Consider the following 67,610-nt stretch of genomic DNA (forward strand, 5'->3'; position numbering starts at 1 on the left):
ATGCAAAGCAAGATAGTTCAAGCCGTGATTTGTCATCATTGTGATGATTATGGCTTACAGCTCATGAAAACCCCAAATCCACAATCTCAGAAAATGAGAATATTCCATGCAATCAATAAAACACGGATTGTACATAGAACAATATCGCACCTCTGAAAAGTAGAAGCTGCATATGTACTCAGTACTTGGTTTGGGCCCCTTTTGCAGCAATTACTGCCTCAATGCGGCTTGGCATGGAAGCTATCAGCCTGTGACACTGCTGAGGTGTTATGGAAGACCAGGATGCTTCAATAGCGGCCTTCAGCTCTTCTGCATTGTTCGGTGTCAGGAATCAAGGAATGACCAGAAAGGTGTGGACTGACACAGGGAAACGCAGGTCTCAGGTACAATACAATACAATACAGGTTATTATTAGCCACCCAGATATATATCTATATAAACGCACAGTGAGCAAACCAACCTTCCACTAATCTTTAGGAGGTTCAGGAACACAGGCGTAGTCAGGGCTGGAGAGGTGGAACGGTCAGGCCGGCCGTAGGGTTCTGTAATGACCGTTTGGTGGTACCTCTAGCGGTCCTCAGGGCAGGATTCCCCAGGGCGCGGAGTCTAAGTCCCAATCTGCCTTTTCACCAGAGCCCCTGATGGTGGGGATGGACTTGGCGCAGGACTGAGACCAGGTCGCGGCCCCTGAGTACACCTGCTAGTGGTAGAGGGATCCGCCAGAGGTATGTGCAGGTACGGCTGGATCCGTGCAGGATGGATGGATGGCAGAGTAGTTAGCGTGGTCAGACAAGCCGGGTCGGTAACGGTGGAGGCTGATCAGTACAGAGCAGCAAGCAAAGAGTAAACGGGTCACAAGCCAAGATACAGCAACAGGAGGTCAAACAGCATAGGAGTAGGCAGAAGAATAGTCAGGGATGAGCCAGTAGTCAGAACAGGAGATGGTCAACAGAGATCAGGATCAAGCCGGGTCAGCAACGAAGCAGGCACACAGGATACAGGTACAGAGGCTCATGGGGAAAACACACCAAGGCCCAGAGCACAGGCCTGGTCATGCCTTATATACACCTTTCTGCAATCAGTCCCAGGTTTTGCTGATTGTGAGCTTCTAGCTGCTAAGAGCACCCGCTGGTCAGCTCTGGTACTGCAGCCCACACGGCAGGTGAGTCCCACCACCAGTGCTGAGAGCACCCGCTGGTCAGCTCTGGTACTGCAGCCCACACGGCAGGCGAGTCCCACCACCAGTGCTGAGTCCATTCCTGACATTCGGTCTCATGTCTCTCATCTTTCTCTTGGCAATGCCCCATAGATTCTCTATGGGGTTCAGGTCAGGCGAGTTTGCTGGCCAATCAAGCACAGTAATCCCATGGTCATTGAACCAGGTTTTGGTGCTTTTGGCAGTGTGGGAGGTGCCAAGTCCTGCTGGAAAATGAAGTCAGCATCCCCATAAAGCTTGTCTGCAAAAGGAAGCATGAAGTGCTCCAAAATCTCCTGGTAGATGGCTGCGTTGACCCTGGACTTAATGAAGCACAGTGGACCAACACCAGCAGATGACATGGCTCCCCAAATCAACACAGACTGTGGAAACTTCACACTGGACTTCAAGCATCTTGCAGTGTGTGCCTCTCCATTCTTCCTCCATACTCGGGGTCCTTGGGCCTCTCCATTCTTCCTCCATACTCGGGGTCCTTGTGCCTCTCCATTCTTCCTCCATACTCGGGGTCCTTGGGCCTCTCCATTCTTCCTCCATACTCGGGGTCCTTGGGCCTCTCCATTCTTCCTCCATACTCGGGGTCCTTGGGCCTCTCCATTCTTCCTCCATACTCGGGGTCCTTGGGCCTCTTCATTCTTCCTCCATACTCGGGGTCCTTGGTTTCCAAATGAGATGCAAAAGTTGCTCTCATCAGAAAAGAGGACTTTGGACCACTGAGCAAGACACTTCTGACGTTGTTTGTTGTTCAGGAGCGGCTTGACAAGAGGAATACGACATTTGAATCCCATGTCCAGGACCCATCTGTGTGTGGTGGCTCTTGATGCACTGACTCCAGCCTCAGTCCACTCCTTGTGAAAGTCCCCAACACTTTTGAATGGCCTTTTCCTGACAATCCTCTCCAGGTTGCGGTTATCCCTGCTGCTTGTGCACCTTTTTCTTCCACACTTTTCCCTTCCACATAACTTTCTATTAATGTGCTTTGATACAGCACTTTGGGAACATCCAACTTCTTTTGCGATGACCTTTTGAGGCTTTCCCTCCTTCTGGAGGGTGTCAGTGATGGTGTCAGGTCAGCAGTCTTTCCCATGATTGTGATTCCTACTGAACCAGACTGAGAGACCATTTAAAGGCTCAGGAACCCTTTGCAGGTGTTATGGCTGAATGATCTGATTAGAGTGGGACACTTTGAGCCGAGAATATTCCACCTTTTCACAATATTCTCATTTTCTGAGATTGTGGATTTGGGGTTTTCATGAGCTGTAAGCCATAATCATCACAATGATGACAAATCACGGCTTGAACTATCTTGCTTTGCATGTAATGAGTCTCATATATTAGTTTCACCTTTTAAGTTGCTGCACTGAAATAAATGAACTTTTGCACCATATTCAAATTTTTCGAGTTTCACCTGTATGTGGATTTGCCATCTGACTGGAGTAGGTGGCCTGCCAGCGAGGGGGATGTTTGAGATTTGAGTCTGTTTACAAGCATGCGGTTCGGTTTGTTAGAGAATTCATAGAATTTTTACGTAACCCATGCAAGGGATTGGGCAGTTTTGTGCAGGTCAAGTGCTCTGATTTGGTTGCGTAAACCGGATACTTTCTGAATTTATAATAGAAAATGCAGCGCTAAAAAGTAAATAAAATCATAAAGCGACAAAGTGATAGATTTAAGCACCTGTAAGATGCTGAAATATTGTGATAAAAGTGCCGTCAAACTCTGATGAAAGGTTCCGTGGACGTTGAGGAGTATGAGTAAATCACTTCCTTCCAGGCTTAGCCTATGAAGGGAAAATACATACTTTTCAAAATTTAAAGAAGAAAAAAGATTTATTTGTCACATTTGAGTGGAGGTACTATCAATTAAATCACTTTGTTTCAAGTCTCCCCCAACCATTGAGGATGTCGGAGGACATGTATCCATTTGAAAAATTGTTTAATAAAAAAAACAAAAACAAAACATATTACTTCTAGGATTTATGAGATCCTAATGGATATAGAAGGAACTGATATTCCGGGGTTCTTGAAAAAAATGGGAAAAAGAGATTGGAACAGAACTGACTGTACAGCAATGGAATAAAGTTTTTAAATTAAACACGAGGCGACAAATATGAGCACAGTGGAGATGAATTATAAATGTTTAACTGGATGGTATATTACACCAAATATATCTCACAGACAACAAGTAGACACATCACCGTTGTGTTGGAGAGGATGTGGAGAAAGGGGTACAATGACACATATATGGTGTAGTTGTCCAAAAACACAGTATTACTGGAGAGAAATAATTCACTATATTCAGGAGATATGTGGGATAATTGTACAGAGAGACCCCTGGAGTTGCTTATTCTATAACTTTGAGTTCTCAGTGAAATTATATAAAAATAAGGCACTTTATCATCTAATTAACGTGGCTAAGAGTTTGATTCCCAAGCTTTGGCAGGTTCTTGAAGCACCAAAAATTGAGGAATGGATAAAGAGTGTAGAAAATATCTATAGGATGGAGGAGTTATGTCATATAGAGGAAGATAAAATGGAAAAATTCAGGAAAACGTGGTGTAGCTGGCTGAAATGTAAAACCTCTGAAAGATATTTGGAACTTGTTGGTAAAATTAGATACCAGGAAGGGATCTTAATTGTGAGCTTGAAGGAGAACAATGTTGTAGATAAAGAGATAAGTAGAGAAACAGGAGACAGGATATAAGTTAGGAAGAGATAAGGAAAGGGGAATAGGGGAGTGGGAGGGGTGTAAGGGGGAATAATGGAATAGGTATATGTGAATATGTTTGTAAAAATTTTGTCTTTTTTTTTTTTTTTACTGAAAACCAAATAAAATTTAAATTAAAAAAAAATGGAGGGCCCTGCTCCTTGGAGCTTACAATCTAAGAGGGAGGGGCTACTGGTACAGAAACGTAATAACTGTGGGGGATGGACAGGTAGAAGGAATAGAAGATTCCATTATTAGCTGAAGGCAGGATAGGCTTCCCTGAAGAGAGAGGTTTTCAAAGATCGACTAAAATTGGGCAGAGTAAGCGTTAGTCGGATAGATTGGGGTAGAGAGTTCCAGAGGATGGGGAGGCTCTGGAGAAGTCCTGTAAATGAGCATGGAAGGAGGAGACAAGGGAGCTTTAGAGCAGGAGATCGTGGGAGGAGCAGAGAGGGTGGTTTGGGTGATATTTGGAGACAAGGTTGGTGATGTAATTTGGGGCAGAGTTATAAATGGCTTTATATGTTATTAATAATATTTTGAATTTTATTGGACAATAGGAAGCCAGTAGAGGGATTGGCAGAGAGGGATGGAGGACACTGAGTGGAGGCCAGTGGAGGGATTGGCAGAGAGGGATGGCAGATATGGAACGGTTAGTAAGGTGGATGAGTCTGGCAGCAGCATTCATGATAGACTGAAGAAGGGATAGCCTGCGATGAGGTCAGCCAATGAGGAGGGAGTTACAATAGTCATTAAGGCAAGAGATAACCAGGGAGTGAATACATTGCTTAGTGGTTTCTGTGGTTAGGAACGGTCGTATCTTGAAGATGTTACGGAAGTGAAGTCTACAAGATTTGGACAGCGATTTGGGGTTGAAAGGACAGATAGGAGTCCAGAATTACACCTAGTACCCTGGCATGAGGGAGGGACTGATGGTTGTATTATTGATCTTGATGGAGAAGTCAAGGGAGGGGGGCATGTGCTGGAGGGAATGGTATGAGCTCAGTTTTAGATTTAGTTTGAGGAAGTGGAGTGACATCCATGCTGATATGTCACTTAGTAGGTTAGTAATGCAAGAGGAGACTGAAGGGGTGAGGAGTAGAAAGATAGATTTGTGTGTCATCAGCATAGAGATGGTACTTAAAGCCATGGGAGTTTATTAAGTGACCAAAGGAGAAAGTGTACTTGGAGAAGAGAAGGGGTCCAAGGACAGAACCTTGAGGGACCCCTACAGAAAGTGGGAGTAGAGAGGAGGAGACAGAGTTATACATAACGCTGAAGAAGCATTTATATGGTAGATACATTTATATGGTCTTACAGATTCAACCGAACCTTTGAGGACAACTATAAGGCTGATGCGGCCCTCGAAGAAATTGGGTTTGACACCCCTGGCTTATATGATTGAAAGAGAAGGTGTTTACAATTTGCACAAGAATATTTATTCATCATTGGGTAATATGATAATATTATAGCAGCATAACACTTCTATTTTATTTTTTGGTTTCTGTTTATGTGAGGAACACACATTTGGTGTTTGCTGCAGCGTGATATCACATTTGGCACATTTTATTTGTGATAGCGCACAATTATTTATATTTTTTCTTGATCTACCCAAGCATATCATAGGGATACAAAACATTTTTTAAACATTTACAGGAAGTTAATTATGAGAAGGGATTTGCTGCATACATTCTACAGCAGATGTTCCCCCCTTGTATTCTTTTACATAAGGAAGGCATTGAAGTGGCTAGAATAGCATGAAAGATAGAGAGAGATGGGAGAGAGAGAGATACCCCCAGCACGGAAAAAATATGTTATTTTGCTTGTGTTTTTGTATAGAACATCATCTTTGGTGGACAGTATAATTCACAAAATGTCTGAGCAGCAATGTGAGCCACATTTTCACCAAGTCTTCCAATTTTTTATATGGATAAATTGGAGAGAGAAATCATCTACCGAATAGGCACAAGTATACATTACAAGCTAAACGTTTCATAGATGATATATTTATAATTTAGTGAAGAGATTAAAGATTCCTTTTATCTTTAGAAGAAGTGAATATGAATTTGTTTTTTTTTAGCTTTTGCTTTACATTATAAAAAAGAGAGAAGATACTTAAAGATAATATATGTGTACAGGAAGAAAAAATTCATGAAAACACTAATTTTAAAGAAATGGGACTGGTTACATGCTTCTCTATCTGCCAACAACTCAAGAGGATCAACAAGATTTGTAAAGGTCAAAGCAAGAAAAATAATAAAATTATTTACAAGAAACAAACTTACTAACAGAAAGGTTTAGGGAGAAAAGAAGTTTTACAAAGTAGAACTTAAGGAAAGAATGGAATTAATAAAAGATCAAACTAGAAATTAACTTTTAGCGAAACAAAAAGGTTTTCGTTTTGTTTGTGACTTTAATGTTAATACAGACAGAAAGGTGCAATAATGTAATATTGGCTGATTTTATTGGGAAATAACATTTTGGGCCCCTTGCTTTCCAGTAAGTCAAACTGCATTTATAGAAAAGCACCGGTACTTACAATAAAAATATCAAAATGTAATTAATGCTAACTGGACAAGGCTTTTTTTTGTTGAAAGTTTATCATGTTTACAGGTAAAGAACAATATTTTTTTTTTTTCCCCCAAAAGAATGAAGCCCCCACCTTCCAATCCAACAATAGCCCCAACATCGGGCGTACATAAAAGAAACATATCCTGGTAGGGCTTATCATAACCAGTTGGAGCAATGTGCAATACAATATGTGTCTTTTACATATCATTCAGAAACCAAGAAGATACACTTGAAAGAGAAATGCAACACCCAATAGACATCAGTTATTGATAAGATGACATTTATGTAGAAATAAGGAGATGGATCAAGAAGCTGTTCCCATGGTCTAATGTCAAAATGTCTCAGTACAGAGTTAGAAATAGGGAAAGTGATAAATATCCCAAAATAGGGGTCTCATCCAATGGCTGCTTAGACTTTGCTGCCCTCTAAGGGTTGGGGAAACCCAGAAGAATCTCTGTAAAATAAGGGAAGAAGGGCGCACCAGCCTAGTGCATTAACTGAGACAAAAACTTTAATAGTACAAGAATAAGTACATACTCACAAGCAACTGTGATAACAATAGTCCAAATCGACCTGGTCACCAAGTCAACTCCCAAACTATGAGAGGACCCTCCAGATCCTCCATCCCTGGCTTTAAGGAAGAGAGGAGCACCCCTCGAAATGTGTCAGCCATCTGGGTCCTTGTAATATTAAAGTTTTTGTGTCAGGTAATGCACTAGGCTGGTGCGCCCTTCTTCCCTTATTTTACAGAGATTCTTCTGGGTTTCCCCGACCCTTAGAGGGCAGCAAAGTCTGTGCCGCCATTGGAAGTGCCAAAGACCTGACATTTATCCATCATCAGCACACCACTCTTGAGCGCAGGGGATTCTTTGATTTTTCTATCTCATCCTCGTGTAGGAGGATCAGCTCTGTTGTATATTCAATATGGATTTTTAGTATTAAGAGAGCAATCTATCCATTTTCAAAGCTATTGGGGCTATGTATTAAAGTGGTTCTAACGGCATTCTGTGTATGGAGGTAAAAAGCCTTCTGTGTGCAGCAGCCCACCCAGCCCCGCTAATACTTACTTGAGCCCCCCTCTCGATCCTGCGATGTCCACAAGAGCCTCAGTTCTCCATGAACTTTCCCTCCTCATTGGCTGAGACAGCAGCAGAAGCCATTTGCTCCCTCTGCTGTCAATCACAGCCAGTGAGTCAATCAGGAGGGGGTGGGGCCAAGTTGTGGTTTTGTGAGTGAATGGACACATGGTGCAGCGGCTTAGGAGTACACCTGGTCGGGTGCCCCCGTAGCAAGCTGTTTGCTCTGGGGGCACCCGACAAGAGGGAGGGGCCAGGAGCACTGGTGGGGGAAATGAGAAGAGAAGAATCGGGGCTGCTCTGTGCAAAACCATTACAGAGCAGGTAGGTATAGACATGTTTGTTGTTTAAAAAAAAAACAAGACATTTAGTATCATTTTAATCCAATACCTCCCATCATTTGCTTTATGTGACTGGTATACTGGACATCAATTTTTCTCTTGTCAGGCTATTATTGGCCATTTTGATCCAGGTTGGAGGAGTTGGAAAATGTGAAAGATGCTCAGGATGCCTACACAGCAGAAGGAATAAAATAAGTAGAGAGTTCTTTATTCGAAGTAGAGCTTCAAATTTAGCAATGTATTTCCTGTAACCAGGGCTGCTGTTAGAAACCATGGGGCCCCATACAGCCAACCTGACAGGGCCCCCACCCACCAAAAAAAAAAAAACCAGTTTGCAAGGCTTCAGTTATGAACACATTGAGTGATTGGAACCAGTCACTGATTGTGTTCATTCAGGAAAGGAAGGGGCTAGTAAATGTAACATATTCACTTTCCTCTATCCTAAAGGATCCTATTGTGTGCTTGAAGCTGCTGGTGGGAAGGAGAGGAGGGAAGCTGGCAGCACTGCGGGGGTGGGAGCACACAGGTGGGCCTGGGCAAATTACTGGAACCAATCCCCTGTATGGCTCTCTCTGCAGCAGCTGAAAACCAACTGGAGGGAGAGAAGAAAGCCAGCTTTCAGCTGCTGCAGAGAGAGCCATACAGGGGATCGGTTCCAGGAATTGTCCTCCTGCAGCGTCGATCACCCTCCCTGTCCACATGCGATTCAATCAGCTGCTTTGGCCCCCCCCCCCTGTTGTCCTGGGGCCCCCTACAGGAGGACTGGTGGACTCATGTGGCAAGAGTGTGCAGGCATTTTCTGGAGGATGAAGGAATTGATATCAGTGAATGACCCCCACGCTCGCCTAACCTAAATCCAGTATAACACCTCTGGGATATAATGTTTTTGTCCATCTGATGCCACCAACTTTCACCTCAAACTGTCCAGGAGCTCTGTGATACCCTGGTCTAGATCTGGGAGGAAATCCCCCCAGGACACCATCCATCGTCTCATTAGGAGCTTGCCCCTACATTGTCAGGGTGCATACAAGCTTGTGGGGGCCATACAAACTACTAAGGACCATTTTAAGTTGCTGCAATGAAATGGACTACCCTGCTGCATAGTTTTTTCACTTTGATTTTTGGGGTGTCTTTGAATCCAGTCTTCTGTAGGTTGATAGTTTTCATTTCCGTCAAACAATGGGGCGTCCTTACCTTCCTAACACATTACCCGGTCCATATAAGTATAGAGATCCAGCAGGAGGTTTTTCCCCATTGAGATCTGATGGGCTTTCAAAGTGTTCCTTTCATTTTTTTGAGCAGTGTTGTTTAAATGGATGATCTCCTATAAAAAGACTGCAGGGCTTCGGTTGGATCACAGACTGCTGTACCCAGGCCTGACTCTGGATGAGTTTTGTCCAAAATCTTCCCGCCTGGACTCTTTGGGCCTAGAGGAGGCATTCACTTTGTGCCTTTTTGAAGGTCTTCGATTTCTTCAAGGCTGTGCTGTGCACCCAGTTGCATGTCTGATGGGCAGGGACTTGAGCAAAAGTCTCTTTCACATTGGAGGTGAAACAGTGTGCGGGGGTACTTGTATGCTATACACTCTAATTCATATTGTAGGAGGATCAAACATACCTAATCTCTTTGTCTTGCATTGCAGCCTAGTAAGAACTCTTACATATTGTGCTGCGTGTCTGTACAATATTTCTGGCTCTTGACTGTGACATAATAAGCTGAAATTTGTTTTATATAAATAAAATATGCCTCATCTATTCTTCTGACGTAATGTCCGAGTAGAGATGCTTGCTTAATGGCCAATACCTAAGGATACTTTGTAATATTTTACCCTAATTGTTTTTTATAGAGAAAAAAAATAATTTCTCTTACATCACTGCCTTGGGCCCCATTCCAATTGTTTGCATGCTCTCCAGCTACGTTTTAAAGCTTTTGCCTCTGAAACATGGCATTGTTTATTTCTTTTTTTTTTGTTCTTGCCTCATTTTTTTTTACCTGCATCATCTCTGCAATGTGGGTTTGAGGATTATGGTTTGTGGTTTGTACATAATACATTGTGCTACTGAATAGAAGATCCCAACAAGCTATGCGCTGTGACCGTCTTTGCCCCTGTTTGGCAATTTAAATTATGTTAATAGCTTTAGCTTTCTTGTTTTAAAGTCTATACTTTGTTAGTTTTTGGCTGTATTGCCTCTACTGCTTCCAACACATCAATTATTGCTGCTACACAAAACAATCAATTTTTTTTGGCAAAAACTACCTACTTCAAAGTTGCCTTGTTTAATAAGATGTTTCTTACGTACAGCATGGACACCTCCCCCAAAAAAATAGGAAGTGCTCCCAAGTGATTATACCTCATATCAACCATACATAAAGCCTGTTATTTTTTATAACAAGTAACACGTATAATCAGTGTCAGTCATAATGGAAGTCATTTTAATCTTGCGTCACCACCACTCATGTTCAAAAATACATCTGTGCATTCCAACCCACCACCATGGAAAGCAGATTATGTGTATGATATGAACCCTACATCTAGGAAGGTCAAAGAAACTCTTGTAATTCCACGGAATGTGACCCAGGATGTCAGGATTTTCCCTTCGAATGGTAAGTAGGAACTCATCTGCCATCTGATGGAGGCAGTGGATCACAGAGGTCAATACCCAGCTGCTGTGAGCCGGGGTATCGTGAGTTTTATGGCCAATCATAGCAATCACATGATTAAATACCTAAGACTGTCTAGTTTCCAAAAATAGTGTATTTGTCCTGTCCTGACATTTGGGGGGTATTGTACTGTCCTGACATTTGGGGGTATTGTACTGTCCTGACATTTAGGGGGGATTTGTACCTTCCTGATATTTGGGGGGGGGGATTTGTTCTGTCCTGGCATTTGGGGGGATTTGTACTGTCCTGGCATTTGGGGGGATTTGTACTGTCCTGACATTTAGGGGGGTATTTGTTCCATCCTGACATTTGGGGGATATTAGTACTGTCCTGACATTTGGGGAATATTTGTACTGTCCTGTCATTTAGGGGGGTATTGTACTGTCCTGACATTTGGGGGATATTAGTACTGTCCTGACATTTGGGGGATATTAGTACTGTCCTGACATTTGGGGGATATCTGTACTGTTCTGACATTTGGGGGGATATCTGTACTGTCCTGACATTTGGGGGATATCTATACTGTCCTGACATTTGGGGATATCTGTACCGTCCTGACATTTGGGGGATATCTGTACTGTTCTGACATTTAGGGGATATCTGCACTGTTCTGACATTTGGGGGATATCTGTACTGTTCTGACATTTGGGGGATATCTGTACTGTCATGACATTTGGGGGATATTTGTACTGTCCTGGCATTTGGGGGGTATTTGTACTATCCTGACATTTAGGGCGTATTTGCACTGTCCTAGCAATTGGGGAGTATTTGTACCATCCTGGCATTTGGGGGTATTGTACTGTCCTGACATTTGGGGGGTATTGTACTGTCCTGACATTTGGGGGGTATTTGTACTGTCCTGACATTTGGGGGGTATTGTACTGTCCTGACATTTGGGGGGTATTTGTACTATGCTGATGTTTGGGAGGTATTTGTACTATCCTGACATTTTAGGGCCTCTAGATTTGAAACCCAACGTCAGGACAGCAGGGTAGATCAATTTTCAAATGTAGCACTGCCCCTTGGGACAAGCTGGAATATATTATGGGTCCTGCGCTCAATAGATCCAACCCTAAGCAAACCCAATCCCTCTGGCACAACTGGTAATGAATAGCAAATACCCCACCAAGAAATTTGCTGACACAGGGTTAAATGAAACAAGAACAATTTTATGGAGAATGAAATGCAGTGTAGAGGGGTGGGGTTCCCTTTTCAACTTCAAAACATACTTTTCTTCTTTTATGCAATGCAGTAAATTTGGTCTGCCACTAGAGGGCTTCACAGCCAAAAATCTCCTGATGGCAGAGTCGCACTTTAAGCAAAATACAACTGATATCAACAAATAAACTTACTTATGCTCTATCAATGAAATGTATTATCCGCACCGGTGTATGATTCTGCTTCTGAGGGGCGTTAGCCAAAAATCACCTCAGAGTCAGAACAGGATGCAATAAAGAGGTACCTCTAATAAAGCTACTAAGCCAGATTCCCCCACTTCAGTCCTTGTAACGGTGGAGCTCTAGTTGGTGCACGTTTAGTCCTTACAATGAAGTAAATAGCAGCTGAAGGCTTCTTTGGAGTTTCAGCTGGTGTGGGTTACATCAGATTTCACTAGGTTTCTGGGCTGAGAGGGTCCAACCTCAGTGTCTATAAGCAACACAAAGCACCCCAAGACCAGGGGCAGTCGCAGGATGCAATCTCCCAATATGTGTCAGTCCCCGGGGCAGACAGTCTCAATTACACTGGTGGTGAGGGGCAAAGCAGGCAGGGGGATCTGTGGCTTGCACAGGGCCCCAGATGGGTGAGATCCCAGCAGTGGGGTGCGGATGTCCCAGTCTATATGCAAAGTGTAAATGGTGTGTCTTACTCTCTCCAGGGGGACAGCTCACCAGACTCCGAACACACAGCAGGGTCCCTCTATCCGCGCTGAGTGCTGTAGTGCCTCCTCCTCTGCTTGGACGGGCTCCACGTGTCCCTGTCTTTTCTCCAGCCTCGTGTCTCTCTGTTCTCCCCTTCACTTCCTGCTTCCTCCCCTTCCCAGCGTTCTTTGCTGTGTAGTGGATGAGTCATGAACTTGGCAGAATGCCCAGGTTTTACAAATAGGGGAGAGAGAGGAAGGACCGACTGTTGAACGTGTGATTCCTTCTGAATCCTCTTGTACAAGGAGCCTACTACACACTCCCCCCACCAGAGAAGCTTTGGTCCTCCAAAGACAGCAGTAAAAGCAACCTGTTACATGCTTTTTATATACACGCGGAGAAAAAGCAAAGTTAGTACACACAGGAAATTAAATTATTCACACTTGCATAAGAATCTGGCAGAGGAACCTCCCACCATGTAGCAGAGTGAGGGTTGTCCTGCCCATAGGCCACACTAATGGGAATGGCCCAACCAGATGTGCCAGGGGGTGAGTTGGGGCTGTTCTCTACCGAAACTGCTGTAGGAGAACCAGGCGTCACGAGATTCCTTTGAGAAGCATGTACTACTTCCTCAGAGTTTTCACCCAACACATCATATGTCAGTCTTTTTGGGGGTTGAATAACTCTACACTCTCTCTGTTCCCTGGGCTCCAGCAATGGTTCTGGAGTTGCTTCCGATGTTGGTTCTGACACTACTGACTCATCAACCCTCGCTTCTTGCTCGACGCTCTCTGTCTCTCCCAGTTCAGCTTCCTCCACATCTTCTCCCTCATCAACAATGGACCACCAGTCTTCAGGTTCTAACTCGGGTAGAAAAGGCTCAGGCTCTTGTAAGTCTTCTGCGGTTGGGCCTGAGGCACAAATTCAGGAGCCTCTGGCCTAAGAGGAACTACGTCAGTCACTCCAGTGGAAGAAGGAATGGTGGGTTCGGAAATGTCAGATGGCCACAGCAAATCTGTCCCTACCTCCTCACTCTCACTGTCCTCTTCATCTGCAGGAGGTGGTGTGGGTTGAGACCTGGTCACAGGTCTAGTCCTCTGAGAAGTTGAGGGGGTAGACTGTGGATCAGATTGTGATGGTAGACGGACTGCATCTGACAAAGGCAAAAGGTGGTTGCGGTGCCAGGTTTTGAGTGGGCCAACACCCTTTTCCGGTCGAATCTGGTAAACTGGCAATCCAGGCAATTGTTTGCAGATGACATAGGGCTCTGATCGCCACCTATCCGCCAACTTGTGTTTTCCAGGGATACCCAGATTTCTCAGTAAGACTCTGTCTCCAGATTGTAAGTCCTGTACTTGCACTCTGAGATCAAAGTTCTCTTTGTTTCTCTGTCCCCTGGCGTCTGAGGTGGCTTGAGCCTTCTCATAAGCAATCTTCAGGCTTTTCCTTAGGCGGTCCACATATCCTCTATGGGAAGTTGCAGAGGTATGGTCTACAGAGGTTCCAAAAGCCAAGTCTACTGGCAATCGGGCTTCCCGGCCGAACATCAGCCGGTAAGGAGAGTATCCTGTAGCGTCGTTGGCAGTGCTATTGTAGGCATGTACGATGGCTGCTACATGCTTACTCCAGTGTTGCTTTTGCACTGAAGTCAAAGTCCCGAGCATATTCAGGAGGGTACGATTGAATCTCTCTGGCTGAGGATCTCCCTGAGGATGGTATGGAGTAGTCCTCGACTTTTGGATGCCTAGTAGACTCAAGAGTCTCTTGATGAGATTGCTCTCAAAATCTCTCCCTTGGTCTGAGTGGATACGTTGTGGTTAGAGATGAGCGAATCGAACTAGGCGAACCGGAATTCGAGTCGAATTTCAGGAAATATTCGATTCGTGTCGAAACCGAAATTTTGCCTACTTCGGGTGCGCGAATCGAACATTTCACGATCAGCCGGCAAAAGTGTCCCTGCAGTGAGCTCCGCTATTTCTGACAGTTCTCTGACAGAAGGAACACATGTTTAGCGGTTTAAACATTGTATCTATTAGTTTACATTTAGGATACAGATGTTTCAACCACTGTACATGTGAAGAAGTTGTGAGAGAACTGTCAGAAATAGAGGAACTCTGCACATACACTTTTTGCCGGCTTGGAATTATTCTTCTTTTCATCCTACTTCTTCTTCTTCTTCATCCTCAGAAGAAGAGGATGAGGATGAGGATGAAGAAGAAGAAGAAGAAGAAGAAGAAGAAGAAGAAGTAGGATGAAAAGAAGAATAATTCCAAGCCGGCAAAAAGTGTATGTGCAGAGTTCCTCTATTTCTGACAGTTCTCTCACAGCTTCTTCACATGTACAGCGGTTGAAACATCTGTATCCTAAATGGAAACTAATAGATACAATTTGTATCTATTAGTTTCCATTTAGGATACAGATGTTTCAACCGCTGTACATGTGAAGAAGCTGTGAGAGAACTGTCAGAAATAGAGGAACTCTGCACATACACTTTTTTCCGGCATGGAATTATTCTTCTTTTCATTATACTTCTTCTTCTTCTTCTTCTTCTTCTTCTTCTTCTTCTTCTTCATCCTCATCCTCATCCTCTTCTTCTGAGGATGAGGATGAAGAAGAAGAAGAAGAAGTAGGATGAAAAGAAGAATAATTCCAAGCCGGCAAAAAGTGTATGTGCAGAGTTCCTCTATTCTGCAGATACACTTAGAGGAGCTCTGCAGATACACTTAGAGGAGCTCTGCACATACACTTTTTGCCGGCTTGGAATTAATCTTATTTTCATCCTACTTCTTCTTCTTCTTCTTCTTCTTCTTCTTCATCCTCATCCTCATCCTCAGAAGAAGAAGAGGATGAGGATGAGGATGAAGAAGAAGAAGAAGAAGTAGGATGAAAATAAGAATAATTCCAAACCGGAAAAAAGTGTATGTGCAGAGCTCCTCTAAGTGTATCTGCAGAGCTCCTCTAAGTGTATCTGCAGAATAGAGGAACTCTGCACATACACTTTTTGCCGGAAACCGCTGTATGGAGTGAATGTCCCAGAACTGTCAGAAATAGACTATTTATGACAGTTCTGGGACATTCACTGCATACAGCTGTTTTAACCGCTGTATGGAGGGAATGTCATGGAACTGTCAGAAATAGACTATTAATGACAGTTCTGGGACTGTCCTTCCATGCAGCGGTTGAAACATTGTATGTATTTGTTTCCATAAATGGATCCATTTATGGAAACAAATACATACAATGTTTCAACCGCTGTATGGAAGGACAGTCCCACAACTGTCATTAATAGTCTATTTCTGACAGTTCTATGACATTCCCTCCATACAGCGGTTGAAACCGCTGTATGGAGTGAATGTCCCAGAACTGTCAGAAATAGACAGAAACTGTCACAGAACTGTCCTTCTTCTCATCCTTCTCCTTCTTCTCATCCTTCTTCTCATCCTTCTTCTCATCCTTCTCCTTCTTCTCATCCTTCTCCTTCTTCTCATCCTTCTCCTTCTGCTCATCCTTCTTCTCATCCTTCTCCTTCTTCTCATCCTTCTCCTTCTCCTTCTTCTCATCCTTCTCCTTCTCCTTCTTCTCATCCTTCTTCTTCTGCTTCTCCTTCTCCTTCTTCTCATCCTTCTCCTTCTTCTCATCCTTCTCCTTCTTCTCATCCTTCTCCTTCTCCTTCTTCTCATCCTTCTCCTTCTCCTTCTCATCCTTCTCCTTCTTCTCATCCTTCTCCTTCTCCTTCTTCTCATCCTTTTTCTTCTCATCCTTCTCCTTCTCCTTCTTCTCATCCTTCTCCTTCTTCTCATCCTTCTCCTTCTTCTCATCCTTCTCCTTCTCCTTCTCCTTCTTCTCATCCTTCTTCTTCTCATCCTTCTCCTTCTTCTCATCCTTCTTCTTCTCATCCTTCTCCTTCTCCTTCTTCTCATCCTTCTTCTTCTCATCCTTCTTCTTCTCATCCTTCTCCTTCTTCTCATCCTTCTCCTTCTCCTTCTTCTCATCCTTCTCCTTCTTCTCATCCTTCTCCTTCTTCTCATCCTTCTCCTTCTTCTCATCCTTCTCCTTCTTCTCTTCCTTCTCCTTCTTATCATCCTTCTCCTTCTTCTCATCATTCTCCTTCTTCTCATCCTTCTCCTTCTTCTCCTCATCCTTCTTCTTCTCATCCTTCTCCTTCTTCTCATCCTTCTTCTTCTCATCCTTCTCCTTCTCATCCTTCTCCTTCTTCTCATCCTTCTCCTTCTCCTTCTTCTCATCCTTCTCCTTCTTCTCATCCTTCTCCTTCTCCTTCTTCTCATCCTTCTCCTTCTTCTCATCCTTCTCCTTCTTCTCATCCTTCTCCTTCTCCTTCTTCTCATCCTTCTTCTTCTCATCCTTCTCCTTCTCCTTCTTCTCATCCTTCTTCTTCTCATCCTTCTCCTTCTTCTCATCCTTCTCCTTCTTCTCATCCTTCTCCTTCTCCTTCTTCTCATCCTTCTCCTTCTCCTTCTTCTCATCCTTCTCCTTCTTCTCATCCTTCTCCTTCTCCTTCTTCTCATTCTTCTTCTTCTCATCCTTCTCCTTCTTCTCATCCTTCTTCTTCTCATCCTTCTCCTTCTTCTCATCCTTCTCCTTCTTCTCATCCTTCTCCTTCTTCTCATCCTTCTCCTTCTTCTCATCATTCTCCTTCTTCTCATCCTTCTCCTTCTTCTCATCCTTCTTCTTCTCATCCTTCTCCTTCTCCTTCTTCTCATCCTTCTTCTCATCCTTCTTCTTCTCATCCTTCTCCTTCTTCTCATCCTTCTCCTTCACCTACTTCTCATCCTTCTCTTTCTCCTTCTTCTCATCCTTCTCCTTCTTCTCATCCTTCTCCTTCTTCTCATCCTTCTCCTTCTCCTTCTTCTCTTCCTTCTCCTTCTTATCATCCTTCTCCTTCTTCTCATCATTCTCCTTCTTCTCATCCTTCTCCTTCTTCTCATCCTTCTTCTTCTCATCCTTCTCCTTCTCATCCTTCTCCTTCTTCTCATCCTTCTCCTTCTCCTTCTTCTCATCCTTCTCCTTCTCCTTCTTCTCATCCTTCTCCTTCTTCTCATCCTTCTTCTTCTCATCCTTCTCCTTCTCATCCTTCTCCTTCTTCTCATCCTTCTCCTTCTCCTTCTTCTCATCCTTCTCCTTCTTCTCATCCTTCTCCTTCTCCTTCTCCTTCTTCTCATCCTTCTCCTTCTTCTCATCCTTCTCCTTCTTCTCATCCTTCTCCTTCTCCTTCTTCTCATCCTTCTCCTTCTCCTTCTTCTCATCCTTCTCCTTCTCCTTCTCCTTCCTCATCTCCAAGGGCATTTAAATTAAAGGTACAGTGTTCTGCACTAATTTAAAGGCTCTCTGAAGCCTAGAAACCCTTTAAATAAGTCATCTTCGTAGCGGAGAAATTCGCATCGAATCGAATTTCACACTGGAATTCGCCGAATCAGCCGAATCGAATTTTTCATTTCTTCGCTCATCTCTAGTTGTGGTAGTCCGTAATGCACAAAGAACCTTTCTACTAAAATCTTTGCCACAGTTGATGCTAACTGATCTCTAGCAGGAAAAGCCTGGGCATACCTGGTAAAATGGTCAGTCACTACCAGGATATTTCCCTGTCCACTCCAGGCACAGGAAGTCAATGCACACCAACTCCATGGGTCCCTGACTTTGAAGGTGACCCATTGGGGCAGCTCGTTGAGGCAGAGTCTTCCTCTGAATACATCGGATGCAGGAGTGACAGTAACTTTCAACTTCTGTCCGCATGCAGGGCCAGTAGAAGCGGTCTCTTACCAAACAAAAGGTTCTTTCTGGTCCCAGATGGCCATGGTCATCATGGAGAGCGGCCAGCACCATTTTTCTGTGTTTTGCGGGCAAAAATAGCTGCCATTTCTCTTCAGGATCATCAGAGGGGCCCCTTCGGTAGACCACTCCGTGGCGTAACTGTAGCCGATCCCACTCACGATGTAGCCGCCGGGCCTCCCTTGACGATGTAAGAAGCAAATCAGGGCTTTTGCTTTCTAAAGCCTTCAATACTAGGCCGCAGAGGGGGTCTTCCAACTGATCTCTTCGCAGATCCTTCCTGGAAAGCTTGGGCAGGCCTTTCTCCCCCAACCTGGGTGACATTGCAATAACACCTGGGAACGCCAGACGCCGAAATCCCAATGTCTTCTGCCCTGGACCCACCTCTTGTTCGGTGTTCCACTCCTTGGCATAAGGCTTGTACCCCTTCAGAGGGCACCTGAGTCCACTCTTCTGGGGAATCCTTGGAACAGTGAGGTCTTCGGGATAAGGCATCTGCATCCCTATTCCCAATCCCTGGCCGATAACTGAGGCTGAAAGTGAACTCTGATAAGGCAGCTAACCACCTGTGGCCAGTAGCATCCAGCTTAGTTGTAGTGAGAATGTATGTGAGGGGGTTATTATCTGTTTTTATCACGAATTCTGCTCCATATAGGTAATCTCGAAGTTTGTCCACTACTGCCCACTTCAAGGCCAAGAATTCAAGCTTGTGGGTGCGGTAGTTCTTCTCAGCGGACGCCAAACCCCGGCTCACATAGGCGACAGGTCGCAAGCATCCATTCTGTTCTTGATAGAGGACTCCCCCTAACCCATCTCTACTTGCATCCACATGCAATTCATATGGCTTGGCTGGGTCTGCATAGGCCAGGATTGGGGCGGTGGTTAGACTCTTTTTCAGCCATTCAAAGGCCTCTTCACACTGGGTTGTCCATTGTCCTTGAATAGATTCCCTAGGCCTCCTGGGTCCCACTGCTGGCTTTGCAGGTCTAGAAAGATCTGCATCATCATTGTCTTCTTCGTTTATGAGCAGTTCATTGAGTGGGCGGGCTATCCGAGCGAAACCCTGGACGAATCTGCGATAATAGGAGCAAAACCCCAGGAAAGATCTGAGCTCTGTGACATTTGTGGGCCTTGGCCATGAGGTGACAGCTTCCAGCTTCTTGGGGTCAGTGGCCACTCCGTCGGCAGATACGATATGACCCAGGTAATTCACCGAGGGTTGGTAAAACTGGCACTTCTCCAAAGACAACTTCAGTCCCTCATCATGAAGTCTCTTGAGCACCTTCTCCAATCTCTCCTCATGTTCCTCCAGGGTCTTCCCGAACACAATGATGTAGTCCAAGTATACCAGTACTTCAATTAAATTCATGTCACCCACCGTCTTCTCCATCAGCCTTTGAAAGGTGGTTGGAGAGTTGCACAAACCTTGAGGCATCCGGTCAAATTCAAAGAACCCTATTGGGGTTATGAACGCGGTCTTTTCTCGGTCTTCCAGGTGCATGGGGATCTGGTAATACCCATTCTTCAGGTCCAGCACACTGAACCACTTTGCCCCTGATAGGCTTTGCAAAGCATCCTCTATCCTGGGGGTGGTATACTGATCAGGAACAGTTCTTCGGTTTAGCGTCCGGTAGTCGATGCACAATCTTAAAGATCCGTTCTTCTTCCGGACCACCACTATCGGAGAGGCGTATGGGCTTCGGGACTCTCTGATGATGCCTGTCCTCTTCAACTCTGCCAGTTGCTCATGCAGGTCTTCTAAATCTCCCAATGGAACTCGTCGAACCCTTTCCCTGAATGGGGCGTCTTCTCAAAGCCGGATCCAATGATGGGCACTCTCTGCACACCCCACATCGAACTCACTTCTGGAGAATGCAGCCCGCCACCTTAGGAGTTGATTCTTCGCTCTCTCTCTCCATTCCGGGGAAAGGGGGGTGTTCCTTGGGTAAAACGCATCGACAGGGATTTCTTTCTCTCTTCCGTCCCCTAGCGCAGTGGGCAAGATTGGGGTTGTAGGATCCACATGTCCTAACAGCACCCGAGCTGGGATTTTCACTGGGGCAGCAGTTGGATTATGAACACTGACCGAAACCTTTCCGTGGCTCCTCCGTAGCGCTTTTGTTGACACTACCTCCGGGAGGATCTCCACTCCTGTGTTCTCTTCACAGCCACCAGCCTCAAGGACAATGAAGGGGCCTGGCTGCTTCCAGGTCAATTTGACTGATGCCTGTAAACACGCCACCTCTCCGGGTTGTAGCACCTTCTCATGTTGATCCAGGCGCCATATCTTCCCTATTCTTTCCGCTGGGGCTCTCCTCTCTTGTACCAGGCGCTGATATGCTTGCCTCAGCATGGGATGTACAGAAGTGGTTTGATCATTGGGCTCTTCGACCAATGGTGCCAGCAGCCTTCTGACAATATTGGTGTTGGTCCCTATGATTAGGGGACTCCCATTGGCCCCAGGCGGCCGGGGACAGATGACGGCTAAGGCTTCGAAAGTCTCAGCCTTCCCTGTCATGGAAGGATCAAAAGTTAGTCTGACCGATAGGTAACCATCATAGGGAAACTTCTGGGTTCCTATGCCCCATATTTCCAGATCTTCCAGCTTCTGCAAGGGCAAATGCTTCAGATGCTTGTCATAGAAGTCTCGGTATAGAAGGGTTACTTGGGCTCCGGTGTCCGACAGGGGAGGGTCCCACTAAATTCTCAGGGAGTGGTGAACAGGTAGCCGTCTACTTCTGTTCTGCAGTTCTTATCCTTACTCTCCTCCTGGGGGAGTTTTGGCTCGGCCTAAGCCGTGGTTGACTCCCAGGTTTGAGGTGTGCACTGACTCCCTGAGGTGAAGTGGCATTTTCCCTAGGCTGTTTGTAAGGGATGGTGGGGTCCTTCTGGATAGGACCAGATTTTCTCCTTGCCCCCCTTTTACTTGGTTGAGTGGAGCTAGCTGCGGTGGTGGGGTCCCTGGGTTGCTCCTTCACCAGGGCCCTCTGAAGTTTTCCGCCGGTTTTTGGCGCTTAGCTTCAGGCTTCCTGAGGCTCGGACAGACTCTCCTGACATGTCCGGTCCCTCCACAATTAAAGCAGGTCATTTGAATGGTGGGACTAGTTGCTTGCGTTGGGGCAACTCCTGACAGGTTTTCAGAAACTGCTCTCGTCTCTCTCGCTAAACCCGACGGTCCCGCCATTAGTAAGGTCACCATCTCCATTAGTTGGGACACCTGAGTCTTAAGGAGTTCAACTTCAGGGGTGTCACCTCCCACATTGACTACCCAGACTCCTACAACAGAGTCTGACTGTCTCTCTTTGTCATCCAACATGGCTTCCTCCTCTCTCACAGTCCGGATCAAGTCTGGATAGTTCAGGAGGCCACCATCTCGCCGAGTTCGTAATAGAATGGCAATAGGGTCTAGGGGCCTGGCTCCCCATAGGACTTGTTGCGCCCAAACCTCATCTACTCTTTCAGGGCCTATTCCCCTTTTTAGCAGAATTTGGTGTATTATCTTGTCTAGACGTCCCATGTAACTGGAGAGTTTCTCCCCTTCATTTTGGTAGGTATGCTCTAGCTGATAGATGAGGTCTGAAGCCTTTTCAGTACGCCCAAATACATCTTGTAAAATATCTAGATAGCCCTGAGCAGTGCAATCCTGTTTGCTAAGTTTTAGGTTGCGAATGGCCTCCAATGCAGGGCCCCTTAGGCTCTCCGTAATCCTCTGTTTCTTGTGGGCCTCAGGAATGTCCCATTCACTTAGTGCTTGCATGGCTTGGTCTAGCCACTCTTCAAAGCCATCCTCCCCGGTAGGTATTGGTTGCCTACCCGAGAAGAATCGGAGCTTCCGATACATCCCTGTGTATGGAGAGGGGTCTTTGCGGCATTTTAACATGAAGTCCCCCAATGCAGTGAGGAATTCCGGGCCTATGGTGGCTAGAGGTGTCTGGGACAGGGGTTCTTCCCTCTCAGGTTTTGCACAACTAGGCCCGGGGGTGTTCAACTGAAGTAACTGGAGCCTTGTCCCATCCTCTATTTGGAAATTGGCTCCTTGGAAACTGTCAGGGATCCCCTTCTTCCACTCTAGCAGGGCATATGCCAGGGTGGTGTCTGAGGCAGGTATCACATCTATCACCCATGTTTTCTTTCCCTCTGTGGGTAGTGCATTCACTATCTTGGTAATCTGTTCTTCGGTCCCCATTTCTCTGGGGAACTCGACCACTACACTCCGTCCTGGGCAAGCATTTTCCCTGCTGCACCACTTGGTCGCGGCTGCGACGTCTATCTTAGGAGTTGGTATAGGGCAGTGGTCGTCAAAACGCGGCTCACGAGCCACATGCGGCTCTTTACACACTTCAATGCGGCTCTTCTGTGTGCCGGGCGCCCGCTCCCCTCCCTCCTCTCGGGCGGCCGCCCCAAAAGTCAGGACTCTGCAGATAGCCCAGCAATGGGCAAACTACGGCCCGGCGGACCTTTTAATCCGGCCCGCGGAGCGTGGCAAACATTGGCTGTCAGGATGTAGGCAGGGCAGCGTGACGAACTCCTCTCCTCTCACAGTCCGCCCTGAAGACCGGAACGGCGCGGGAACACGGCGAGAGGAACGCGCGGAGCAAAGGTAAGTGAATTGACACAATATGGGGGATGAATTACTATAGGGGGGATGAATTACTATAGGGGGGATGAATTACCATATGGGGGATTAATTACTATGGGGGATGAATTACTATATGGGGGATGAATTACTATGGGGGATGAATTACTATATGGGGGATGAATTACTATGAGGGATGAATTACTATAGGGGGGATGAATTACTATATGGGGGATGAATTACTATGGGGGATGAATTACTATATGGGGGATGAATTACTATATGGGGGATGAATTACTATGGGGGATGAATTACTATGAGGGATGAATTACTATAGGGGGGATGAATTACTATATGGGGGATGAATTACTATGGGGGATGAATTACTATAGGGGGGATGAATTACTATGGGGGATGAATTACTATGGGGGATGAATTACTATATGGGGGATGTATTTTCAGTTTTAAAAATGTGGCTCTCAAAATAAATTTCAATCATGGTTTTGGCGAGATTTGGCTCAGTTGAAAAAAAAGGTTGCCCACCACTGGTATAGGGCACTGCTTGAGTGGTTGTTGGGTAATTGAGCAGCAAGGATCCCGGACGAGCCCCCACGTGTAGCACAGCCCCTTGGGACAAGCTGGAATATATTATGGGTCCTGCGCTCAATAGATTCAACCCTAAGCAAACCCAATCCCTCTGGCACAACTGGTAATGAATAGCAAATACCCCACCAAGAAATTTGCTGACACAGGGTTAAATGAAACAAGAACAATTTTATGGAGAATGAAATGCAGTATAGAGGGGTGGGGTTCCCCTTTCAACTTCAAAACATACTTTTCTTCTTTTATGCAATGCAGTAAATTTGGTCTGCCACTAGAGGGCTTTACAGCCAAAAATCTCCTAATGGCAGAGTCGCACTTTAAGCAGAATACAACTGATATCAAACAAATAAACTTACTTATGCTCTATCAATGAAATGTATTATCCGCACCGGTGTATGATTCTGCTTCTGAGGGGCGTTAGCCAAAAATCACCTCAGAGTCAGAACAGAATGCAATAAAGAGGTACCTCTAATAAGGCTACTAAGCCAGATTCCCCCACTTCAGTCCTTGTAACGGTGGAGCTCTAGTTGGTGCACGTTTAGTCCTTACAATGAAGTAAATAGCAGCTGAAGGCTTCTTTGGAGTTTCAGCTGGTGTGGGTTACATCAGATTTCACTAGGTTTCTGGGCTGAGAGGGTCCAACCTCAGTGTCTATAAGCAACACAAAGCACCCCAAGACCAGGGGCAGTCGCAGGATGCAATCTCCCAGTATGTGTCAGTCCCCGGGGCAGACAGTCTCAATTACACTGGTGGTGAGGGGCAAAGCAGGCAGAGGGATCTGTGGCTTGCACAGGGCCCCGGATGGGTGAGATCCCAGCAGTGGGGTGCGGATGTCCCAGTCTATATGCAAAGTGTAAATGGTGTGTCTTACTCTCTCCAGTGGGACAGCTCACCAGACTCCGAACACACAGCAGGGTCCCTCTATCCGCGCTGAGTGCTGTAGTGCCTCCTCCTCTGCTTGGACGGGCTCCACATGTCCCTGTCTTTTCTCCAGCCTCGTGTCTCCCTGTTCTCCCCTTCACTTCCTGCTTCCTCCCCTTCCCAGCGTTCTTTGCTGTGTAGTGGATGAGTCATGAACTTGGCAGAATGCCCAGGTTTTACAAATAGGGGAGAGAGAGGAAGGACCGACTGCTGAACATGTGATTCCTTCTGAATCCTCTTGTTCAAGGAGCCTGCTACACAAATATACTGTATATCTCATAGTTTGTAGACTCTATAACTTTGCTACAGACTAAATAATAAACACTGATTTGGGGTATCTTTACTAAAGAGCTGTAACAGAATACATTTTGGTCTAAATTTATGATGAAAGCTCTTTTGCTTGGAAAATTTTATAACAAATTAAGAAAAACTGATTTTTTTGTTTAAAAATTTTAAGTATTTTTTTGTTTATATAGCATTAAATAAAAAACCCCAGTGGTGATTAAATACCACCAAAAGAAAGCTCTAAAAGATGGCTGATCCCACAGTGCCCATATCTGAGAGGATATCTCCAGTCTATTCCAAATGTTAGCCATCAGATGTTCTATCCTCCTAATTTCCATAACCGTATCCAGTAGGTCTGTCTGAGACAGGACAACAGTTGTCCTCCAGTGGAGAGGGATAGGTCTCGTACCTGCTGTTAGAATATGGGTGGTCAATTTTTTAGAGGTTTTGGGTATTTCTGTGAAAGGGAGGCCAAGAAGGTTGAGGACACGGTCCAAGTGGAGTAACCCTCCCTAGACTTGACACTGTAAATCTTCTACCTTCTCCCAGAAAGGCTGAATCACGGGTCATAGCCAGAATATATGAAAGAGAACGCCAACTGATTGCATCTGCACCACATCTTGGATTCAGAGGGTTTATAGGAGTGTAGAACCTCAGGTTGAAGCATACTGGAGGGTTACCATTACTGATTCCATTTTCAAAGCACCTTGCTGGATCCCGGTTTAACCACTTGATCTCTGGAAGGTTTTACCCCCTTCAGGTCCAAGGCATTTCTTGCTATTCGACACTGCACTACTTTAACTGGTAATTGCACGGTCATGCAACACTGTAACCAAATTAAATTTAGATAATATTTTCACACATTTTTTGCGATACAAAAAAGACCAAAATTGGGACGGGGTTAACATCTAGGGGCGATCAAGGGAATAAATATGTACACAATAATGTGTAATGTGTGTATTATGTGCGGCTTTTACTAACAGATCTCTTTGTTTCTCATCCCTGCTTTGCAGGAATAAGAAAAATAGATCTTTCTCTGTGTACAGATTGTTCATCAACACAGAGCTCTGGGCTGTGATTGGACACAGCTGATTAGCAGGTCCCAGTCCTGAATCATGTCGTGGAACCAGTCGGACTTGCTAACAGACTCTCGTTGTGTACAATCACAGCAGGTGTCGGTGGTGGGGGCGCGCATGCGTGCGCCCTAAGCCCAAAAGCAGGCAGTGACAGACCAGTATGTCGCTTTGCCTGCACGACCCGCCTGTCCACAGTACATTGCGGGGGGGGGGTCCATAAGTGGTTTTGGTGCCGTTGCAGTGTTATTCTGGATTACGTTAGCAGTTTAGTTTCCTCCGTCACAAGAGATCCTGTACAATTGTCATCACTCTTTTTTGTTCTAATTTTTAGGTGATTTTCAGGTTCGAAGGTTGACAGTTTCTAGGAAAGATGTTCCTACTGAAGCTCTTAGAGGAGAAGATGTCACCATCCCTTGTCTGCTGTCTGGTGTCCCAATACCACTGAATCTAGAGAAACTATCAGTTGCCTGGACTCTCAGATTACAAAATGGAACTGAACGTGAGGTTTATGGTTTTCGTAGTTACCACCATAAGTCATCGAGGATCGGATCTCTCATGTATGACAAAGACCTCCAACAAGGCAATGCCAGTCTTTCCATACCCAACATTCAGATCACAGATGAAGGGGACTATCGCTGCTTTGTTACCTTCACTCCAGATTCTGACTTCGTGACATCTACTCTGCAAGTATCAGGTACACAGTGAGATCCGCAAGAAAAGAGAAACATTAGGTGCACTAGACAGTGCCGATAATCCATTTATTGATAATGAAAGGAATAAAAATAATTATACTCACACATGGGGGATGACTTACTAAAGGCAAATAGGCTGTGCACCATACAAGGTGTAGTTGCACTCTGAAAGAGCAATTGCTCCAGAGCTTTGTAAATGAGATAAATATTCACTTTGCAAGGAATACCCAATCATGTGCAAGGAAAATTGAAATAAAGCACCTTTGCTTGCGCACGATTGGACAATGGAAGTCAGCAGAGCTTCTACTCATTTATTAAGCTCTGGAGCAAAGTGCACAGGGATCCCTATTACTAAGTCGAATATGACGAAATGCATCAGGGCAAGGCTGTGCAACGACCAGAAGTGACATGGGAGCGCCATTGTTTGGGATCCGGCGGTGGTGAGAGCATTACCTTGATACCCACCAGTGCTTTTGAGCTCACTGCATTACCTATGGGCTTTTTATCTACTTATATTTTGTAAGTGGCCGTCTTTATAGCAATTAGCCACTTCTCATCCGGCCCATGTATATAAACGGCCTCCCCGCTCCCTGCTTGTGCGCGCTCCCTGGAAGCTCGCAGCACTGCGATCCGGTGCCCGCTGTTTCCTCCAGACACAGCGGAACACCAATTGTTGTGCGAGACCTCTGTGTGAGGTCCCAATCGTGTGATCACTGATTGGCCAATCAGTGACCACATGAAGAGTAGTAAGCAAGATGTCATTTCTGACATTGCTTACTACGTGTGAAATGTGTAAATGATCACTGAGATCACATGGTACAGGGCTAGTCACAACAGCCTTGTACCATGTGACAAGCTGTGACCAATCACAGCTCACACAGTATTTCTCAATGGCTGCAAGAATGCAGCCAGAGAGAAGGAGAAATGATTGCTTTTACAGCCTTTATGGGTATAAAAAAAGAAAAAATCTTCATCACCCCCCACAAGTAGTACATTGTCACCATGGTGACACTGTACTACTAGGGTGACAGTATGTAAAAAAAATTAAGATAAATAACTAATAAAATAAAAAATAAAAATGTCAACATTTTTTTTGAAAAATTATAATTTTTGGTTATAAACTAATTTGGGGGTTTTTTTACTAAAAAAATTTACTAAATTTTGGCCAAGATTTATGAAGAAAGATTTATTTGCAAAATTTTATAAGATACTTTTTTTCTAAATTTTTAGACATTTTTGCATTTATATAGCAAAAAAAAAAATCCCAGCGGTGAATAAATACCACCAAAATAAAGTTTTAGCTGTCTCAAAAAAAATGCTAAAAAATTCATATGGGTACAGTGTTGCATGACTGCTCAATTGTCATTCAAAGTGTGATAGCTCTGAAAGCTGAAAATTGACCTGGACAGGAAGGGGGTGAAAGTGTCTTGAAGTGGTTAAAGGTGTCATTCTGTACTGCACCATTGGGTTTCATCTGTTTTGTTTCCTCATGACCACTAATCTTGAGTGAGAGATTAAGGAGAAGGAGAGTATTGTCCAGGTTGCTATAAGTTCCTCTTTATTAGGAAATTGTTATCCTATGAAGTGGTGACAGCCGATCATGGCAATTGGAGGATGAGCAGAGTGTGCTAATATCCATTTTGGCTGATCTCCTTCCCATTTGGATCCACTTTAGAAGCGATTTTAGCCAACCATGAGAATGGGAGGCATTGCTATCTGGTGAGCGCACACCTGAAAGGGGGAACGCCATCTTTTTTGCACGTGGTGATCCTTTGGGAATTGGAAGATTCATTTAGTGTAAAAGGATTTTCTAATAGACTTTCAGTTTTTCACATATGTTCAATGATCACTATTTATTTATTTACAGTATATGCACATATATATATTTATTGCGCTACTACACTTTGAAGGTTTTTTTGTTGATCATATTAATTTGTATACAAGTGGCAACATTTATTATAATTATCTTCAGTTCAGATTTCATCACACATCTAGCGCAATAGTTTTTTGTTTTATGTACCGTCATTCACTCTATCCGCTCTCCCCGGCCCCCGCATTCCCTATATCCGCTCTCCCTGGACCCCGCATTCCCTATATCCGTTCTCCCCAGACGCTATATCCGCTCTCCCCGGGCCCCGCATTCGCTATATCCGCTCTCCCCGGGCCCCGCATTCGCTATATCCGCTCTCCCCAGACCCCGCATTCACTCTATCCGCTCTCCCCGGACCCCGCATTCACTATATCCGCTCTCCCCGGACCCCGCATTCACTATATCCGCTCTCCCAGGACCCCACATTCACTATATCCGCTCTCCCCGGACCCCGCATTCACTATATCCAGTCTCCCCAGACCCCGCATTCACTATATCCGCTCTCCCCGGACCCCGCATTCACTATATCCGCTCTCCCCGGACCCCGCATTCACTATATCTGCTCTCCCCGGACCCCGCATTCACTCTATCCGCTCTCCCCGGACCCCGCATTCACTCTATCCGCTCTCCCCGGACCCCGCATTCACTCTATCCGCTCTCCCCGGACCCTGCATTCACTATATCCGCTCTCCCAGGACCCCGCATTCACTCTATCCGCTCTCCCCGGACCCCGCATTCACTCTATCCACTCTCCCTGGACCCTGCATTCACTATATCCGCTCTCCCCGGCCCCAGCATTCACTCTATCCGCTCTCCCGGGCCCCCGCATTCCCTATATCCGCTCTCCCTGGACCCCGCATTCCCTATATCCGCTCTCCCCAGACGCTATATCCGCTCTCCCCGGGCCCCGCATTCACTATATCCGCTCTCCCCGGACCCCGCATTCACTATATCCACTCTCCCCGGGCCCCGCATTCGCTATATCCGCTCTCCCCGGGCCCCGCATTCACTATATCCGCTCTCCCCGGGCCCCGCATTCACCATATCTGCTCTCCCCAGACCCCGCATTCACTATATCCGGTCTCACAGAACCCCGCATTAACTATATATCCGCTCTCCCCGGGCCCTGCATATGGATTTTTTTTTTTTTAATTAATTGTTGGGTGATGCTGACAATTCTTTTGACATTCAGCTGTCAGCGGGGAACCCAACTGACAGCTGAAACATGAATGAATGTTTCACTACTAAAATACCACATGACTTCATAATATAACTCATGCCGGATTTTAGTAACTGAGCGGGATCGCACCACATACTCAGATGTAATAAGATACCACTTAGTTGTTCAGTTCGTGTTTGAAGTTTGGGGTCAAACATTCTGTAGGTTTGACCGCGAATCAAACAGGGGAGTGTTCGGCCCATCACTATTTAGCAATAGAATAGAAAATAAACTCGTGAATAGAATATAAAAGAAAAGAGTAGACCAGAATAGAATTGAATACAGTAAAATAGTGAAAATATAGATGTCTTCCAAAATTTTAATTTTGAACAAATTTTAATTTTGAATGGACTTATAACAAATATATGAAACAAATTCTGAAAATGAATCATTCTAACATAACGAATATGACAAAACAAAATTATTAACTTAACGGAGAAATCCAAAAGGAAACACATTTTTCCATTGTACACATCTCTTGTCTACTCTGCCACTCATATGTTTTGTCTCTGAATAATGGTGGAGTCCAAAAAAGAGCCCCAAAAACATATTAGTGCCAGAGGAGACGTGGAGCTTGTAGATGTTCATGGGGTGTCTGTGCACTTAGTAAGGTCTTGGCTTCATTGCACAGCTGTCTGGGTTGCAGCCCTGACTATTCATCTCCAAATGTCGGCTAGTGGTCAGGAAGCTTGAGGTTTTTATTTTTTTTTTTTTGTACAATTTTACTCCTGGTGAAGACAGCTCTTTGTGACAGCCCCATACAGCCACGGCCAAAAATCTTGTTCCCCCCCCCTTCCTGCATTTCTGTCAGATAAAGCACCACTTCACCCAGAAAATTGTTGCAATTACAAATTTTTCGGCATTCTCATTTTTATTTCTTTTGTTTGTATTGGTGACACAAAAAAAGTTGAGAAACAAAAAGCCAAATCTGACACATTCCACATGACACAGCTGATCACAAAGTAAATAAAGTTGCTGCTTCACGCTGTCACAGCCTGAGGAAAGTGCAGCTGATAACTGGCAATTATCACAGGAGACTTCTGCACTGATAGTCAGAGCAGCCCCAAATGTACCCAACAGTGTGGCCCATCAGTGACGCCCAGCAGTGGTGCCCAACGGTGCTGCCAATCTGTGCCCATCAGTGCTGCCTATCAGTGCCACCAGTCAGTACCGCCAGTAAGTACCCTTCAGTGCTGCTCATTAGTGCCCATCAGTGCTGCATATGAGTGCAGCATCATCAATGCCCAACAATGCTGCCTCACCAGTGCCACCTCATCAGTGCCACCTCATCAGTGCAGCCTATCAGTGCCACCTCATCAGTGCCACCTCATCAGTGCCACCTATCAGTGCAGCCTCATCAGTGCCGCCTCACCAGTGCCGCCTATCAGTGCCACCTCATCAGTGCCACCCCATCAGTGCCGCCTATCAGTGCAGCCTCATCAGTGCCACCTCATCAGTGCCACCTATCAGTGCCACCTCATCAGTGCAGCCTATCAGTGCCACCTCATCAGTGCCACCTCATCAGTGCATCCTCATCAGTGCCACCTATCAGTGCCACCTCATCAGTGCAGCCTATCAGTGCCACCTCATCAGTGCCACCTCATCAGTGCCGCCTATCAGTGCCGCCTATCAGTGCAGCCCCATCAGTGCCACCTCATCAGTGCCACCTATCAGTGCCACCTCATCAGTGCCACCTCATCAGTGCAGCCTATCAGTGCCACCTCATCAGTGCCACCTCATCAGTGCAGCCTATCAGTGCCACCTCATCAGTGCCACCTCATCAGTGCCACCTATCAGTGCAGCCTCATCAGTATGCATGATGAAGCTGAATTCAAGAAAGCAGTTCAGTTTGCGGTAGAACATTTGAACAGACCAAAAGTTTGCCGTGAAATAACGAACCTAATGGGTCTATGGGACTCAAACTTGCAAATTCAAAAGTGCCCAAGCTTACATGCACGGTATTGGCCATAAAAGTGGTATGGGGACTCTAGGACTGCCCTGAGGAAATTTTTTTCAAAAAGTACCGTTTTTAAAAGTAGCAGTCATTTTTCATTGCTTAAAGCAGGAGTTCCAGCTGAAAAAAAAAGAAACAAAAGTCAGCAGCTACAAAACTGGCAGCTGCTGACTTTTAAAATATAGCCATTTACCTGTCCCTTGGTCCGGCAGTGTCCTCACCACCGTTGGTTTCACCGCCCATCTTCTCTTCCTGGCCCTGGCATCTTTAGTGTGGGCACCTGGCTATGACACCTTGCGGCTTCACAGCCAGGTGCCCACTGCGCATGCGTGAGAAGTTCTGCTCTTTGTGAATGGCCCCGTAGTCTTCTGGGATCTGTCGTGTGTTCCAGAAGACTACAGGGAGGGAGAGAGGACAACTTCCGCTTCCGATCGCCTAGGCGATCACAGCGGAAGTGGGAGCGGGTACCTGTCAAATTCGGGTACCCACTCCCCCCCACTCTCCAAAGGTGCCAATCCTTAATGGGGACCGGGGACAAAGCATTAAAGCAGAACTTCCCCTTTTTGGGTGGAACTCCGCTTTAATCACATGCCAACTGCGCTATAGACAGCTACAGTGCGGTTGTCCAGTTCTGGGAGGGCGTCCATGGATGTCCTCCCAGAATGCAAAAGTGCCTGGTAGGCAAGTGGGTAAAGTAGAAAAAACTAATTTGAAAAATTCCTTTAAATATCATGCCTGGGGGTCCCCTTAAACTATCTGCAAAGTTGCACATCCGTACAATGTATAGAACCTGCTGCAGCAGGGCTCAAACCGTAACCCTTCTATTCATGATGAGTGCAGGATTGGACCCTGCTCTAAAAATTCTAATTATATGCACTTGTCATATAGGTGCAGAGAAACTGGGCCTGGGGTGTTGGTGGTGCCTGAACACTGTAACCCCTCACAGTTACTCTTGCTGGGAACAGGCATGGGTCCTGCAGTTAAATATTGTTAATGACCTGTGAAACAGGTGCCGAAAAATTGGGCTTTGGGTGTTGGTGGTGCTCTAAACCAAAATAATTTTTGGAAGTTAGCAAAATGAGAATTCAGGAATAGGATAGGCAGCATAGGCAGTCTTCAAGGGATCCCAGATCCCTAACAAATTGAATCAGTTACATCAGCATCAGGGGCAAGATAGTTGCTGTTGATCCAGGACTGATTAATTTTGATAAATGCCAGCTGGTAAATGAAGTCTGTGGACAGACGCACTCTTTTATCCATCACAAAACCTCCAGCAGCACTGAATGTCCATTCGAAAAGCACGCTGGATGCAGGACAGGACAGTATCTCGATGGCGTATTGAGCAAGTTCTGGGCAGTGATCCATCCTCAAGACCCAGTAACCCAGTGAATGTTCAGTTGGAAAGGTCTCCAAGTCTACTCTTGCCCCTAGATAATCCTCCACCATATGATGCAGATTCTGCCAATGGGTGCTTCAACAGCCCTGGGCGCTGAGGACTAAAGAAGTGTTTAAAGGCATCGGTCAGCCAGCCGACTTCTCCACAGCTCTTCCTTTGACAGAACAAAGCCTCAGAAACACGTACAGGAAATGGTAACCTCCCATTATCTGGAAAGGTGTTACACAATTTGTTTAAGGGGTCCTCAAGATGTTTTATCCTCTGCTCCCTCTGCGAAGACTGGGTAAGCTCTTGTAACGTGGATCAAGAAGGATTGCCAAACAGTATTGATCCCTCTCTTTGATAACATGAATCCTCGGGTCCTTATGCAGGCTTTGCAGATCAGGGAGCCCACTCAGCACAAGTTTGAGGAGGCAGGAAATTCTGAGTCCTCCAGGTCACTGAGGATGACATTGTCAGGAACTACCTCCTCTCAGCCATGTGCTACTCCTGTCTGGGTTTCTGGAGACTGAAAACCACCCATTGAGGACTGTTGTATGTGATCCTCTGCTTCCATGCTGCTGCAATCCTCCTCTTCCTGCTGTGTGTTCTGTGGCCCCGCAGGAATGGTTTCTGCATAAAGGGGGCCCTGAGAGGACAGGAAATCCTCCTCTTCCTCCCACTGTTTTGCCTCAAGTGCCCTATCCATTATTCTATGCAGCGTGTGCTCCAGCAGGAAGATAAGAGGGATAATGTCACTGATGCATGCAGTGTCGCAGCTCACCATCCTTGTGGCCTCCTCAAATGGTGACAGGACAGTGCATGCATCCTTTATCAGCAGCTACTGGTGTGGCGAAAAGAAGCCAGGCTCCCCTGAGCCTGTCCTTGTGCCATATTCACACAGGTGCTCATTGATGGCCCTCTGCTGCATGTGCAGCCACTGCAGCATTGCCAAAGTTGAATTCCATCAAGTGGGCATGTCACAAATGAGTTGGTGGGCAGGTTGAATTCCCGTTGAAGTGTACTGGCAGTTTATGACCACCGGCAATGGCCACAGACTTTTCTGGCCTGCCGCAGAAGATCTTGACAGCCTGGGTATCTTTTCAAGAAACACTGCACCACCAAATTCAGAATGTGTACCAAGCATGGAATATGTGCCAAGTGTTCCTGTCGGAGGGCAGAGAAAAAGTTGGTGCAATTGTCACATACAACCATTTCTGGCTCAAGCTGCCGTGGCGTCAACCACCTCTGAGCCTGACCCTGCAGAGCTGACAAAATCTCTGGAAGGTGTGGCTCCTGTTCCCTAGACAGACAAGCTGAATCACCGCGTGGCATCTTTTAGCCTGACTACTCGCGTAGCCCCTTGAACGCTTACAGGGCACTGCTGGTTCAAACAATTCAGCAGAAGAGGCCATAGAGGCAGAGGAAGAGGAGGGGGTGGAGTAAACAGATGTGGCAGAATCACCACTAACTTATTGGAGGCGTGGTGGCGGAAAAACCTCCAGCACTGAACCCTGTCCTTCATCCTTCCCAGCTGCTAGCAGAGTTACCCAGTGCGCCGTAAAGGATATGTAATGTCCCTGACCGTGCCTGCTGGACCACGTGTCAGCAGTAATATGGACCTTGCTGCTGACCTCTCTGTCCAACAAGGCCAAAAGATTGCCTTCCATATGATGGTACAGAGCTGGAATGGCCTTACGTGAAAAGAATTGTGTTTTCCTGAACCTGCCACTGTGGTACAGCACATTCTGCAAATTCATGGAAGGGGGCAGAGTCCACCAGATGGAAAGGCAGCAGTTGTAATGCTAGCAATTTGGCCAGGATAGCATTTAGACACTGAGCATGTGGATGGGTGGGACAGTATTTTTTTTTTTACGGTTCAGCAACTGGGGTGGCGAAATTTGCCTGCTGAAATCAATAAGTGGTGTACTGCCATTAGATGGGGTACCAGGACCTGTGGCACTCACTAGTGTACCATCACTCCTCTCAGTGGAGGCTGTTGAGAAGACCTGACATTATACAGTAGAGGTAGAGATCCCAGATGAGGAGCAAGAAGAAGTCTGCACTTTTTTCAGATGTGGGTCTTTCAGGTGCTGTTGCCAATGGGCTGCATGGAAGTTCATCATATGTCTTGTCAAGCATGTGGTGCCCAAGCGGCTGGTGTTTTGGCCACACTTGATCTGCTTCAGACAGAGACTGCAAACAGCAATGCTGCACATGTGTTGAAGGAAGCCCACACCAGAGAACTTTTGGAAGTCTGCCAGGAGTCAGCAGCACCCTGCACCTGTGGAGTTCTGTTGTGTGATGTCATCGGTTGGCTGCCCTTACTCCTGCCTCTGGAGGACATCCTGCCTCATTGGAATTCTGCCTCCTCCTCACTTTCCTCCTCTGTTCTCTCAGGCACCCAAGTATGGTCAGTGAACTCAATATCACAGTCTTCCTCGTCATTGGAGCCAACTTGGCAGTGTGCTGCAGCTGGGGGAACATGACAGACAATTTGTTTTCCCTCACTGGCACCCCCTCTCTCTAGGCTCACATCACTCCTTTCCTCAACCTGAGAACCAACATCGGAGCATTCAAATTACTGTGCATCCTCCAGCAACATGTAACTGACACTACGATCAAATAATTCTGGTGACTCCTCCATGCATGATGGTGGGGCTACGAAAGGAGTGGCTGTGGTGGACAAGGAGCCTGTGGAATAGGCCGCTTTGGCAGCTGCAGTGGAAGACAAAATAGTATGAGCCTGGGTGACAGAGGATGAGGATGAGGATGGCTTAGTTATCCACTCCATCACCTCTTCTGCATGTTGTGGCTCAATAATAAATACGGCCAGCATCGGAAAAAAAGGACAAGCGCGCCCTGCCTGCAGAGGATACACCATGTCCATGACCACCACTTTTCACTGTGGACACAGAGGCTGCTTGCCCTCTCTTAGCTGCCTGTGAGCATCTGCCTCTCCTTCATGGCCTTTTGGACATGATGGGGATTTTTAGGGGAATATATATTTAGTGATTATTAATTTATGAATTATTTAATTTTTATATATGTTTTATATTATTGTATATTTGTTATATGAGTTCCATTTATTGTGTTATTGCGAGTCACCTTTCAAAGATTTTTCACTGCCGATTGGTTGTTTGAACACAAGATGGCAATAGGGAGTAATTGTTTGGTTCCCCTCCTGATAAAAAGAATATTTTAGGCAAATCAGTAGAGTATATGCCATTATGTGCTCATTCATTAGATAGCGGTAGCGCATCAATTTAACCACTTGCCCTCCTGAGGATTTACCCCCCTTAATGACCACGCCTCTTGTTGCTATTCGGCGCTGCACTAATTCAACTGATAATTGCGCGGTCATGCAATGCTGCACCCAAACAAAATTTACGTCCTTTTTTTCACACAAATAGAGCTTTCTTTCGGTGTAATTTGATTACCTGTGCGCTTTTTATTTTTCACGCTATAAACAAAAAAAGGCCAAAAATTTTGAAGAAAAACAGTATTTTTTACTTTCAGCTATAAAAAATATATAGTAAACTCAAAGTTGGTTATAAATTTAGGCCAAAATGTATTCTGCTCCATGTTTTTGGTAAAAAAAATCCCAATAAGTGTATATTGATTGCTTTGTGTGGAAGTTATAGCGTCTACAAACTATGGTATAGATACTGCAATTTACGCCATTTTTCTGCTATACAGCGCTGTGCTAGTTTAACGGACAATTGCACGGTCATGCAATACGGTACATAAATTAAATTAACATCCTTTTTTTCCCCACAAATTGAGCTTTCTTTCGGTGGTATTTGATTGCCTGTGCGGTTTTTATTTTTTGCGCTATAAAAAAAAAGGCTGACAATTTTGAGGAAAAAAAAACAATATTTTGGACTTTTTGCTATAAAACATGTCCAGTAAAAAAAAAATGCAAAAATCAAATTTAGTCATAAATTTCTGCCAAAATGCATTCTGCAACATGTCTTTGCTAAAAAAAATCCCAATACGTGTAAATTAATTGGTTTACGTGAAAGTTATAGCGTTTACAAATGGCGGGAAAGATACTGGAATTTTTAATTTCTATTTATACTAATAATGGCGGCGATCAGCGACATATTGCGGCGATCAGTGACTTATGGCAGGACTGCGGGACTGCGGCGGACATTTTGACACTGGGGGGGGGGGGAACTGACTTGGGGGGGTCACTGACATCCCCAGTGACACCAATACAGTGATCAGTGAAAAAAAAACACTGAAACTGTACTAATGTCACTGGGGAGGAAGGGGTTAACATTTTTAGAATTTGCTGTGTAAGGGGAGTGTTTTACTAGGGGGCGGGGGGAGCTGATCAAGGGAGAGAAACTCTGCAGCTTCTCACAAGCTGTCAGAGAACTGACACAGAACAGGGCTGTGTGTAAACAATGCAGCCTTGCTCTGTGTCAGCGATCACTGTCAATCGTGGAAAAATGGCCGGTAAAAACCATCCGTGCTGACACCCGCTGCTGACACCCGCGGGACAAGTAGGGCAGCCGCACGCCTCGCGCGCGCCCCCTACCTGTTTTGAAGGCAGCCGTTTTAAAACGTGCTTTTGCCTACGAGTGCCGCCCTGCCACCGTTTATATGCGGTGGCTGGGCGGCAAGTGGTTAAGCTGACCTATAGGAGTGCAAGCGGCTCTATAAGAGAGACCGTTTGTCTGCCTGCTGATCACACCCTCAGATGAAGTCGTGTGATGAAACGCGTTAACGCGTGATCGAGCAGTGACGTCATCGCGTATGCCGCTACCACATGGCTGGACCATGTAACCGTAACCACGTCATCTGTTGCTGAGAGCAGCTGGTGAGACGCCACTGTGGGAGCTGGAGACTGTTTTGCAGACTGCAGATGCACGTATATCACTGAAGGCTGTATTTTAACTCACATATTGTGAGTTCGTTTTTAAGGGGGAATTTGATTTAATAGTCAAACGTTATAATTAGAGATGAGCGAATCGAACCAGGCGAACCGGAATTCGATACGAATTTCAGGAAAAATTCGATTCGCGGCGAATCCGAATATTAGCCTACTTAGGGTGCGCGAATCGGATTTTTCCCGATCAGCCGGCAAAAGTGTCCCTGCAGAGAGCTCCGCTATTTCTGACAGTTCTCTGACAGTTCCTTCACATGTACAGCGGTTGAAACATTGTATCTATTTGTTTTCATTTAGGATACAGATGTTTCAACCGCTGTAAATGTGAAAGTCAGAGAACTGTCAGAAATAGAGGAGCTCTGCAGATACACTTAGCGGAGCTCTGCAGATACACTTCTTGCCGGTTTGGAATTCTTCTTATTTTCATCCTACTTCTTCTTCTTCTTCTTCATCCTCATCCTCAGAAGAAGAAGAAGAGGATGAGGATGAAGAAGAAGAAGAAGAAGTAGGATGAAAATAAGAAGAATTCCAAGCCGGCAAAAAGTGTATCTGCAGAGCTCCTCTAAGTGTATCTGCAGAATAGAGGAGCTCTGCAGATACACTTTTTGCCGGCTTGGAATTCTTCTTATTTTCATCCTACTTCTTCTTCTTCTTCTTCCTCTTCATCCTCATCCTCATCCTCTTCTTCTTCTTCTGAGGATGAGGATGAAGAAGAAGAAGAAGTAGGATGAAAATAAGAAGAATTCCAAGCTGGCAAAAAGTGTATCTGCAGAGCTCCTCTAAGTGTATGTGCAGAATAGAGGAGCTCTGCAGATACACTTTTTGCCGGCTTGGAATTCTTCTTATTTTCATCCTACTTCTTCTTCTTCTTCTTCTTCCTCTTCATCCTCATCCTCATCCTCTTCTTCTTCTTCTGAGGATGAGGATGAAGAAGAAGAAGAAGAAACCGCTGTATGGAGTGAATGTCACAGAACTGTCAGAAATAGGCTATTTCTGACAGTTCTGGGACATTCACTCCATACAGCGGTTGAAACATTGTATCTATTTGTTTCCATAAATGGATCCATTTCTGGAAACAAATAGATACAATGTTTCAACCGCTGTATGGAGTGAATGTCACAGAACTGTCAGAAATAGGCTATTTCTGACAGTTCTGGGACATTCACTCCATACAGCGGTTGAAACATTGTATCTATTTGTTTCCATAAATGGATCCATTTATGGAAACAAATAGATACAATGTTTCAACCGCTGTATGGAGGGAATGTCACAGAACTGTCAGAAATAGCGGAGCTCTGCAGATACACTTAGCGTAGCTCTGCAGATACACTTTTTGCCGGCTTGGAATTCTTCTTATTTTCATCCTACTTCTTCTTCTTCTTCTTCTTCTTCATCCTCATCCTCAGAAGAAGAAGAAGAGGATGAGGATGAGGATGAAGAAGAAGAAGAAGAAGAAGTAGGATGAAAATAAGAAGAATTCCAAGCCGGCAAAAAGTGTATCTGCAGAGCTCCGCTAAGTGTATCTGCAGAGCTCCGCTAAGAAATAGCGGAGCTCTGCAGATACACTTTTTGCCGGCTTGGAATTCTCCTTCTTCTCATCCTTCTTCTTCTTCTCATCCTTCTTCTTCTTCTCATCCTTCTCCTTCTTCTCATCCTTCTCCTTCTTCTCATCCTTCTTCTTCTTCTCATCCTTCTCCTTCTTCTCATCCTTCTTCTCATCCTTCTCCTTCTTCTCATCCTTCTTCTCATCCTTCTCCTTCTTCTCATCCTTCTCCTTCTTCTCATCCTTCTCCTTCTTCTCATCCTTCTCCTTCTTCTCATCCTTCTCCTTCTTCTCATCCTTCTCCTTCTTCTCATCCTTCTCCTTCTTCTCATCCTTCTCCTTCTTCTCATCCTTCTCTTTCTTCTCATCCTTCTCCTTCTCCTTCTTCTCATCCTTCTCCTTCTTCTCATCCTTCTTCTCATCCTTCTCCTTCTTCTCATCCTTCTTCTCATCCTTCTCCTTCTTCTCATCCTTCTCCTTCTTCTCATCCTTCTTCTCATCCTTCTCCTTCTTCTCATCCTTCTTCTCATCCTTCTCCTTCTTCTCATCCTTCTCCTTCTTCTCATCCTTCTCCTTCTTCTCATCCTTCTTCTCATCCTTCTCCTTCTTCTCATCCTTCTTCTCATCCTTCTCCTTCTTCTCATCCTTCTTCTCATCCTTCTCCTTCTCCTTCTTCTCATCCTTCTCCTTCTTCTCATCCTTCTCCTTCTTCTCATCCTTCTCCTTCTTCTCATCCTTCTCCTTCTCCTTTTTCTCATCCTTCTCCTTCTCCTTCTTCTCATCCTTCTCCTTCTCCTTCTTCTCATCCTTCTCCTTCTTCTCATCCTTCTCCTTCTTCTCATCCTTCTCCTTCTCCTTCTTCTCATCCTTCTCCTTCTTCTCATCCTTCTTCTCATCCTTCTCCTTCTTCTCATCCTTCTTCTCATCCTTCTCCTTCTTCTCATCCTTCTTCTCATCCTTCTCCTTCTTCTCATCCTTCTCCTTCTTCTCATCCTTCTTCTCATCCTTCTCCTTCTTCTCATCCTTCTCCTTCTTCTCATCCTTCTTCTCATCCTTCTTCTCATCCTTCTCCTTCTTCTCATCCTTCTCCTTCTTCTCATCCTTCTCCTTCTCCTTCTTCTCATCCTTCTCCTTCTTCTCATCCTTCTCCTTCTTCTCATCCTTCTCCTTCTCCTTCTTCTCATCCTTCTCCTCCTTCTTCTCATCCTTCTCCTTCTCCATCTTCTCATCCTTCTCCTTCTCCTTCTTCTCATCCTTCTCCTTCTCCTTCTTCTCATCCTTCTCCTTCTTCTCATCCTTCTCCTTCTTCTCATCCTTCTCCTTCTTCTTCTCATCCTTCTCCTTCTCCTTCTTCTCATCCTTCTCCTTCTCCTTCTCCTTCCTCATCTCCAAGGGCATTTAAATTAAAGGTCCAGTGTTCTGCACTAATTTAAAGGCTCTCTGAAGCCTAGAAACCCTTTTTATAAGTTAACTTCGTAGCGAATAAATTCGCATCGAATCGAATTTCTTCCTGAAATTCGGCGAATCAGCCGAATCGAATTTTTGAATAATTCGCTCATCTCTAGTTATAATGCTATGACGAGTGTTCTTTATTTATCCACATATGGATTATACTTACAATGATGGTATATAATTGGATCAACCATCTGGTGAATGATAATTATCTGGAGTAATCATTATTTTGCTGAGTTTTCCACATCCACTGATATTTGAATGATATGCTGATTAATCACCAGCATCTCGTGAGTTAGCACTTTGGGGTGTTGAGCACAGAGGAATTCACGATTGTGGCGAATATATGTTATTTGAAGAAAATTATATGTATGGACTACACTCTAATATTGGACTTTTTTTTAGTTTTTTTGATATATTGCAATTTGTTTTTGGCACAATATTGACACTTTATTTACTTGGTGGCAGTTTTTAGTTTTCTTTTTTTTATGTTATATATATATATATATATATATTATTAATTTTTTTTTAATTTTTCATTGTATTTTTATTTTATTTGAGGGTTGAGAGCGCTGTTTATGGTACTTCCATTTATTTCACACATTGTTCAATTATGTTTAAAATAGCGGCTCCAATAATAATTTATAATTTAAAATTATCACGTCAGTGTGGCGCGATGTTGTAGGCTATTTGATGGATTGATCTATACCATTGATATCATCTCCATTTTTTGTTTATACATAGAACTTATAGGGGTATAAACTTACCCGACCACCTCCTTCATCAGGGGTATAGACATTCCCCGACCACCTCCTTCATCAGGATATAGACATCCCCGACCACCTCTTTCATCAGGGGCATAGACATTCCCCGACCACCTCCTTCATCAGGGGTATTGAACTCCCCGACCACCTCTTTCATCAGGGGCATAGACATCCCCAACCACCTCCTTCATCAGGGTTATGGACATCCCCGGACCACCTCCTTTATCAGGGGTATAGACATTCCCCGACCACCTCCTTCATCAGGGGTATAGACATTCCCCGACCACCTCCTTCATCAGGGGTATAGACATCCCCGACCTCCTCTTTCATCAGGGGCATAGACATCACCAACCACCACCTTCATCAGGGGTATAGACATCCCCGACCTCCTCTTTCATCAGGGGCATAGACATCCCCAACCACCACCTTCATCGGGTACAGGCATCCCCCGCCACCTCCTTCATCAGGGATATAGACATCCCCCAGCCACCTCCTTCATCAGGGGTATAAACATCCCCCCACCACCTCCTTCATCGGGGGGTATAGACATCCCCCCACCACCTCCTTCATCGGGGTATAGACATCCCCCACCACCTCCTTCATCAGGGGTACAGACATTTCCCGACCATCTCCTTCATCGGGGTATATACATCCTCAACCACCTCCTTTTAAACCTGGTTAAAACTTATAGGAGTTTTCATTCTCCTGTAGGAGGATGCAGGACCCCTTACCTCTGTCTGGACAGTGCCGATTGGCCCTGAGCTGATCACATGCACCCTCCCAAGAAAAAAAAAACTCTCCAGCAATACGCACCAAACTGAGCTTGCCCTCAAGGTTCTGTTCTATCAGGATATATTTAGGAGACACTGGAAGAAGGGAAGGATCAGAGAAGTCAGGATCTAACAGCATTTTTACACAATGCAGAGGTTTAACCCCTTAGGTTCCACAGTGAGTATAACAAGCACGCTTTACTGCATCGACAGACTGATTGTACTGTTGTGGGTTTAGTAACACTTTAAGTGAAATTAGTCTTTAATATAGAAATAATGAATAATTGTGTCTTTCCTTGTACAGTTAAACCGCAGACGGCGCTGAGCCATGATCAACACATTGAAGTTGGAATCACGGGATCTGTCCATTGTGAAGTCAGCAATTTTTACCCAAAAGCTGTGAAGATCCGATGGGTTAAATCCAGTAAAAGTAACAACAGGAACTCATCTTTGGATAGAGATGTGCCTGCGCTATGCAGGAACAGCGATGGGACATTTAATGTGACCAGTGTGCTGATTGTGGAGCCGACTACAGACGTTGAACCCGGAGATGTATTATTCTGTATTGTCAGCCACAGATCCCTGGAGGAGGAAATTACTCTCAATGTTACCATGCCAAGTAAGTAGCCTTAGAATAGGATATCAGCAGAATTCGGCTCCGACTGCCTTCCACAAATCCCAGATCTTTCAGATTAGATCCAGAGATTTCTCAGCGTGATGTTTCCAAAACACCAAATACTTCCCCAGCAAAAGCATTTACAGGCAATTTTGGAGTGTTTTTTTTCTGCATTTCTTTTTTTTCAGATGTATTCAGGCTTGGGCAATTTTATTTCATACAGTGTAAAAAACACTCATCACTCAGTTATCTAAATCCCAATGACCCCAGAAAGGCACGTACAAACACTGATAATGAGCCACATAAATATTAAAGCAAAAAAAAAAGTAAAATAATGCGTGCATCTACCCAAATAGTGATCTGAAAATTACTCTTCTAAATATATCCAAAAGGTCACTAGAAATCATCCAGTGTCCAAAAAACATTTTTCTTATGTAGTGAACTGTCCAAAGATATGCGTAGTCATACACAGTTCTTCCTTGTCCCCATATTACCTCAAAATAAAGAAACAAACATAGTGCATTATCCTTTTTTTTTTTCTTTTTCCCCATAAAGTTTATTAATAAACCCCGAGCATACAATAGGTACAGGTAATACAAGGTGTCAGTCGGAAATACAATAGGAGGTAATACACATACAGCAAACAAAAAGATACATAGCAATACATAGGCAGAGAATCAGACCTAGGTCATTCAAGGGAAAAGAAAACAGGAAAAATGAGGACATGCGAATGCAGGAACATTAAGGCAGATCTGGTCTCAAGCCCTTATTCAGCATATTGGAATCCCAGCACTGGCAGGTCGATGATATATAACCTCAGTTACCGAGCAGCAGCAAAGAGCGGGGCCAGTGAGTCAAAGGTATGCATTGGAAATGTATACAGTAGGTGTGGAGGGGGGGTGCAAGGGCTTGTAGGATAGGGCCTTGTACTTTTGATGAAACTGAGGTAACCTACTACAGGTTGCCAGCACCTGGGTAAATGGTTCAGGAAAGGAGATATGTAAAAGTAAAACATATGTGCAGCTGGATTGCAGATAGTGAGTAGGGCTCCTATGCGTAGAGATGTGTACCAAAATGGAAAGGGGAGAATGAAAGCTAAACTCTGAGTAGGAAAGCAAGGAAATGGGGATCAAGAATTTAAGAATAAGCATGAAGGGAAGAGAGGGGAAGAAGAAAAAGAAAAAAAAAAAAAGGGGAGGGTGGGGGGGAGGGTGATGGGCGGTTGGGGAAGGGTCGGACGGGGAGGAGGTGTGGAGGAGTAGGAGGGTAGGTAAGTCACCTTTACTCAAGACTCCCAGGACATGAGAGATACGCGCAATCCCGGCAGAGAAGCGAGCTGGAAACAGTTGCAGGCGTAGCAGGGTGCCAAGCGTAACTTGCTCCAAGCAGTACAGGACATGGAGACTAAGGACCTCAATCACAACCTTGAAAAAAACAGAGAGCCGATATATCACCAGAAACACTACGGGGTATCAGAGAGGTTCAGAATTAGTCAGCAAGGCCCATGAAAGAACGATATTCAGGGGTCGTTCGGAAGTTAATCCAACAGGACCACGTATGAGAAAATTTAGTAGGGTTATCCAGAGAAGAAGCAATCAGCTCTTCTATTTCAGCAATTCTGTTCCAACGTATGAACCAATCTCGCACTGTGGGGGGGTGAACAGACCCCCAGAGAACCGGTAAGCAGAGTTTAGCCGCGTTAAGCATATGCATAGCCAGTGATTTGAAATATAGACGTTTGGGAAGCGGAGTGTGGTGGAGGAGGAGTTGGGCCGGGGAGAACTCAATATCAAGAGTAGACACCGAAGAAGTAATCCGATGTACCTCCTGCCAAAAGGGCTGAACCATAGGGTAGTCCCACCAGATATGAAGAAGAGATCCCACAGGAGCCCCACATCTCCAACAATTACTAGGTCTGGATGGATCAAAATGATGGATTCTAGAAGGTGTATTGTACCAACGTGTCTCCAACTTTTATCCGTTTTCTTGTGCCGAAACATTCAAGGAGCACTTATGAGAAAAGGTAAAGATTTGATCCCAATCAGAGGAAGAAAAGTCAATGTTTAAGTCTCTTTTCCAAGCTTTGCAGGCGGGAAGTGAATCAGAGGTTCACCAAGAAGAAGCAGATAGGTAAATGATACTAAATGCCTCCTTGGTTCAGCCTTTGAACAGAGTGACTCAAAGGAGATCCCAATTAGAGTGGAGACTGCGAGCCCTGACATCAGTGCCTGACCTGACAAATGTGCTTCTGGAAGAATGGTCCAACCTTCCCATAGACACCCTCCTAAACCTTGTGGACGGCCTTCCCAGAAGAGTTGAAGCTGTTATAGCTGCAAAGGGCGGGGCCAACTCAATATTGAACCCTACGGACTAAGACTGGGGGGCCATTAAAGGTCATGTGCGGGGGAAAGGGCGGGGCCAACTCAATATTGAACCCTACAGACTAAGACTGGGGGGCCATTAAAGTTCATGTGTGTGGAAAGGAAGGCGGCTTAATACTTTTGGCAATATAATGTATAAATGAGAATCCTACATCTCACCGCATGTACTGAACCACATAGCAAATATTCCACTGGTGACACCATCCACCCAAAGAATAACTACTCCACACTCACCGGAAGATATTGCCTCACCAAGTGTCACTGGTGGAATATTTGCTTTATGTTTCAATACACACTGTGAAACACATTTATAAAAAATCCACATTTATATGTTCCAGACATCAGCACACAATTAGAATGGACTGATTGTGTCACAAAGCAACCTGGAAATGGGGTCGGGTACGCCTGACCTTAGCTGGGACCTCTTCTCCATCATCTGAGCTATCTTTCAGGGTGCCACTGCTGTCTACAGGTTCATATTCTGAGGCTCATTGTGTCAGTGAGTCTTCCCCTTCGCTCTCATCTGACATACTTAGAATCCTGAAGGCCTCTTCATTAGAGTACCTTTTGTAGGACATTTTGGCCACTAAATTTTTAGGTACCTAGTGCGACTCACGGGAAAAAGAGTACCTAGCTGTCAGGGACTGCTTGAACCGCTTCAAAAAAATGTACCTGCTAGTGCTAGCAGAGGTCAGACCTAATTCTGTGAACACTGCGGTTTTTTGTGCAATGTATCAAGTGACAGTGACCTACTAACACTGCACTTGCTGGCGGAGAAAGGGGGGTTAAGTGTAGGGGTAAACGCAGGTGCTGGCAGGTGCCGGGCTTGATCCTGCGTTTTTGGGGACACTATACTATGAATGCTGGTATAATGCTCATCTGATTAAAGATATTGATCCATTCAGACACTATACTAGCAATGGAGGTTTATTGTGTATGAGCGTGTTCCTGGGAATCAAGGGGTTAAATGTGCTTACTGGTGTACTGGCGCTATCTGCGAGGGACACTAACACTGACGCTAACGTTATATGAACCTGCCGGCGACACTGATACAGTGATCAGCAAAATATCTGTACACTGTACTAATGACACTGGTGACAGGGCAGTGAAGGGGTTAAATGTGTTCTAAATTGTGTAGTGCTTTTACTCACATGTGTCTTGTTTCTTCTCTCACTGGCACAGAATGTACCCAAAGAGAAAAGATTGCATCACTTCCTGTACCTGTGTAAGTGTAAACACAGATACAGGAAGATCCCTGACTGGACAGGGATCGATCATCAGGCTTAGGCCGACCATCTATTTACCAGCTAAATCAGATGATTGATCCCTTGGGGATCAAATCACGGCACCCGAGGGTCAGCGGGGGGCACGTGCACACGCCCCCCAGGCCTGCGAAAACTGCGGAAGCGTGAATCATATATGTACACATGATTTTGCGCACCCGTGCCGCTCTTTAGCAGTATTTCTGCTACAGGGCAGTCGGGAAGCCATTAAAGTAAGGTTTTTAGTAAACAATGGGTTCTGCTTTCAGAAAAAAAAAATCTATACCAGACCTTTATCCACTGTGCAAAGTGCAACATTTTGTGAGATGCTAAGCAAACCAATAATACAAAATTGTTGTTATAAAATTGTGAATCTCTCACACTATTCACACTCCCATACAAAATGTATTAAATAACATAAACATCAATCAAGTGCCGCTCTTCACCTATGATTTAAACCAAATCAAGCAACATAAACGTCTCTTAATAAGTGTCCATGTGCTGATAGTCCTATATAGTTGTATACACCATATACATCAGGTGAGAGAACTTATGGTTTGCAGTGTATAGAAGCACAGGATCCTCCAAGAAGTCATTTGGAATTTAAGCATCTGAGAAGATATACTATATTGCCCAAAAGTATTGGGCGGCCGGCCTTTCCACGCACATGACCTTTAATGGCCCCCCAGTCTTAGTCCATAGGATTCAATATTGAGTTGGCCCCGCCCTTCCCAAGCACATGACCTTTAATGGCCCCCCAGTCTTAGTCCGTAGGGTTCAATATTGAGTTGGCCCCGCCCTTTGCAGCTATAACAGCTTCAACTCTTCTGGGAAGGCCGTCCACAAGGTTTAGGAGGGTGTCTATGGGAAGGTTGGACCATTCTTCCAGAAGCACATTTGTCAGGTCAGGCACTGATGTCGGGGGAGGAGACCTGGCTCGCAGTCTCCGCTCTAATTCATCCCAAAGGTGTTCTATGGGGTTGAGGTCAGGACTCTGTGCAGGCCAGTCAAGTTCCTCCACCCCAAACTGGCTCCTCCATGTCTTTATGGACCTTGCTTTGTGCACTGGTGCCCAGTCATGTTGGAACAGGAAGGGGCCATCCCAAAACTCCTCCCACAAAGTTGGGAGCATGAAATTGTCCAAAATGTCTTAGTATGCTGACACCTTAAGAGTTCCCTTCACTGAAACTAGGGGGCCAAGCCCAACCCCTGAAAAACAACCCCACACCATAATCCCCCCTCCACCAAACTTTAAACTTGGCACAATGCAGTCAGGCAAGTACCGTTCTCCTGGCAACCGACAAACCCAGATATGGCCATCAGATTGCCAGAAAGAGAAGCGTAATTCTTCACTCCAGAGAACACGTCTCCACTACTCTAGAGTCCAGTGGCGGCGTGCTTTACACCACGGCATCCGACGCTTTGCATTGCACTTGGTGATGGAAGGCTTGGATGCAGCTGCTCTGCCATGGAAACCCATTCCATGAAGCTCTCTACGCACTGTTGTTGGGCTCATCTGAAGGCCACACCAAGTTTGGAGGTCTTTAGCTATTGACTGTGCAGACAGTTGGCGACTTCTGCGCACTGTGCGCTTCAGCATGCACTGACCCCGCCCTGTCATGTGACGTGGCCTACCACTTGGTGGCTGAGTGGCTGTTGTTCCCAGTTGCTTCCACTTTGTTATAATCCCACTAACAGTTGAGCGTGGAATATTTAGTAGCCAGGAAATGTCACGGATGGACTTATTGCCCAGGTGGCCACCTATCACGGGACCACGCTTGGAGTCACTGAGCTCCTGAGAGCGACCCATTCTTTCACCAATGTTTGTAGAAGCCGTCTGCATGTCTAGGGGCTTGATTGTATACACCTGTGTCCATGGAGGGGATTGGAACATCTGAATCACATGATTGGGAAGGCGGGGCCAATACCTTGAACACTAGTAGCGTCCTATTCTACCTATTCTAATCCAGTAATATAAATGCTTCACCTGCAATGATAAATGTACAGTCAGTATATATAGAAGTGTTGGGTTCTCCAGACATGCAGGACTGAGATAATATCTGTTGTGTTTTTCTTTTATAGGACGGAATCCAGCGATACGTTTTTCTATTGCTGCAGTTGTTGCATTCATAATCCCATATTTATTATGCCTTTTGATGATCTGTTTTAAAATAAGTAAGTTATTGCTATTTTATCTGGAAGTAAATAAATGCTGCAAGGTGTGTATATGTCATTAGAACTGTTATATAACCTCAAATTAGACGTGCAGAACAAAAACATTCATTTAGTTTCACGTTCTATTTTAGGTTACTAAATTAGTTTTGTTGCATTTGTAAAGAAATTTGTTTCATTTAGTTTTGTTTATTTGTTTTTGATCAGATTAAATTTTTTACAATTGATTTGAATTGAGTCAAATTTGAAATGAATTGGAGATTAATTTGAATCAAAAACAAAAATTTTAATTTTGGAAGATGGGTATGTTCATTCTATTCTATTATTTTATTTTGTATTCTATTCTATTTGTTTCTATTTTATTCTGTTTTATTCTATTCTTTTTGAAATGTGAATTTTGTTTCGGAAGACAGCTGTATTCTATTTTCTTCTATTCTATTTGAAATTAAAATTTGAAAAGATGGCAATATTCTTTATTTTCTATTCTATTCTTTTATTTTCTATTCTATTTGTTTCTATTTTATTCTGATCTATTTAATTTTTTGCTATTCTATTCCTTTTTAAAATGTGAATTTCAGAAGAGAGCTATATTCTATTTTATTCTATTCAAGTTTCAAAAGATGGCTATATTCTTTCTATTCTATTCTTTTCTATAATTTTCTATTATTATCTGTCCTTTTCTATTTTATTTTTATTCTATTCCTTTATTTTCTATTTTTTATTTTCAATTCTATCTCTTTCTATTTAATTATGTTTTATTCTATTCTTTTCTATTCTTTTTGAAATGTGAATTTCGGAAGACAGCTATATTCAATTTTATTCTATTCGAAATTCAAATGTCAAAAGATGCCTATATTCTATACTATTCAATTCTTTTCATTATCCTTTATTATCTATGCTATTCTATTCTTTTATTTTCTATTCTTTTCAAAATTTGAATTTCGGAAGATATATTCTAACACCAATGCACACAGTTTGTAAAGGAAATCAGCAATAGTCGGCAATAACATTACAGTTTATTTTCAAATTTCTTTAGAATTATTTCAGACAAAATTTTGTTTGGCTATTTTGGGTTCGTTCAATTTTATTACTATTGTAATTCGGAAATTCGGATATATCTGAATCTCTGAATAACAAAAATGTCATCCAAAGTTCGTTTCGGAACAAAATGAATTGCAGATCTCTACCTCAGATACTAGAACATGTGATATCAGATTGTTTGAGGACCAGAAGATCCTCCAGACCACCAACCCCGGGGCTCCAGAAAGTGCTGAGAATGTTCTGTGATGCCGACATACACAACAGATTGATATTTAAAAATGTGATAATTGTCTGTTCATATTTGTCTGTTCCTTTTGATACTGACACACATCAGCCTCCTTATTATAGTCACAAAGTGAAAGCCATCACATTTTCAGTACCTAAATGTGATGAACACAATAATTTTCTCAAACCAAGATGGTCAGAAGAGCAGTTTGTTGCACTGGAAGAAGAAATCCAGAAACGTTTTCCATTCCCCCTAGGCTCATAGCAGCAACCAATCAGAGGTGGTCAGGTGGTTCTGCACACCTGAATATAAAAGAATAGGATGCAGCTGTAGATCCATCATGTTTCAGGGGAAAGGTGTAGAGGAAAGGAAAAGGGAAAGGGAGAGAAAGGAACCTCTGAAATGTGATTTTCAATAGGACCAGCTTCTCTTCACAATGAATTTGGATTAAATTGAATTCGGTCAAAAACAAATCAACAAAACAAATTGAAACGAGATTCGCTACAAATGCAACAAAACAAAATTAGTAACTTAACAAATCCAGATGAACCCAGACCAGTTCATTCATCACCAGTCAGGAAGCATCCTGGGGCAGAAAATGAAAAATAGGCCTCTTGCTTGAGGAGAATATAGAGAGTTGTACAATCCAATCCTCACATTTGGGGAGGTTAAGATGCGGAGCTGTTAAAGTGAAGGAAACATCGTAGACATCGGTTTATAGTCGGGAAAAGCAGAAATGTTGTTGGGATTGTTTTCCAGACATTCAGAAATACAATTACACTTATTGTGCTTTTCTTTTACAGGTTTGGGTCCAAGGATGAAAGCTGTTTTGGGGGTAATCTCTTTGGTATCATCCATCACAGCATTGGTCTTGTTTGGTTTATCATTGCACTTCCTGAGGAATTTTGGTGGTAAGTTTGTGAAAGTCCAGATATGTCCACAATCTGGTATACAATGTAAGCCATGCATCAGCCAACAGGCCTCTTGTACAGCCCCAGGTAGTAGAGTTGGGTGTAACACCAGAATGTTGGTGGACCAGAGGAGCCTTTTGCAGGAAGTCCTAAAGGCATGTAGGGGGCGGGTGTTTAGTGATGTCACATGAGATTGTTATTTTGTTCATTTCTTTTCAAACTGATTGTTTTTTACAAAGAAATATCAGTTACTTCACCAACGATCATAGAAATGATAACATGCATGCTTATGATGATCTCAGACCAAAGGCAACACATTTTTGGGTTGGTAAACTCCATTCTCAACAGTAGCTCATCAAATAAGCCTAGAGTATCCTGGATCCCTTTAAATTTTTCTATTTAATGGATTTCTTGATTCAACAGGTCTGGCAGTAATCAGGCCTGGGTGTGGCAAGTGAAATTTAACTCAGCTTTCCAATAAATGTTAGTTAATCACAGTTCATTCATGATTTAGCAAGAGAGAAGAGGGGCAATTACTTTTTCACATAGAGCCAGGCAGGTTTTCGAGAATACTTTAAGTGAGACAAATATGCAAAAAATAGAGTCATTGGCCAGGACTTGCTGGCAAACCCCCGCTTTCTACAATCACAGAGGGAGTTAGCACCCTAAACCTGGAAACAGGCAGCAATGTTTGGCAGTCTGCAAGTGGGTAAGAAAAATACAAACATATAAAAGTAAAAATTACCAAATGCTAGGCATGTGCAGAAGGTAAAAAATGTTTTTCATTTGGGAGCGATTGGGAAAGTCAATCATTTTTGTTTTGTTGCATTCGTAACAAATATACGAGAACAAAATCAAACCTATACAGTGAAGGAAATGTGTATTTGCTCCCCTACTGATTTTGAATGTTCGCCCCTCACACAGAAATGATCGGTCTAACAATGGAATGTTCGGTGTAACACTGAGAGACAGAATAGCAACAACAAATTCAGCAGAAATGCGTCTAACAAATGATGACTGATCTGCATGTTCATGAGAGAAATAAGGATTTGATCCCCTTCACAAAACATGACTTAGTACTTGGTGGTAAATTCCTTGTTGGCCATCACAGAGGTCAGACGTTTCCTGGAGTTGGCCACCAGGTTCGCACACATCTCAGGAGGGATTTTGGCCCACTCCTCTTGGCAGATCCTCTCCAAGTCATTAAGGTTTGGTGGCTGACGTTTGGCAACTCGAACTTTCAGCTCCCTCCACAGATTTTCAATCGGATGAAGGTTTGGAGACTGGCTAGGCCACTCCAGGACCTTAATGTGTTTCTTCTTGAGCCGCTCCTTTGTTGCCTTGGCCGTGTGTTTTGGGTCATTGTCATGCTGGAAAACCCATCCACCACCCATTTTCAACACCCTGGCTGAGGGAAGAAGGTTCTCACCAAAAATTTGATGGTACATTGCCCCGTCCATCGTCCCTTTGATGCGGTGCAGTTGTCCCCTTAGAAGAAAAACACCCCCAAAGCAGAATGTTTCCACCACCATATTTCACAGTTGGGATGGTGTTCTTGGGGTCATAGGCAGCATTCCTCCTCCTCCAAACACGGCGAGTTGAGTTGATGCCAAAGAGCTGGATTTTGGTCTCATCTGACCACACTTTCCACCAGTCCTCCTCTGCATCATTCACATGTTCAGTGGCAGACTTCAGACGGGCCTGGACATTTGCTTTCTTGAGCAGAGGGACCTTGCGGCACTGCAGGATTTCAGTCCTTGTCGGCGTAGTGTGTTACCAATTGTTCTCTTGGTGACTGTGGTCCCAGCTGCCTGGAGATCATTGACAAGATCCTCACGTGTAGTTCTGGGATGATTCCTCACTGTTCTCATGATCATTGACACTCCACGAGGTGAGATCTTGCATGGTGCACCAGACCTAGGGAGACTGACACTTGTTTTGTGTTTCTTCCATTTGTGAATGATTGCATCAACTGTTGTCACCTTCTCACCAAGCTGCTTGGCCATAGTTTGGTAGCCCAGTCCAGCCTTGTGTAGGTCTACCATCTTGTCCCTGACATCCTTGGACGGCTCTTTGGTCTTTGCCATGGTAGAGAGTTTGGAATCTGATGGTTTGATTGCTCCTGTGGACAGGTGTCTTTTATACAGGTCACACAATGAGATTAGTAGCACTCCCTTTAAGAGACTGCTTCTATTCTCAGCTTGTTACCTGTATGAGAGACACCTGGGAGCCAGAAATCCTGCTGAATGATAGGGGATCAAATCCTTCTTTCCCTCATGAACATGCAGATCCGTCATCATTTGTTAGACGCATTTCTGCTGAATTTGTTGTTGTATTCTGTCTCTCAGTGTTACACCGAACATTCCATTGTTAGACCGATCATTTCTGTGTGAGGGGCGAACATTCCATTGTTAGACCGATCATTTCTGTGTGAGGGGCGAACATTCCATTGTTAGACCGATCATTTCTGTGTGAGGGGCGAACATTCAACATCAGCCGGGGAGCAAATACACATTTCCTTCACTGTAGATGTTTGATTTTGTTCTCGTATATTTGTATCTTTCTTACCCACTTGCGGACCGCCCAACATTGCTGCTTGTTTCTGGTTTTAGGGCCCTAACTCCCTCTGTGATTGTATAAAGCGGGGTTTTGTCAGCAAGTCCTGGCCAACGATTCTTTATTTTTTGCATATTTGTCTCACTTAAATTATTCTCGAAAACCTTCCTGGATCAAATACTTATTTCCTTCACTGTAAAAGTAAACATTTCCAAATGCTAAACATGTGCAGAACAAAAAAAATGTGTTTCATTTTGGAGCGATTGGGAAAGTTAATCATTTTTGCTTTGTTGCATTCGTAACAAAATGTGTTTAGTTGTTTTCGACCGAATTCTAATTTTTTACAGAACATAATGAATCGATCCAAATTCATTGTGAGGAATAGCTGGTTCTATTCTATTTGAAATTCGAATGTTGGAAGGCGGTTATATTCTCTCTTTTCTATTCTATTTTTTATTTCATTGTATTTTATTTTCTATTCTTTCCTATGCTATTCTATTCTTTTTATATTCTGTTTTATTCTATTCAAAAACACTAATACACGATCTTTGAAGGAAATCAGTAATATGTTTACAGTTCAAATTTGTTTTCAAATTAGTTTACAAATTCGATTTAGTTTATTTCGGACTAAATTTTGTTTAGTTATTTTGGATTCGATGAAATTCGATTCTGTTATAATTTGGAAATTTAAATATATATCCGAATATGAAAATAATGAAATAATGAAATAATGAAAATTTAGTCCCAGTTTTGATTCGGAGCAAAGACAATAGCACATGTCTACCAAATGCTAACAAGTGTGTACCAGGTACAGGGAGCAAAGGAGAGATCAACCATAGAAAGAGCTGATCAGCCGAAGGAAGGGTTGATGGATCAATCAAAGGAAGTGTATCTATGCTGATGCGACTTCTGTGAGATACCATGAAAGTCTATGGGACTGAATTCTCACCAGGAACCTTTTCCAAAATCGCACTGCACCAGGTTGATTAGAAGGGCACCACTGAATATAATGTGAATTCCCGTGTCCTGCAATTATGTAAATGGCGGCTTGTGAACCTCCCACAGGTGAGTAGCATTTTTTATGCATTTTTCAATTGGATCGTAACCTGTGACTGGTTGGCTGTTAGGCTTCTTGCACACTGATCCCCCACAAAAACATGGTGCAAGCGCATATTTGTTTTTGCCGTGTGTTTACCGTGTTCTCTGAGCCTTTTTTTAAAGGACACGTGACTTAACCATTTGCCCCCCTGAGGATTTGTTCCTCTTCCTGACCAGGACATTTTTTGCGATATGGCACTGTGTTACTATAATTGACATTTGTGCGGTCATCCAACGCTGCACCCAAATTAAATTTATGTACCGGGGGTCTCAAACGGTGTTAACTGTGTGCTGTGTGTGTGCTTCACTGTAAGCATGCTGCTATGCAGAGCCATACAAATCAGTGTGCAAGAGCTGACAGGGGAGAGATCTGTATTGTTTATACACAGATCTCTCCTCTGTCGGAGATACTCAGCAATCACCGGGTGCTGGCGACTAATCACTGACCAGATTATTGACAGCCGAGGCCGTGACCCAGAACTGCAAAATCACATATATCTACGTGATTTTGCGCACCCGTAGTGCCCTGTAGCCGTATTTCTGCTATAGGGCAGAGCGGAACTGGTTAAAAAATGCACCAAAAATGCCAAAGTGTTTTTCAGGCATTTTCCATTGATTTCAATGGGAAGAGGCGTTTTTGGGTTTTTTTTATAAACTGAACAAACATGTCCCAAAGATGCTGAAAGCCCCAGCGTGAAAACATATATACACACACACAGACATACATAGACACACACAGACATAGACACAGACACACACACACATACAGACATGACACACACAGACATACAAAGACACATACAGACATACACAGACACACACATACGTAGACACAGACACACACAGACATACATAGACACACACAGTCAAACAGACAGATACAGACAGACATACGTAGACACGCAGACAGACACACACAGACATACATACACACACACGCACACACAGACACACACACATACATAGACACACACAGACAGACATAGAGACACACAAAGACACACAGACAGATACACAGACATGCATAGGGAAGCATTTTTCTGGCACTTTTTTTAACTGCTTCAAAAACTCCTCCATGTGAACGTCGTCTTGCAGTAAAATAAATGCTGTGTGATTGCAGCAATAGGTTTATTATAGTCAGTATGTTGGGGAGTGACTAATATTACATCTCTTCTGCTTTTCTCTTGTAGGTGTGCCAAAGGTGATATTTTCTCTTCTAATCATTTTAGTTTCATCAATGTTGCTTTTATATTGGATACTTTTCTGGAGAAATTTCAACACAGGTAAGTGTCTGACAGTTTATACAACCAATATGGAGTGTAAGGGTATCAATAGGGAGAGATTTATTAGATTAATGGGGATCCAGCCATCCTAAGGAAACAAAACATTTACCATCTTCTGTATATATCATATATAAACTATTGCAGAAATTGTGGGAGGTTTCCGATATGTTTGCCGACATCCTTATTACAGAATTCAGCCACAAACCCCCCTATATAAGTGTGCGATTTGTGAGGAAATGGGATTATTTATTATTTTATTGAGTTGCACCTCTTTATAGATTTCTGTGGGGGCCGTATGGTGAGGAAGACTTACCCAGCTGAGGACTGTACAATATTTCATCCTTTCCCCTCTATTTGGGTGTTTCGTGTTTTCTGTCATCCAATCCGGTGGGATCAATACATTAGTTTGTGGTTTACAGTTGCAAGAAAAAGTATGTGAACCCCTTGGGATTACGTGGAGTTTTGCATGAATTGGGCATAAAATGTGCTCTGAACGGCATCTAAGTCACAACAATAGAAGAACACAGTCTACTGAAGATAATACTACACAAATATTAGATGTTGCCATGGTTTAATTGCACATAACATGTAAACATTCACAGTGCAGGGAGGAAAAAGTATGTGAAGCCCTAGATTAATGACTTCTGCCAGAGATAATTGGAGCCAGGAGTGAGCCAACTTTGACTCCAATCAGTGTGATGATATTGGATGTGTTGCTGACACCTGTTTTGGGTTTACTGGTTTCAAGAAGCACTGTCTGATGTGAACCATGCCTCGCAGAAAAGAGCTATCAGAAGACATACGATCAAGAATTGCTGACTTGCATGAAGCTGGAAAGGGTTACAAAAGTATCTCCAAAAGCCTTGATGTTCATGTATCCACGGTAAGACAGACTGTCTACAAATGGAGAAAGTTTAGCACTGTTGCTACTCTCCCTAGGCGTGGTCGTCCTGTAAAAATGACTGCAAGAGCACAGCGCAGAATGCTGCATGAGGTAAAGAAGAATCCCAGAGTGTCAGCTAAAGACCTACAGAAATCTCTGGCACATACTAACATTTTTGTTGACACATCTACAATAAGGAAAACATTAAACAAGAATGGAGTACATGGGAGGACACCACGGAGGAAGCCATTGCTGTCCAAAAAGAAGATTGCAGCACGTTTGAAGTTTGCAAAAGAGCACCTGGATGTTCCACAGCACTACTGGCAAAATATACTGCGGACAGATGAAACCAAGATTGAGTTGTTTGGGAAGAACACACAACACTATGTGTGGAGAAAAAAAGGCACAGCACACCAACATCAAAACCTCATCCCCATTGTAAAACATGGCGGAGGGAGCATCATGGTTTGGGGCTGCTTTGCTGCCCCAGGGCCTGGATGGATTGTTGTCATTGATGGGAAAATGAATTCCAGAGTTTATCGAGACATTTTGCAGGAAAACGTACGACCATCTGTCCACCAACTGAAGCTCTGCAGAGGATGGGTGAGGCAACAGGACAATGACCCAAAGCATACAAGTAATTCAACAAAACAATGGCTGCAACAGCACAGAATACGCCTTCTGGAGTGGCCCAGTCAGAGTCCTGACCTCAACCCGATTGAAATGCTGTGGCATGACCTTAAGAGAGCGATTCACACCAGACATCCCAAGAATATTGCTACACTGAAACAGTTTTGTGAAGAGGAGTGGTCCAAAATGACTCCAGATCGTTGTGCAGGTCTGATCTGCAACTACAGGAAACGTTTGGTTGAGGTTATTGCTGCCAAAGGAGGGTCAACCAGTTATTAAGTCCAAAGGTTCACATACTTTTTCCTCCCTGCACTGTGAATGTTTACATGTTATGTGCAATTAAACCATGGCAACATCTAATGTTTGTGTAGTATTATGTTCAGCAGACAGTGTTCTTCTATTGTTGTGACTTAGATGATGTTCAGAGCACATTTTATGCCCAATTCATGCAAAACTCCACGTAATCCCAAGGGGTTCACATACTTTTTCTTGCAACTGTATATATATAATAGACATAGACAAGCCACACCTTCTGGGGGGGGGTGGAGACCCCTTCCTACTTCTTTTATTTTTTTGGGGGGAATTCTAATGTGGTGTTATTTGGTCATAATGCTCTCAGCAATGCCTTATCTTGATTGAGCTGTGAGTATTAATAACCCCTCGCCCTCCAGAGGATTCCCCCCCTTCCTGATCAGGCCATTTTTTGCAATATGGTGCTGCGCTACTTTAACTGACAATTGCGCGGTCATGCAACGCTGCACCCAAATGAAATATATGTCTTTTTTTCCCCACAAATCCACATTAGCTTTCTTTCGGTGGTGTTTGATCGCCTGTGCAGTTCTTATTTTATGCAATAGAAACAGAAAAAATGACAATTTTGAAAAATATGTATTTTTTTTACTTCTTGCTCTAAAACATTTCAACTAAAAAATTTTAAAAATCAAATTTCATCATAAATTTAGGCCAGAATGTACTCTGCTCCATGTCTTTACTAAAAAAATATCCCAATACATAATGAATTGGTTTATGTGAAAGTTATAACATCTACAAATGGCGGTATAGATACTGGAATTTCTTTTTATAATAGTAATGGCGGCGATCAGCGACTTATAGCGGGACTGCGGCGGGCATTCTGACACTAACTCACTCTGACTGCCACTGACACCCCCAGTGACACTAATACAGTGATCAGTGCTAAGAAAAAGCACTGACACTGTACTAATGGCATTGGGCAGGAAGGGGTTAACATCTGGGGCGATCAAAGGAATAACTGTGTGCTGTTTTTTACTAGGGAGACATGCTGTACAGAGAGATACAAAGCAGCATGTCCTCGCTGACAGGAGAGAGACCTGTGTTGTTTACATACAGACCTCTCCCCTGTTGCTGTTATTCAGTGGTCGCTGTGTATCGGCGGGGAATCTCCAGCTGGGACCAACAGCCATAACCGCCAATGGCAGCACAGGTAAGGTGGTGCATGCATGCGCGCCCCTACCCAGAAATGTGCCATCACTTGTATATATACGTGATTTTGCGCAGCCCTGCCTCCCTGTAGCAGTATTTGTGCTATAGGGTGATGGGGAAGCGGTTAAACTTCAGTTGTATTGTTCATACAGTTATGTTCAAAATAATTGCAGTCAGACATTACTAACCGGATCAGTCACTGTTTTTGGTGGAAATGATATTTCTACATGGCAAATAATTTCCTAGCAGGTGTAGTAGAGTAATAGAAATCCAACAGACCCGACAGTCATGACATGCATGCTGCTGATTCTGTGTCATTGAATCACTCATTGAAAGGGGCGTGTTCACAATAATAGCAGTGTGGAGTTCTATTAGTGAGGTCATTCATTCTTTGAAAAACAGGTGGCAATTATTGCCCTTATTTAAGGAAGGAAGGCAGCAAATGTTGGACATGCTGGTTACAGTGCATTTCTCTCTGAAATTCTGAGGAAAATGGGTCGTTCCAGACATTGTTAAGAAGAACAGCTTACCTTGATTAAAAAGTTGATTGGAGGGGAAAACATATAAAGAAGTGCAGAAAATGATCGGCTGCTCAGCTAAAATGATCCCAAATGCTTTAAAATGGCAACCAAAACCTGAAAGACGTGGAAGAAAGCGAAAAACTACCATTGGAATGGATAGAATAATAGCCAAAATGGGGCGGACTCAGCCAACAATCAGCTCCAGGAAGATGAAAGAAGGTGTGACGTTCCCTGTGAGGACTGTTACAATTAGAAGACGCCTATGTGAAGCCAAGCTATCTGCAAGAAGTCCCCGCAAAGTCCCACTGTTGGGAAAAAGACGTGTGCTGAAGAGGTTACAATCTGCCAAAGAGCAAAGGTGTTCAAGTCAAACCGGGACTTTTCATTTTCCAGGTATAAAAAGGGATGCTAGTGTGGCTGTACTACACATAGTAGTAAGTGGCAAGTGTGTCCTGTTACTGATAGGTGGCGTAACATGTTGCAGGCCAGTCCAGAGAGTGTTAATCAAGATGGCGGACAACAGTGTTAGTGTGTGCATGGAACAGCTTGTGGTGATTCTTGTGAACGAAGGCGTAAAACCCGCAGGGACATCAAGCTCAGTACGATGATGAGACCCTCAGCCGCAGTAAGACATTTGAATGGTGTAAATGTTTCAAAGATGGCCATCCGTCCATCAGTGATGATCCCGGGCTTGGTGGTTCCCAGCCCACAGCAGTCATTCCTGTGTACATTCAGCACGTGGAACGCCTGGTCCTGGATCATCGATCTTGAAATCGCACAAGACGAATCTTTCCGTGGGAACGGTGAACTTAATGATGAGGGAGTGAAGCCGGCTGTCCTAGGATGGGTCAGGCGGACAAATCTTCTATACCGAAGCTGTCAAGGCATTAGTTACACACTGGGATAAATGTAGCAGGGGAGTATTTAAAAAAAAATAAATGCAGTTTCCACTCCATTAAATTTGTTCTTTTATTATATAAACTCAAAAGACTGCTTTGACTTGAACGCCCCTCGTTAGGTGAACAATATTGTACTATTGACAAGCAGAGGATAGCAGACACCTTTAGCCCAATACAGACAAGAAATGGCGCAGTATTAAAAACACAAACGCCTCCATCCAGATTATCAGATCTATTTGTACCCTGTTCTGTTACAAGAGACTTTAACAAATAACACATGTGTTCATTTTCAGGAGAGAAATCCAATTTATAGAGAAGATGGAACAAGCGTGTTATAACTGAATCTGTAATATTTCTGGAACAAATCTGATCGGGATCTTCGATGTACAACAAATCCCGTGCTGGAGTCCTGGACACATCATAGACTCTAAAGTTGGACTGTGAAAAACATTTTGTTATTTTGTGGTTTGGGGTTACTACCCATTAGCTGACACTCGGATTGCTACGCACGGCCAAAACACTTCATTTAAGAACACCGGGCCTGTGTAGTGCGCTCTGTCCTTCTGCCCCATTGTTGGTCCTCATTATAACTCGCTGGTATTTGTAGCTATAATAGCTGCTGCTGTAAAAAGACCAAAAATAACAATCGGTCCGACACAGTGGGGGGGGGGGGATTAACAAAGAGTGGTGCAGGCATAGAGTCTGTGGCACTCATCTAAACCAGTGGTCTCCAAACTGCAGCCCAGGGGTCAGATGTGGCCCTTTGATTGCCTTTATCCCTCCCTTGAGGCACTATTTCACCCAGTGATACCAATAATTGGGGCATAATTCTCCCCATAGACACCAATGATGGGGCACAATTTATTCCAATGACACGAACGATGGGGCACAATATCTCCCAATTACACCAATGATGAGTTATAATTCCTCCCACTGACACCAACAATTGGGTGCTATTCCTCCCACTGACACCAATGATGGGGCAATATTCCTCCCATTGACACCAAAGATGGGACACTATTCCTCCCACTGACACCAAAGATGGGGCACTATTCCTCACCCTGACACCAATGATGGGGCACTATTCCTCCCACTGACACCAATGATGGGGCACTATTCCTCCCACTGACACCAATGATGGGGCACTATTCCTCCCACTGACACCAACGATGGGGCACTATTCCTCCCACTGACACCAAAGATGGGACACTATTCCTCCCACTGACACCAATGATGGGGCACTATTCCTCCCACTGACACCAATGATGGGGCACTATTCCTCCCACTGACACCAATGATGGGGCACTATTCCTCCCACTGACACCAATGATGAGGCACTATTCATCCCACTGATACCAATGATGGGGCACTATTCCTCCCACTGACACCAATGATGGGACACTATTTCTCCCACTGACACCAAAGATGGGACACTATTCCTCCCACTGACACCAATGACGGGGCACTATTCCTCCCACTGACACCAAAGATGGGGCACTATTCCTCCCACTGATACCAATGATGGGGCACTATTCCTCCCACTGATACCAATGATGGGACACTATTCCTCCCACTGATACCAATGATGGGGCACTATTCCTCCCACTGACATCAGGACTTTTTCTACTCCCAATGGAAACAGTCCGGCCCCCCTAAACTCTGAAGGACAGTAAATTGGCCCCTTGTTTAGAAAGTTTGCAGATCCCTGATCTAAACCAAAATGATTGAGCAGATCCTGCTGCTTGCTCTGATCCCCGCTGACCTGAAACAAGTCCATCTACTTTATTAATGTGTTGCATTCCACTTCTGTCAGTTTCCTGTACTTGGTGAAAAGTATACCTTATGGTGCCACTCCAAGCTGTGGATGGAAGGAAAAAGGTCACCCCACCGGGAAGTGAGAAGAGGGGAGCGTGAGTCCGAGCGATTCCAGTGTCAGCCAATACAAGTGAAGGGATGGACGCTTCTCAATGACCCCAGGAGTCCAATGTTAAGGAAAGGCCCCAGCTTCCATTCTGGCCACGCCCTCTGGCATATTTCACCCCTCCCTCCGTGGCTTGGTCACAGAGGCTCTGTGACCAAGCCCCCCAGTGGGTAGGGCAAAATGCATCAGAGGGCGTGGCCAGAATGGAAGCTGAGGCCATTCCTTCACATTGGACTCCTGGGGTCATTGAGAAGCGTCCATCCCTTCACAGTTTATTCTGCTATTACAATATTGGGGAAAGCTTTGTTATCCACTTTGTGATGATCTTACACATTTATACATCCTCATGGAGGGGGGTCTTTATCTGTGGGGCTGCATATATGTACTGCTGTGTCTGTGCTGAGAGAGCACTGCACAGTGTGCTTCTAGGGTAGAGACCAAGCTGTTAGTGACAGCTCCAGGTCTTGTACTAATCAGGAACCGGGAGGACTGATTTCTGATCACCTGATCATTGTGATAGTCTCTGATTGGCTTTCACTGTACAGCCCGTTCCAGTGTTTTCTCCTCTTGAAGGGAGAAAAGGATACATTGTATACATACAAGATACATTACATAATCCATTGTACACATACAGGATATATTATATAATACATTGTAAACATAGTTACATAGTTACATAGTTAGTCTGGCTGAAAAAAGACAAAAGTCCATCCAGTTCAACCATAAAAAAAAATGAAGTTATAATCCGACACTCACAGTTGATCCAGAGGAAGGTAAAAAAAACAGCAAAGCACGATCCAATTTGCTCCTGCAGGGAAAACATTCCTTCCTGATCCCCCCGAGAGGCAATCAGATATTCCCTGGATCAACTTTCCCTATAAATGTTATATCCAGTTATATTCTGTGTATCCAAGAAAGGATCCAGGACTTTCCTACAGCAATCCACTGAGCTGGCCACAACCAACTCTGGAGGGAGTCTATTCCACATTCTCACAGCTCTCACTGTGAAGAAGCCTTTCCGTGTTTGGAGATTACATTTCTTTTTTTCAGACGTAAAGAGCGCCCCCTTGTCCTCTGTGATGACCTCAGGGGGGATAACTACACCGAGTTCACTATATGAACCACTCATGTATTTATACATGGAGATCATATCCCCCCCCCCCCCCCTTATGTATTATACATGGAGATCATATCCCCCCTTATGTATTATACATGGAGATCATATCCCCCTTATGTATTATACATGGAGATCATATCCCCCCCTTATGTATTATACATGGAGATCATATCCCCCCTTATGTATTATACATGGAGATCATATCCCCCCCTTATGTATTATACATGGAGATCATATCCCCCCCTTATGTATTATACATGGAGATCATATCCCCCCCTTATGTATTATACATGGAGATCATATCCCCCTTATGTATTATACATGGAGATCATATCCCCCCTTATGTATTATACATGGAGATCATATCCCCCCTTATGTATTATACATGGTGATCAGGGGCGGACTGACCATTTGGAAACTCGGGCACTGCCCGAAGGCCCGGGGTCAGTAGTGGGCCCCATGAGGTGCCCCTGGTACCTTTTTCATAGGCTTTTTTGAGTTTGGGCAAGGACACAGGGGCCCCATTATCCCCTATTGCCCGGGGGCCCCATGAGTTGTCAGTCCGCCCCTGATGGTGATCATATCCCCCCGTATGTATTATACATGGAGATCATATCCCCCCTTATGTATTATACATGGAGATCATATCCCCCCTTATGTATTATACATGGAGATCATATCCCCCTTATGTATTATACATGGAGATCATATCCCCCCTTATGTATTATACATGGAGATCATATCCCCCCTTATGTATTATACATGGAGATCATATCCCCCCCTTATGTATTATACATGGAGATCATATCCCCCCTTATGTATTATACATGGAGATCATATCCCCCCTTATGTATTATACATGGAGATCATATCCCCCCCTTATGTATTATACATGGAGATCATATCCCCCCTTATGTATTATACATGGTGATCATATCCACCCTTATGCATTATACATGGAGATCATATCCCCCCCTTATGTATTATACATGGAGATCATATCCCCCTTATGTATTATACATGGTGATCATATCCACCCTTATGCATTATACATGGAGATCATATCCCACCTTATGTACCGGGGGGGGGGGGGGGGGAATATGATATCTCTCTCTCTGGAGTCTATACCTCTCCTAATACAAAAGAGGATTTTGTTCGCTTTAGAACCCGCAGCTTGGCATTGCTGCCATTATTCAGCTTGTGATCTCCCTGAACCCCCAAATCCTTCTCCACCATTGACCCCCCCAGTTGTACCCCCCTAGTATGTATGATATTGCATATTCTTAGCCCCCAAGTGCAGAACCTTACAATTATCAACATTAAACCTCATTGGCCCCATAGTTGCCCAATTACAGAGCATGGAGGTCGGCTTGTAAATTGAAGACATCCCGTAAGGACGTTATAATCCAATTTATAAATATGTCAAAAAGTAAGGGTCCCAACACTGAACCTTGGGGTACCCCACTAATCACACTGAACCTTGGGGTACACCACTATTAACACTGAACTTTGGGGTACCCCACTAATAACACTGAACCTTGGGGTACCCCACTAATCACACTGAACCTTGGGGTACCCCACTAATAACACTGAACCTTGGGGTACACTACTGACACCCCTAGACCACTCAGAGTATGAATCATTAACCACTACTCTGAATACGATCTTTTAGCCAGTTTTCTATCCATTTACATACAGATTTTTCCAAGCCTGTAGACTTTACCTTACACATTAGCCGTGTGTGGGGAACTGTGTCAAATGCTTTTGCAAAATCCAAGTATACCACATCCACCGCCACCTCTCTGTCCAAGTATATCACGCCCACCGCCACCCCTCTGTCCAAGTATACCACGTCCACCGCCACCCCTCTGTCCAAGTATATCACGCCCACCGCCACCCCTCTGTCCAAGTATATCACGCCCACCGCTCCCCTCTGTCCAAGTATACCACGTCCACCGCCACCCCTCTGTCCAAGTATACCATGTCCACCGCCACCCCTCTGTCCAAGTATACCATGTCCACCGCCACCCCTCTGTCCAAGTATACCACGTCCACCGCCACCCCTCTGTCCAAGTATATCACGTCCACCGCCACCCCTCTGTCCAAGTATACCACGTCCACCGCCACCCCTCTGTCCAAGTATATCATGTCCACCGCCACTCCTCTGTCCAAGTATACCACGCCCACCGCCACCCCTCTGTCCAAGTATACCACGTCCACCGCTACCCCTCTGTCCAAGTATACCACGTCCACCGCCACCCCTCTGTCCAAGTATACCACGTCCACCGCCACCCCTCTGTCCAAGTATACCACGTCCACAGCCACCCCTCTGTCCAAGTGTACCACTTCTACCGACACTCCTCTGTCCAAGGTTTTGCTCACCTCCACATAAAAATAAATCAGATTAGTTTGACAACGTCTGTCTTTCATGAATCCATGCTGTCTGTTGCTTAAAATATTTTTTTCCAGCAAGAACTCATTTATGTGGTCTGTTATTAAACTCTCCAGTATCTTCCCAACTATATTTTTTTTTTACATTTTTTAATATATTTTTTAAATATGTTTTAAATATAGGTACCACATTGGCCTTACGCCAATCCAGTGGTACTATGCCAGTCATTAAAGAATCTCTAAAAATTCTAAACAATGGCTTTGAAATGACAGAGCTGAATTCTTCAAGGCCCCGTGGGTGTATGCCATCCGGTCCAGGGGCTTTATTCACCTTTATTCTGTCTAAATATTTTTGGATCATATCAGTTGTGAGCCAATGTGGATCATCTGGAGCTGTGTCAGTACCACGCCCATTATGGACAAGAGCCCCCCCATGCTCCTTTGTATACACAGAGCTGAAGAAGGGATTTCATACATTTGCCTTCTCTTTGTCCCCAGTCACCCCCTCTAGATTATTTTGTAATATATACGTCAAGAATTTTTGGGGGGTTGGTCCTGCTATCTTTTGTAATCTGTTTGTATTTACATATTGTTATATTCTTTGTAATGTGTAAACGATGATCGCGTTCCTTCATTTTTATATTTAATAAAAGCTCTTTTCTTATTATTTATAGCTTTTTTAACTTTGGCCATAAGCCACATAGGTTTGATTTTTAACCTTTTAAACTTCTTGCCCATGGGAGTATATTTTGCAGAGTGTTCACATACAGTTTTATATAAGAATTCCCATTTCTGTGTTGTGTTCATTGATGCCAATATTCCCTCCCAGTGTAAGTCTTGGAGAGCAGCTCTCAGCCTTGGAAAATGAGCTCTCTTAAAGTTGAGCATTTTTTTTTTCCCATGTGTGCTTGATGTGTACAGCTAACAATAAATTAAATCATGTTATGGTCGCTGACACTCGGATGTTCTTTTATATTGGCATTCGCAATAAGCTCTGCATGGTTTGAGATTACAAAAAATGGCCCCTGCCCCAGTCTATAACTGGCCTTCACAGCAAGGAGCACATGGAAATGCGACGCATGTCAAGCAACAGAATCGAACGATTCCCAGCTCAACTTGCCAACCAGCTTTCAAACAAACCAAATTAACATGTCTAACAGTATGTGTTAAAAACATGGGTTTAGTTAGCACACATTTGCAAATACATGTGTAAGCTACAGAGCCTCGTCATGGCAACCCGATATTCTGTAGTTCCTAAGGCTGGCCATACATTGTACAATTCTCTTGAGAATTTTGTTTTAGATTTACAAAAAAACATATAATATGAGGTCAAACCTGAACAACACTATCAATTGTATCTGATTAGGCAGACCCTTGCACTACATAGTTGAAGGAAATTGGGTAGAAAATTGTATAGTGAATGGCCAGCCTAACTGCAAATTTTGAGAGCCTACATAGTAGAGACAAATGTATTTAATGGATAGACCAAGGGCAGGTGGCCCTGAGGGAACCCACCCCTCCTTAAAGGTACAGGAGTGTACTGCACACCCAGCATGTAGCACAATGGAAGCTAAGGTGTCCAGCGCCCCTCACCAACAATTCAACAGTACAACAATGGCCACTGTCCCAGTCTAGAGTACAGTGGTGGGAGTGCTACTATAGTCCAATAAATAGGGAAGTGTACAGGACAGCCGGGGGAATGCTCCTATACTCGAGTCTATACGACGGTGTACAGTATAGTGGTGAGAGTGCTCCTATACTCCAGTATATATGGCAATGTACAGGGCAGTGGTGGGAGTGCTCCTATAGTCCAGCATATTCGTCAGTGTACAGTACAGTGGTCCAAGTGCTCCTAAACTCCAGTATATATGGCAGTGTACAGAACAGTGGTGGCAGTGCTACTATAGTCCAGTATATTTGGCAGTGTACAGAACAGTGGTGGGAATGCTCTTATAGTACAGTAAATATGGCAGTGTAAAGGACAGCGGTGGGAGTGCTCCTGTACTCCAGTATATACGGCAGTCTAAAGG

The 67,610-nt window shown here is 44.2% G+C and overlaps 1 protein-coding gene and 1 long non-coding RNA gene across 2 annotated transcripts; both read left to right on the forward strand.

Moving 5' to 3' along the window:
* The first annotated feature begins 25,714 nt into the window (after positions 1-25,714).
* On the forward strand, positions 25,715-51,400 carry LOC149433844 (natural cytotoxicity triggering receptor 3 ligand 1-like). The gene is made up of 5 exons (XM_089664373.1): positions 25,715-25,796; positions 26,007-26,369; positions 42,516-42,830; positions 48,553-48,645; positions 50,713-51,400. The coding sequence occupies exons 1-5, from the start codon at positions 25,715-25,717 to the stop codon at positions 51,009-51,011; spliced, it is 1,152 nt and encodes a 383-aa protein (XP_089520499.1). The 3' UTR covers positions 51,012-51,400.
* A 2,095-nt stretch (positions 51,401-53,495) lies between these two features.
* LOC149433845 (uncharacterized) lies at positions 53,496-60,601 on the forward strand. The gene is made up of 2 exons (XR_016308839.1): positions 53,496-55,757; positions 60,445-60,601. It is a non-coding gene; the product is annotated as an uncharacterized LOC149433845 (long non-coding RNA).
* The last annotated feature ends 7,009 nt before the right edge of the window (positions 60,602-67,610 follow it).

This window comes from Staurois parvus, unplaced genomic scaffold, assembly GCF_062004578.1.
Source record: "Staurois parvus isolate SC_StPar_1 unplaced genomic scaffold, SC_StPar_1.0 ptg001902l, whole genome shotgun sequence".
NCBI classification, from domain to species: domain Eukaryota; kingdom Metazoa; phylum Chordata; class Amphibia; order Anura; family Ranidae; genus Staurois; species Staurois parvus.

Excerpts from the sequence above, each read along its gene's own strand:
- LOC149433844 (XM_089664373.1), top strand. The coding sequence starts at position 25,715 with ATGTCGTGGAACCAGTCGGACTTGCTAACAGACTCTCGTTGTGTACAA. Across the intron at positions 42,831-48,552 it reads TCTCAATGTTACCATGCCAA|GACGGAATCCAGCGATACGT; the intron begins GTAAGTAGCCTT and ends TTTCTTTTATAG. Across the intron at positions 48,646-50,712 it reads GATGATCTGTTTTAAAATAA|GTTTGGGTCCAAGGATGAAA; the intron begins GTAAGTTATTGC and ends TTTCTTTTACAG.